The sequence below is a fragment of the Ambystoma mexicanum genome, chromosome 1p (genome assembly GCF_040938575.1).
Source record: "Ambystoma mexicanum isolate Mex_15411 chromosome 1p, UKY_AmexF1_1, whole genome shotgun sequence".
NCBI classification, from domain to species: Eukaryota; Metazoa; Chordata; class Amphibia; order Caudata; family Ambystomatidae; genus Ambystoma; species Ambystoma mexicanum.
The window spans coordinates 677,342,615-677,414,703 of NC_090921.1; positions in this window are offsets into that span (position 1 = coordinate 677,342,615).

Below are 72,089 nucleotides of genomic sequence, written 5' to 3' on the forward strand. Positions count from 1 at the left end.
AGAAAATATTTTGGAAGTGAAAGCTACTTACAAAATGCATTAGCTTTACAACAAACTAGCAACTACTGTACAAATAGCAACCATTATATTAAACACATACAAAAAAGAAATACTAAAGTTTAAATGTACCTCTGCTGAATTACCAAACCATGTGTGTGTGTTGCCGCAGGACTTTTTTATAAAAGTAGCACAAAAACTGTAGATATAACGTACAAAATAGAAGACAATGAAGATTCCAAATGGTTCCAATTTGCTCTCTACCTTATAGCAGAAAATATGAAATTGACTGACCCCTTAATACTTTGCAATTACTGCACTGCAAAACTTGACAACAACCAAACACCTTCATGTGCTATCACAAATAACTTGGAATTATTCCCACTACCAAAAGCCCTGCAACCACTAAATTTATATGAAAGCATCATAATTCAAACAGTGCACCCATTTCAAGCAATAATACGCCATCAACCAAAAACAGCAAAATTACCTCCTTCTGAATTAGTGAAAGGCATTTGTGGCAAAGTAGTTTATCTACCATTAGATCTCAAAGAAAATGTACTACACACTCATACACCACAATCCAAAATATTAGGTATCTTATAACGCAGTCCTATTACAAACTCTACAATCTTAACTGCATAGCCTAGCCAAAACTTCACATACAAACTCTACAAATGAAACAGTACACCAACTTTTGGGTTGTGGATATTTGATGGGTGTTTGATTCTATGGGTGTGTTATGCTGCGGTGGTTGTGGCTAGGGCCTAGACTCTTGGGTGAATGCCCTACGGCCTTCGGCCATGCACCCAAGACTCTAGGCCCTGGCCACAACCACTGCAGCATAACACACCTATGCTACCAAACATTTTGACTGTGGTATGTGGGCTGCTTATATGGGATATTAATTACAATCAATCCTATACTAACAACCCAAAACCAACATCATACTAAAATAAAATAGCTAGTAGTACATCTATTATGTCCGCGGACATGGCAAACACATCAGGGGCACCTGCCACCTAAACAAATACAGTATTTGACCCATTTCTTACTCCCCAACTCTCTCCAAGCACTTCTGCACACCAACACACTACTCAAAATTGCATTTTGCCTCTGTACGCCGCTGCACTATTGGCAGATCCAAGATGGCGGGCACATCGAAACAATGTGACCCACCTCACGCCTCACTCCAGCCAATCGGCGAACACGTTGCATGTCCGCGGACATGACGCAAGCCGATTAGCCAATCGGTGTCCTGTCCGTACAGAGAACAGGGAAGTGTGTCCGTGGACATAGATATCACTAATTTTGTTGCCTTACGTTTTAGTCATTTAAAAAAAAACACTGGACGGATTTACACCAAATTAACAAAAGCACGCTTTCAGGACTAAGCCGCCGCTCATGCCGCAAATTTGGTGGAAATCCATCCAGCGGGTTTGAGCTGTAAACGTGAGCAAATAAATTTTGGGACCCCCCCCTATAACTTTGCCCCCCTGGACCAATCCTCACCACAGTTTGCCAAAAAATTCAGAGTGGGCCATATACTTGTTTTGCAAAGTTTGCTGAGGATTCGTCCAGGGGGAGCGAAGTTATAAGCCGCCCAAAAAGTGCTGTTCCTATGGGATTAGCAACTTAACCATAACTACACAGCCACTACCGTGGGCTGTGTAATATATATATATATATATACATATATATATATATATGTATGCATCGAAAACACAAATACAAAGCAATGGAATGCACTCCAGAGAGTAACAGCGTGCCGAAAGTAGGCAGGCTGCTGAAAAATATACACTGTCAGGATTTGCCAATTATAGCATATTTGTCTTTATTGGTGCAAGGAGACAAAAAAGAGAAAGTGCTCAAAAATGACGCATTTCGCGGCAATCCAGCCACTTGTTTACAATGAGGAGTGCCTGAAACTGGGAAGTATTTAAAACCAACATAGCTGATCTGTGATTATGCAGTGCAATCAACATAAAAAACGTACACAGAAGAAAATGATATTAGCAGCGCAGTAATGAAGGCAGACATCTTTTAATGGACAAAACAACAGGTAGTGAGATACACAGGATACTATAGCAGGATAAATCAAACTAAGTGCAAAATTTGTCAGCATATATAAAATCAAACAAAATTTTTAAAAAGTTAATACAGTGATAACTTGATAATATTTCAAGAAATAATCTGACACATTTCTGAGCGTTGACCATGCAAATATTCTGTATCATCACTACACCCGTTTAGCCATAGAAAATTACCACTGTGTTCGTCAGTTAGCCAAAAGCTTAAGGTCAGAACATTGTCAATGGTGTGTATTACAGCTCTCTATATCTATATATATATATATATAGATATGTATATTTGCTAAATAAAACAGCCTACAGAAAGGGTCTGCTCGAGCTGACGCACTTTGAGCCTTTACCTCTGGCCCACCGCCCACTCCCCTGTCTGTTGTACCTGTGTTTCTTTACAGTGGTTATCAGGTAGATGTGGATAAAATGCGGGACAAGCTGTAGGTTCTCTTGAGTGCAGACTGCATCTGGATATGCATTTATAGCATAAAGTAAAAGATATAGCCTCTGTATCTGGACAGGTATAATCTGCCCTTGTGAAAGAATCTCTATGGTTACTATGGTAACCTAGCAACTTCAGCAGCTGAACTGAATAGGTTAATCAAGCCGGCTTTCAGCGTGCTCTACAGATTTGCATAGAAATTAGGTGTGAAGTTACAAGGCCTGCTTTACGCAATACTGTTACCTTTTCCGTCATACTCAAATCTCTTTGAACACAAACAAATAATCTTGGTTTCAAGCTATGCATGTGTACAAAAGGAAAATATAGTGGACACAATTGTACATGTTTGATACATTTTGATTTCATTGAAAAAGTGTTTAATTACATGGAAATCGTGTGGAATATTCCATGCAAGTCATTATTTGGTTGTTGTTTGGGGTAATATGTCTAGCACATAGGGTAGAGCATTGAACTCCGACCCTCAGGGCTGGGAGTTCAACCCTCAAATGTATTCAGTCCAGCACAGGGCAAAAATCAAATGCAATTTTGAATAGGTGGCAATACTTGAGTGTATTTGAGACTTCATGTTCACTCACTGAATAGTGAAATGGGATGTCATACATTTCTGGTCACAATCATCCAGGGCAGGTTAATGCTTCTTACTGAAATCTGTGCTCAATATGTTTGTTGTCTGTTAAAATCCTGGCAGTGATGGCTTTGCCTTTCAACCCTGGCAGTGATGGCTCTGCTTTTTAACCGTCCTTTTTAACCAGGTCTGACCTGGTGGCCGTACCTGCACCATCGAGCAGAACATGATGATAGCACCGGTACTGATGCTACCACCCTCGGTCCTGGCACCCACGAAAGGGCAATTACCGGGTCCGGCTGGGCCGGAATAGCCCAGTAATTGCCCATTCGCTGGTGCCAGGCCCGGATGCGAGTTTGGAGGTATTATTGCCGGTAAAACCGGCAAGGCTACCTCCAACCTCGTAATGAGGCCCATTGTGTGTGTATTGTCTTCCAGATGTCCTGATTGGAGTTGTAACTGGGGAATGTGTGGGAAAAGTTTTGTAATACACTCTCTTCTTCTTCGCACTGTGTTGTGCTGTGGAGCTGAGTGCATAGTAAGGGCTGGGATGTTGTCTCTTATATGCCTCTCAGTGATGATAGAGGCTGCCAGAGGCTGCTGCCCCCCTGGTAGTTCCAGGGATTAGACTGTAGTGCCTCTGAGACGGCTGGTTTTTTCCCACCACTGCATGGGCCAAATTAGCATTTTTAGAGGTAATTGGCTCAGTGTCTCTGGGATGTTATTTTATCTTTTGATAATTTATATTGCTATTTCAGCACGAATGCCAAGGCAAAGGCTGTATGTGCTTGCTTTGGTTATATCTCTGAAGGGTTTAGGCACTGGGTCAGTACATCCTCATAGAGTAAGGGCTGTGACAAGGAAGATTAACAAGGAGGTTGGTATTGACCGAATTAAATCCCAGTAACGGGATCATCATGAGGGAATACTAAGGGGGACATTGTTCCCTGGGCCTCACAGCCTAAAGGGGCCTTGATCCAGTCCTGGTGGGCCAGGCCTCCTCAACGCTCCCACCCCCACTAAAAATAAAGGGAAAGGAGGATATTGGCCAGTGTCACTGACTTCGTGGTGGGAGTCAGGGTATTTGCTCAATTTCAGGTGACAGCAAATACAGAGTCATGAATAAAAGGACTTGGGTTGCAGTCAAAGAGGCCCGAATCATTTCTTCTGGACAGTGACTTATGCCCCAAAGCAGACACACCACGCAAGTAGCATTGAGATGGAGAGCCATTTACAGCTCTAAGTGAGGTTCAAGCAGCCTGCTTACAAATATCTGGGCAACATCCGTTGTTTTTTTGCCTTTTTTAAAAAAAATCAAGAAGCTGCACTGTTCGTCTTGCTTAAAGTTCCATCCTCTCCAAGGATAAATGAATTCAGTCATAAAGTAAAACTATTTTACCAAACTGAAAACCACCAGTTTATTTCTACAATTTAAGGTATTTAAAGAGATCTTAAATTGGCGCATGTCAGTGATATGCCCAGCAGTCAGGACTGTATTTTAGGATCCCATCAAATTAACTTCTGGTACTTGTATTCCTGTGTCTATAGTAGACACATGAAACTACAAATACTGTACAGGAATATAGAATGACGTGAGGTAAAAAGTTAGTAGTTGCAAAATATCTCAACCCTTTTCGATGGACAAATTCAGAGCTTTGTTTTAGCATATGTTTGATAACATAATTGTGAAATATTCTGCGATGGGTTACTCCTGTTTTTCCGTTTGTACTCAGTATTGGATCGCTTTGGGCTAAGAGAATGGGGGGACATAACACTTTTCTATATCAGTCTAAGACAGCCAGTTTAAAACCTAGGCACACATCCTCTGCACTTCCCCATCCTTTATGCCACTCCTTTCATGTTGGAGGCAGATCGCCGTATCTATGATGTCACTTCTAGCTCAGTCAAAGTTTCTGCTTTGATCCGCCTCCAAGCAACACATAAAATCTATAAGTTGGCACCCATGCACTAGTTTAACGCTTTCCAGTCTACTATGAAGACAAAGTTGCATGTTGGTACAAACAAAAACTTCAATGGGAAAATATGTAATCTGAAGCATACAGAATTGCAAACTGCAAATAGATAATCTGGGCTCAGAGCCAGGCTTCCCCACTTGCCACTCTATTTGATCCTGAGCAAACCACGCTGCCGCAATGGGTCTTATTTTCTTTGGCTGCCAAAATTGGGATAACCGAGAAGTGATTCTATTAAGGGTACAGTGCACAAAACACCTGATTCATACACGGTTCAACAGAATAGAGCGATGGCCCCATATATATCTAAAATATATTTTTGAAAGTGTGTCTGGCTCTCTGTTTGTCCACTATGTAAATTAAGGGGAAACTATCTAGATAGCTTCAAAGGGGTCTAACAGGGAAACCTTTTTTACTAGGAATATTATGATGTGGTTGAAAGTTGCAAAAGTGGCACCCCTTGTGGACGAAATTAGAACTAATGCTCCTGTTGCTTAATTTAAAGTAGCTGAAGTGGCACCCCTGGTGGACAAAATTAGAACTAATGCTCCTGTTACTTAAGTTAAAGTTACTGAAGTGGCAGGCTGGTGGATGACCTTAGAACTAATGCTTATTTTGCTTAACGAACAACCATACCTATTTTGCTTGACATATGTCCACAACAAAAGCAAATAATTTGCTCAACAAACAACCATAATAAAAGCTGAATATGTGCCAAAGATTAGCACAAGAAATCTGGGTAAATTAAGATAAGAGAATCTGGGCATTTGCTCTTCATGACAATCAAGAAGTACAAATGCCCACTGACAAAAAACCTGTAATTTAATCATCGGGCCACCCAAGATACCATCTACCTTTGGAGACACCAGAACAGAGACAAGGCAGACAACAGGCTGATGTAGACAGACAGGCTGGACAAAGACATGAGGAGCCCCCAGAACAAAGGAAAACCAGACAACAGCTTGTTGCCGTTAGGTATGCTTCAAAACGACAGTAAGACACACCAGATCAACGTCAAACAAGACTCCAGGGTTAAAGGGCGAGGCAAGCCAAGGTCATCTTTATGTTTATACCCCTACTGGAAAGACACAGAACATTGTGTATATTGAGGTTTTCAGTGACAATGCATTGATAAAAAATACAGTACTTCTTAGACAATTCCATTACTACAACCACACTTTTTGTTTTTTTACAAAAACATCTTTAGAGCTGTGATTATGTATATTCAAGTGCCAACAATAATATATAGTATACACAATAATTATCACTTACACACAGTTAAAATTATTCACACATATACAAATAGACACTTTATAACAATGATAATTCATAAATTTGATGAACAATAGAATACAATGTTTTTTTAACAATTATATATTATTTTAACAAACCCTCTTTGGATATTCTCCCACATTCTTTTGGATGATACCTCTTTTATATTCTTTTTGATTTTCTCATCTACTAGGGAAGACTAGTTTCGACAAATAACCTACCAACACACTTCACTAGAGGCCTTGTCTTCATCAGATCAAAACATCTCTGTAGATACCTATACCAACATTACTTTCTCCAAACTCCATATAGCAAATCCCTTTAAACATTGCAAATTAGCTCAATTTTTTTTTTACACTAGACTATCAATTCAAACAAAAAAGTACCTTTTAGGTCACCACGAAAGGGCTTATTCAAATTAATTTAAGATGGTGAACGACTTTGAGCAAAGACAGGCAAATCTATTAAAAATAGAAAAATAAATGTAGACTAATCCCCCAGAGCTTCAATTCTCAATAGTTATTGCAAAACACTCTGGAATGAATCAAAACTCCTGCTTAATAAAACAGACAGCTGCATTGTTCACACCATGCTTTGAGTCTGTTTATGCACAGGCAAATACTTTTTCACTGTACCTTGTTGGATACAAAAGCTTAGAGGAATTCTACTCAACTTGTTCTAACAATTGTACATATTACATAACAAGTAAGGAAGAATGAAAGGAATCTTCTACCTATAATGCCATAGTGTCGGTTAATTTTGAATCCTTTTCAAGTTATCCTGCATTGTTTTCAGTAAATGGGTACAAAGACCAAACCAAAAGCATGTATAAAGCAATGCTTATAACAACGGTTGATTTTAACCTGCCTTCTTAACACTAGATCATAACCATGTATGGTCACAAATGGCTGCCATTTTATATGTGTGGGTATACTTATATCTCAATAAAACATAAACCCCTACACCAAAAATGACCACTATTTCTCTTCTTAATTCTGGTCATTCGATACAGTTTTTAAATTGTAAATCCAAAATTGCTCTCTTTGGGCAAGTTTAACTAATCACTGCCTCTTAAATCTTTCTGACCTTTTTCTATTATGAACTATTGTAAGTCATCATGATTATGTCCTACATCTACATAATGGAGTACCAATCGACCGAGGTTTACTTATATGGACATTCACATTCCTTTTGGTTTTACCTAGTGTGAGGCTGCAGAAGTAAGGCTTGGACACAGTGGTGGTATGGTTTTGGGCAGAAACAATAATTATGTGAAAAAGGGTTGGAAAAATGCCTCTGTGTCCCTAAAACTAAGAGGGGTTTCCCTGCCTTTAAGAAAACCAAGGAAATTGTCAGAATGTCCAAATTATAAAGTCTGTCACAGTGCTGTCTCAAGAAGGCTACTTCTGTCCCTAACACTGTTAACTTACACCAAATGTACCGGGATAATCTAAAGTAAAGTGTTCTTTGTAGTTCCAACCAACAGAAAAGTTCCCAGTCTTTTGGGTAATTAGAACTGGTGACAATAAAGAAATATTCACAAATATAGGAACCCAAGGTTAGGGTCGTAAGTCTTTCTACTAGATTCCTTGTAGTGGTCATAGTCGATCTAGCTAACAGAAAAGTTCCCAGTGTCTTGGGTGTTCACAGGTGGCAAAAATAAAGAAATGTTAAAAACTGTAGGACTCCAAGGTTAGGGTCATAGTCCTTTCCCCTAGAATCTTTCTCATGGGGTTTCTCTCCCTTTTGGGGCCTCTCAGGCCTGTTATTGCTTAACCAAATGTCAATAAGCAGTTCAACAAGGATATACTCCTTATGCTTTTCTTATTTATCCCACCAAGTTGGCATACTCCTTTTGGCCAAGTGTAGGATCTGTTTGCACAATGTGTTCTTCACTTAATTTGGGTGTGGGTCCTAGATTTTCAGTATTCTCAAATGGCTTTATTTCATCCTTGCCCAACAAATGTCATCTAATGGACTGTGCCTCTTTTGGGTACGAGTCCCTGACTTGCAATATAACTGCTTGGTTCACTCTCCTGCCAAGCAGTTATCTTTTTGTGAACTTCTTATTTGGGTGCGGTTCCCAGACTCGAAATATTCAAACTGGCTTGGTATTCTTTCTTACCAAGCCCAGTTGCTTGGTTGCTTGGTTTACTCTCCTGCCAAGCAACAGTTCCAACGTGGACTATCTCAATATTCTGTTTGGCTTTGTTTCAGTTTCTCATATATGTGTGGGTCCCAGACTTGCAATATTCAGATTGGCTTCTGTTTGTCATATGGGTGCGTTTCCTGGACTCACACTTCGATCCCAGGTTCCTAGACCCTCTTAGTCAGGCTTCTACCTTCACCTCACTGATCCCCCGGACCTCCAGCACCACTCGAGTACCCAGCATATCTGTTTTATACCTTCTGGTAGTTACTCGCGTTTCCGGAGCAGCTGCTGCATCTCTGGAGGCTCCAGTCATGTTTGGGGCTTCATTGGGGTTGACAGCAGCTTTCCTGATGTCTGCTTCTCCCCGACGGTGCGTCCTCTCTGCAGGATGTTTCGCTGGTGCTCTGGATGGCCGTAGGTTCCACATGGCAGCAACGCGAGCAGTACTTGCTTCTGGGACCTCGCTCACGTTCTCATCCTCTGCTCCCGGCTTCCCTCCTGCTGACTCTCGTCCCTTTCACCACCACACAGCTCGCGGGTTTCCTCCTTGGAGGGATCATTCTCTCAAGGCATCTCAACTGTGGGATGTTTAAACTCCTGTGTTGGAAAAGGGAGTTGCTTTGGGCCAATCACGTTAGTTGAGGAGCTAGAACACTTACTCTGTTTCTCCGTAGTGATCCTTGGACCCCTGGTCATCTTCTTCTTCTCATTAGATGCCTTTGAGTCAGATGTAATATACTTATCATTTTCTAAGATTTGAATCTTGTCAAGAGAGCCAGAGCCCTGGTTCTCTCTAGGCTGGATTACTGCAACAGCCTCTTTCTCTATCTGCCATCCTCTATTCTCTGCCCTCTGCAACTAATCTAGAACAGGACTGTGAGACTTGTCCTTGGCCTCAAGCCCAGGGACCGTATCTCTCCAGCTCTGAAATATCTCCACTGGCTCCTGATGGCTGCAAGGATCAAGTTCAAGTCCCTCTGCATCAAGAGACGATGTTGCGCAGCATGCTGGGAAGGACGTGAGCTCCTCTGCTCTTACGCAGCTGCCATAATCCTGAACAAATATCCTGCTCCTTGTATCCAAATTGCTCTTTCTTCACACACTCTGGTGTCGGAAGATCGGGGCTATAAACTGGCCCAACCTGGGCTAAAATTGGGAAAGCTGAAACCCACAAAAAACGTCCAACCGGAACATGTTCCAGTGTCGCCGCCATCTTGGGCTGTGGGCCCTGACTTGGCAACGTAGCTGGCACTGATCCTCACAACGGGATGTATCCGGTGGTGCATCCCGTGGTGCAAGAACGTGCATTGCTCCCCCACGCAGGCTGGGCACCGGGGCTGAAACCTGCCAACACACCGCCTGCATACCTGTACCCGCTCCGCTCCACGGACAGAGACGCTACCTGCAAAAGAACTGGGGAGAGTTAACCTGCTCCTCCCCCTCTGAGCAACGCCAGTGACTCAGCACAGAGCGCAGCCCGAATCCTGTGCTGGAGCCGTTGGGAAAAGGACAACGGAACAAGGTATGCACCCAGCCATCTCCAAAGCATAAGGTGAGCAAACCCCTTCTCCCGTGTGATACCACAAGGCACTGAATGCGTGGGACAGATAATCTGTAGTCTCCCGACCCTGTGTGATGAATTGCCTATTACCCCGCTCTTCCCCAGCCTAACAAGTAGCCCATTAACATGGGGCCTAGGAGAGCAACTGGTGGCACTGCTGAAAAGGGACACCACCACAACTTTAGCCCTCACCCCAGTGCAAGCCTGGACAGGCACACACACACCTCAGGAAACAGAGGAGCAGAAGAGCAGACAACAGACTGGAGGGGTGGCGGGGCCTCTACTAAAGATAGGTGCAGTGCCCAAAATGGTCACGGATAAGGCCAAGAAGCAAGGATTACAGAGCAGAATAGACCAATTCACTATGGGAGGTACCCAACTCGCCACAACCCACAACCAGGAAACGGAGACCAAGCGAGAAGATGCACAGCATGCCCTGACATTATGACCACCATTGGGGAATCCAGGTCGTCGATGGAAGAAAAGATAGAAGACCTCAAGAACCTGGCGAGTGGGCAAATCGGAGCAGCGGATTTCAGACTCAGAAGATGCAATCAAACAACTGCAGAAGCAATTATCAGTAGTCACTCAAAAACTCGCATTTTGAAAACAGGGCAGAGGAAAGTCAAGGGAGGGTGCGCTGAAACAACGTGTGCATCTTTACAATGCCTGAGAAAGACGAAAGACCATGCATGGAGGTCTTCCTTGAACAACTGCTCACCGATCTATTTGCTCCAAAGAAGCTGTCAAAATTCTTCACAGTTGAACAACACACATAGGATCCCGGTGGCCTGCCCATGTCCCGGGTGCATCATCACAGACGATCATCGCAAGACTCCTAAACTACAGAGACCGCGATATAGTGCTACAGATGGCCGGGCCACTGGCCCATTACATATAATGGCTACAAGATCGGCTTCTTCCCGGACTACACCAGGGAGGACCAAAAGACACACCAGTCATTCGACTCTGTGAAGAGAAATCTACACTCACTCAACATGAAGTATGCATTTTTCTTCCCAGCACAGATCAAGGTGCACCACAAGGGAGTCATACACCTCTTCCACAACCCTCGAGAAGCATGGACATGGCAGGAAACTCAAAACCTATCTGGGCTGGGACCTCACCCGCCCGAGGGGCACCCCAGATGGAAGCACAGCCTGTCTCCAGTCTGAAACACAGCCTCTGGAATGACTCACGTCAGCTGAGAAGGAAAACAATCAAATGGACAATGGGGACTGATTGAATGCGGTTGCTATCCTTGGATGCAGCCTCACCACTGTGGCAGCAGTGGTTACCCTGCAGAAGTTTGACTATGTTAGTTATGCACTAGTGGTGTGCATGGTTCCGGCGACAGGTGCTTAAATTGGGGGGGGGAGTACAGGGTGGGAATAGGAGTTTTTCTTGGTCCTATCATATTTCCCCTAGACACAGTTGTTTACATTTTGGGGGAATCCAGCTCGACTGTTGCAGGAAGCCTCACTGGGTACATACATTTAGACAACAGATGCTCTGGGTTGGAGCAAAATATGGGAAGGTGGGGGTCCTCAAGGTTTTTTCTTTTTCTTCGTACTAATTTCCATCTGGTCATCGCATACATAATTATTTACACTGATTGATTGATTGATTGATTGATTGATATTTTATTTCTATCGCGCTCGTACACAAGTGTTGCAGAGCGCGACAAGGCAAGGGAGGGGAACAGGGGAGAACAAAACAGCGATCTTACTAGGCCCAGTGACATTGAGAACGTGCAAGTGCATGGGAGAGTGCAGAGAGGGAAAGTGCATGGAAGGGGGAAGAGGTGGAAAGTGCGAAGCAGAGGAGAAACAGATAAATAACAATAAATAAATAATAAAGGCAACAAACAGTGGTAATACAGCCAGCAATTTGCAAGTGCTAGGTTTAAGGCAGCAGACAGGGTAGGTCTGATAAGTGCAGGAAGAAAAAGGGGGGGCTGTATGGGTACAGATACAGACCCCAGTGCAAGGGGTTGCCCGGAGGCAGTGCGGGAGGGTGGCAGGATGAGCAGGATCCTGGGCCCAAAGGACAGAGGGTGGGCAGGTGCACGGTGCCAGGAGAGAACAGATCAGCAGGGGAGAGGGGGAGCGAAGGCAGAAGAAAAGAGGAAGGTCTTGAGGTGCTTCCGGAACCAGAAATGGTTCTCCTCAAGTTTTAGAGTGGCAGGGAGGCTGTTCCAGAGGGAGGCCCCAGCCGAAGACAGAGATCTACCCCCAGCTCGTTTCTTAGAAAAACGACTGACCCTGAGTGAGTTGGAGGTAGAGGAGCGAAGAGCTTGAGAGGGGAGGTATTTGCGGAGGGATAGCTGAAGGTATTTTGGACCCAGGCTCCAGAAAGCCTTGTGGACAATGCAGAGGGTTCTGAATTTAATCCTTGCATCCACTGGGAGCCAGTGGAGAGATTTCAGAGCTGGAGAGATACGATCCCAGGGCTTGAGACCAAGGACAAGTCTCGCAGTCCTGTTCTGGATTAGTTGCAAAGGGCAGAGAGTAGAGGCAGGTAGATTTCGAAAGAGGCTATTACAATAGTCCAACCTAGAGAGAACCAGAGCTTGAGATACCATGAGCTTCTGGGGGAAGGAGAGGAAAGGCAGATTACCTCTGAGGAGGTGCAGTCGGAAATTTGACTTTTTTAGAGACCTCAGAGATGTGGGCGGAGAGCGAAAGGGTGGAGACAAAGATGACCCTGAGGTTCTTAGCCTCGCAGGTGGGGGTAGGAGGAGGGCCAAGGGAGGCCGGCCAGAGAGTGAGGGGAAAGGATGGTGAAGGTGTGCCGATGAGGAGGATCTCCGTCTTGATGGCATTCAGACAAAGATCATTGGTGGCACACCAATCTTGAATGGCAGTTAGGCAATCAGAGATGAGAGGGGGAGAGGAGGTGGCAGAGGGCTGCCTGAAAATGAGTTGAGTGTCGTTAGCGCAGCACTGGAAATTTGAGCACAAAATGGCAATGCAGTGGGCGAGAGTTGCCAGTTATTGGTTGAAAAGCCAGGGCGAGAGGTTAGACCCCTAGGGAACACCACTGGTAGAGAGGAAGATAGATGAAAGGAAGGACCCAAGTTGGACCTGGGAAGGTCGATCTGAGAGGAAAGAGGTCAGTCAGGCCAGAGCCTGATCAGTGATACCCAGGTTTTCACGGAGACGGTTGAGCAGGATGGTATGGTTGACCGCGTCGAAGGCAGAAGAGAGATCGAGGAGGATGAGGACATTGGGAATGTTAGAGTCAAGGTTGGAGAGCAGATCTTCACGGATGTTCAGGAGAGCAGTTTCCGTGCTCTGGCAGCTCTGAAGCCAGACTGGTGGTCATGGAGACAGCCAACAGAATGGAATGAAGGTTAAGCTGTGAGATGGCCAACTTTTCCAGGAGTTTGGCAAGAAAGGGAGCAAGGGAAATTGGGCGATAGTTAGCTGGACAAGAAGGATCAGCTGTGGGTTTCTTGAGAAGAGGATGCACAAAGGAGTGCTTCAGAGGGGAGGGGAAGGATCCAGAGGCAAAGGAGTGGTTGCAAAAATCAGTAAGGGCCGGAGCGAGGGTGTCAATGTGGTCCTTGATGGTTTTAGAGGAACAGGGATGAACCTGTTTTGAAGAGGCTTTCATAGATCAGACTTGTCTAGCAACCTCATCAGGGGTGAAAAGAGGAAAGGACGAGAAGGATGGTGGGAGGGTGGCTAAAGGAGGGTCAGCAAGCACAGATGGAGAGGGACGAGGAGGGGTGTGGGTGGAGAGGGTGGACAGGATGTCCTGGGTTTTTGAAATTAAGTGAGAAGCAAGGGCATTGCAAAGAGCCTGGGAGGCAACAGGAAGGGTAGAGACTGCAGCAGGGTTGGCCAGCTCCTTGCATATTTTAAAGAGTTTGGCCGAGTTGTTAGATGTCGCAGAGACACAAGCTTGAATGTGGACTCTCTTCTTGGTGAGGACAGAGAGTAGGTATTGCCTTTGTAGCAGGCGACAGGCCAGTTTGTCAGAGGATGAACAAGATGTCCTCCATTTCCTCTCAGCTGCCCTACACTTACGTTTAAGTGTAGCTAGGTCAGAGTCATACCAGGAATTGTACTTGGCTTTGGACTTCAAACGGATCCTCATGACAGGGGCAAGCGCATCAAGCGTATCAGACATTGAAGAGTATAGCAGAGACACTGCTGTACACATAGCCCTATCACTGATCAGATATTCCACTGCGGTCAAACTCAAACCCCATGCTGCACCTTGACATGCAAGGGAATCGAATGAAAACCCTTAAACTCCTTACCTGGAATGTCAATGGCCTGGGCAACGGAATCAAGCGACTACTTGTCACACAATTCTTCAAAAGACACAACCCTGATATTGCCGTTCTTACAGAAACACACCTAGGGAGAACATCTTGCACCCTTTTCCGCAGAACAAACTACCGGACAGCAATACACACAGGCTTCTCTAGGGGACTTAGGGGGGTGCTAATATTAGTTAACAATTGCCTTCCCTTTGAATTAGCACTGGTAAACCAAGACCCGCGAGGTAGATTTGTGATGCTGACGGGCAAGATATGGGGCAAGACCATTGTTGAAAAAGTGGTATACGCCCCCCCTCCACTCCCAGCGGACTTACTCAATGATATCCTGGCCATGGTAGCAAACCACCGACCGGGCTTGTGGATCCTTGGTGCAGACTTTAACAACGTCATGTATGTAACTCTAGACTGTACACACTTACGGGGCAGGAACCCGGATACCATAACATAACTAGCAGCCTTTGCCTCAGCACTCGGCCTGAGCGATGTCTGGCGAGAGATTCATCCACAGGAACAGGGATACTCTTATAGAGGTGGAGTCAGATACCCGCACCCAAAGCTCCGCCCCCATGTTGCCTATATGTTGGGAACCAGAAATGATGACATGTGCAGTTCCAGTAAGAATGCCTATACTGCAGAAAACCTTTGAGACAAGGTTCCCATTAAGAAAACCATATGTACATGTGCGAAGACATAGTGTTCTTTTGGATGAAGTGCCAGAAGAAATGCGCATGTGAATGAGAGAAGAGCATGATGCCATCATGTGAAGCAAGAATTGACGCACCCAGGAAAATGAATGAGGTGAAAGAATGTACACATTCTCTAAGAGCTGAAGAAAAGGAGGTAATTCTCTAAGAGCTAAAAAAGAGGTGGTAATGATGAGAAACATTTCGGGCTTGAGATGAAGATGCTCATGCAGAAACGCAAGTAGGGAAAAGTTATCATAAGGCTGGCTACGTAGTGAATTAGATTGCAGCGATGCGCCAATGTATATGTATAGGAATGTACAGAGTCTGGATGTTACACAACGCACTTTAGACGGCTTGAATCCTGAGATTGAAAAGGATTTCAGTGTGTGGCGCAGTTGTTATGTTATGTTAACAAAATATATTGAGCGCACATACGCCCTAAGGCATCTTGGCGCTAGAGGCATGGACAGGATATTTTTTAAAGGAAGATTGTTTCTAGAATGGTGTAGTTTTGAGTAGCCGGTGAAGAACAAGATGATCAGTGGTCCCCCGTAGAGCAAGGGGAAGGTCATTCCAAGCCTTAGCGGCAGCCACCGAAAGAGCTCGCCCTCCTGATCGAGATAGTCTGAACAGAGGGACCACTACGAGAAGAGCCAACTGGGATCAGAGAGAGCGTGATGGCACATAGTGCGGAAACTTTGCTTGCAGATATTCTGCTCCGAAACCGTAGAAAGCCCGATGTACAAGGCACATGGACTTGGATTTAAAAAAGATCTGATCTGCAATGGGAAGCCAATTCAATTGCCTTAGCAATGGAGACATATGGGCTCCAGTTTGAAAGGCCACAGTGAAATGGATTCCTGTCAAAAAGGCTACAACGAACGTGAGAAAAGAACAAACTCCTGTTTGAAGCTTATGAAAAAACACTGAAGGCGTCAAGAGTTCATCATTTAATAGGATTAAATGCTGCAAAAGGCTCAAAAGAGTGGTCTTCGAGTCACATGGCCGAGACCGAAAATGCTTTTGTCAACCTACACCAAAACTAAGAGATCGAACAATGCCACATTCCCTTTATTTCTCAGGTGCAAGCAGCTTCTACAAGGCCAGGTTCAAAGCTTAATTGTCTGACAGACTGTAGGAGTGATGATAGATGTTGGGCTAATTGGTGGGGAGGCAGGATCATGCCGAACCTCCATGCACCTGGAATGGTAGCCGTCGTGCTGGTAGCGTGTGGAATATTCTAGAGGGGTACAAGAGCGTCAAACCAATCATGGAGGGTCATGTAATGAAGAGCCCTATAGTTCATGTAACCAATGAATCATTGTGTATTTAGTGACGATGATGATGACCAGTTATTTGGGATGGGCTTAGTTGCCCACCTGACTTTAGATACCCAATCATAACCTCTGGCTATATAGAACGTATACTTAGATGTTCCCTGAAAACCAACCACTGTTACACATAAGATTTTATAGTTATATATGACGAGTTTTTGTTATAAAAGAACAGTTTTTTCTGAAATGTATTGAGATTGTGCTGAGCGGCGTCGGATGATGCCCATTGTACTCCCTGTTTTAGACAATTGATAATAAAACAGAAATGCACTTTGCCAACTTCCTGAGTCATTTTGATTATTGATGTTTGAGTAACTTCTGCATCCCCATCCACCTCTGAGTATTGCTACCTCGTATTAAAGACCTCTTGGGCATAAGAGTTCACGTGGTAGCACAGGATGGTTAAAGACCCCATAGACAGAGTAGGCTTTTAAAGGTATCGGACTATCGGACGTCCTCTGGCATTAAGCTGGAGGAACATGAAGCTCGCTTTAGATAGCGGCCATTAGTAAATCTTGCAAGTCACAAAGAGATAGGTGGGACGGGTCCCTCTTTCACGGAATCCCCTGCTGGTTTCTACGGGCAGCTGATCTGACGGAAGGCCAAAGCGGCTGGTTGAGGAGGAGACGATCCCGAGGGTCAGAAACTGAAAAACAAATGGTGAGTAGATTGAGAAATGTGGCAAAACGTACAGCGCATGGGGAAAATAATAATGGGAAGAAGTAATGGAGGGTTGGTGGGGTATTACGTTAGCAATTAGAAATATTGAATAGAGATATATGGACGAGGAGCGTTCCATAGAATAAGCCCAGAGGCCTGCATTCAGGAACGGCAGGAGAGGTAGTTTTAAAATCCGAAGCAGATAGTTAGGCGACAAACAAAATAGATTTTGTTAAAGAAAACAACCTAAACTCCCTATCAGGAGTAATTTAGGGGCAACAAGGAGACAGCCACGAGGAGCATTGGCAATATGTGAGCCTGCCAGTTTGTCTATGTGTTTTGTATGTTATATATCTGTATGTAAAGAAAACGTTAAGTGTCGAAGAGCTACAAAGTAATAGAATTGTGTTTAAAAGGCAAGAGAAAAAAATATTTATTTATTTAGTCATTGAGAGTATTGACTGAGTAGGTAGATTGAAGAGAAGTGAGATATCAAGGTTTGGAACTGCGATGATTGGTGCACACTCATATTGTGTTGTTTGTCTGAAGTGTTGTTTGAGAAAAGCACAGTAAGCATTGACAGTCGAGTGAGACTTGTCACGATGGAGGATGTTACTCCGCTTATACACCTGTGCAAGCAGTTGCCAAAACATGCACCTAAACTTAAACAATATAGTGCAGAATGGGTTAAGGGTACAGCAAATAAAATGTTCATGCCGTGGCCACAAGGGGGATCACTGTCAAAAGCGGTTTTGCAACACATGACCACAAATTTGCACGCTGTCATGGCTATACAGGGAAAAAGCTGGAGACAAGGCTAGCTAGCTTAGAGCTTTGGAAGATGTACCAGCAGGAATGTTAAGACCCGCCTCCTGAAGACTGGATGCTTAACAAGTGTAAAGAGGGGGGGGTCGGGTGGCGCTGTGGAGCAGCCCAAGATGGCTGCCTAGCTTTTGGGCTCCGTGTGGGACTGGGTGATATCCTCGGACATCTGCGGCTATACTGTGCGTTTTACACTCATCTCCTCAATACTTTTGCCTCGCATCTTAGCGCCTTTGCCTGGCGAAATTCCGGCTCCTCAGCGACCCCAGGTGATCCGGTGCGAGGCCTCTGATCTGGCGACCAGACTCCGGCCCTCTCCCCCGCGGCGTACGCGGCGTCGGCCGAGGCCCTCCCCCTTCCCGGGGCCTGGGCACTTCTCCCGGGCGCTCGATCGGGCGGACTGCGGCCCGATCGGAGCCCCGGCGGCTTCCGGGCGTCCTGTGCCCGGCCCCCCCGGGGTGCGGCCCGACTGTGATCTCGGAGCCGTGACCGGCGCGGAGCGCGCCCCGGCCCATCCATCCGGCTGCGGGCGATTCTCCGTCGCGGTCCCCTGCTGGGCGGCGGGGCAGCGGGGGCTCGGGGGAATGCGGGGCTACGCCCCCGGGAGGTGAGAGGCGGCTAGCTGAGTGCCCTACATCCCTGCTGCGGCTGTGTTCGCCGCCATAGTTGGAGCTGCGGAGCCGGCCCGGCCCCTCCCCCCGTCCTGGGCGGACTGCGGCCCGTTGGGGGACCCATCGCTACACCGCTGCCTGCTGCGGCTGGGGGCTGAGGCTGGGGCCCTTAGTTGTGGGGGACCTGGCCCCGGCTCTCTCCTGTTGGTGGGCTGCCACTCCTTCTGTCGGCTTCCTGCTGAGTGCAGCTCCTTTCCTGGCGGGTTGGTCTGGACACCCGCGTCCTTCCCGCTGACTCTGCTGCTAGTCTCTCCACTTTTTGGGCCGCTTGGAGGGGCTGGACTGGGTGCCCCTCCTTGGATATTCGCTGCAGCCTCAAAGTGGACATTGCTCACTACGTCCCCGCTTGTGACTTGCCTGTGGTGCTGGGGGTGTGGCGGAGGGGCTTTGTGGCGCCCCACCCTTGGATCCGTGTCCCGGGTCGGCTGTCTCTGTGGCCCGGGCTTCTCCACTCTGTGGGCTTTGGGAGCTGCCCAACACCATCACGCCCCAATCAGCTACCGCTGAGCCCTGATCTCTTTCACCCCGGGAAGCCTCGGCGACCACAGTTCTCCCCCCTGGCATAGGCTCCGCACTCTTGTATCTGTTCTTGGGACCACTACCTGTTCCACCCCCGAGCACCAACCCACGATGCCTAGCAAGATCAAGGGGTCCTCCAAAGGGGGTGCCATGGATAGATTTACTAAAGCTGTCCCGAGGGGGGAGGCTGACCAGGACTTGCCTATTTCTGAGGAGCTGGAGGTCAACATTCGCCCTTCTCCTGCGGCCCCGGACCTGACCATGGTCATGGAAGCCATGGCAAAAAACTTTGCTTCCTTTCACGAGAAACTCAACGACATCAATGCCAATGTTGCCTCTTTAAAAACACGGGTGGATCAGGCGGGGACTAGAATCACAGACGCTGAAAACCGTATATCAACTAACGAGGATGCTATACACGTGCTACAGGACACTGTGGAGTCACTGTCTCGAGACATGCGAAATGTGAAAGCGAAGTGTGATGACCTTGAGTCGCACTCCCGCAGGAATAATCTGCGTATTATCGGAGTCCCTGAATGTGCCCTGAAGGGTCGCATGGAAGACGCGGTCGAGTCTTTGTTGAAGGCCCTCCTAGGCGACCCTGCCATGTCCCCATATTTCACAGTTGAGCGCGCCCATCGGGCTCTGTCTCCCAGGCCCAGACTGGGTGACATCCCTAGACCCATCATAGCCAGGATTCTCAACTATAGAGACAGAGATCTTATCCTCCGCCTGGCGCGGGAGAAGGGTGACCTGCGCTTCGAGTCACACACAGTGAGAATCTTCCCGGACTTCTCTGTGGCGGTCCAGCAAGAGAGGCGCCAATTCATTGGAGTCAAGAGGCTACTCAGAGAGCGGAATGTCCCCTATGCTATCCTGTTTCCAGCTCACCTCAAAATTACACATAATGGGAAATTGTACTTCTTTACTGTACCAGAGGAGGCGGTGAAATTCATCGAGGCGCACCTGCCGCTTCCCAATCCGGCGGGAGCTCCGGCTGCAGGTGACTGAGCTGATGCTACACACTGATCGGACACCTCTTTTTTCGTCCAGGTTATCCATCAATCGGAACGTGATCATTGAAACGACGCACAACAGTCCTATGGTTCAGGCCCCCTAAGCGCCTAACCGGGCGCGGTGCTCGGCTGGCTATGGAGGCCTGTCTGGTGATCCGTTTACCGCAGAACCTGCTACTGACGGCGTTGCTGTCCTACACATCAGTCCATAAAGCCGCCCACACGGCTACAGCACACCTCGCTGCAATTGCAATGTTCTTGGTTTGTTGGTTGTCACTGCTTTGGTGCCCCTGTTGGGCACGGGAAGGACGTGATCCCTGTTGGATTTCGCCCCCTGACCTCCACGTTTTTGGGAGAGTCGGGCTAGCTGGAGACACCTGCAGGGGAGGGTGGGGGATTCACACTGCAAGTTGGGGGTGGGCAGTGAGGGTGGGAGGTGGCATGGGTGGGGATTGGGGACATGTTTTTGAAAATGGTAGTGGCGGGCTGGCAGCCGGCTACACATCGGGTCGCTTTTGTCTAATTATGCATCATCCTGTGTCTGTATTTCAACAACTGTGGTGGGATGTTCACTAAGCCTGTCGAGATGCATGTGTCAGCTTCAGTCATGGTCACTCTGAGATTGGGAGATCTGGTGACCCTGGTACTGGGGTCCGGTACTGGGGGACGGGGGACCCGGCGCCCGCTGACGTCGGATCACTTTCCCTGGGTTCCTTGTCCAGGGATTTTATTGACTAGGGCACTAATATGGCTGTGACTATAATGACATGGAATGTCCGCGGCCTCAGTAATTACACTAAAGGTCGCAGGATCATGGCTTACGCCAATAGGCACCACTGCAAGGTATTACTCCTGCAGGAAACACATTCCACTGGTCCGTTGGCCAGAAGCATAGCACCCACCTGGGGACCCCTCAGGTACTTCACGACATATTCTACAAGGGCCCGTGGAGTGCTGACACTAATCCACAAGTCTCTCAAATTCGTTCTTCACAGGAGCTATATTGACCCGGGGGGAGATACATTATCCTGCACTGCGCCATCGCCAATAGAGATTATCTACTCGTGAACACCTATTGCCCCAATGTAGACTCCCCTGAATTTATTGACCAAGTAGTGTCCATACTCCTGGGATACGTGGGTGTACAGATCATTTGGGGTGGTGATATGAACTTTATTTTGGACCCCGCCGTGGACAGGACCGGCTCTGCCCCCAGACCCTTAGCGAGCGCAGCGCGCAGGCTATTGTCACACTGCAGGTCACTTGACATCCTGGACAGTTGGAGAGCCCTTCATCCGCTAACGCGGGAATACACATATTACTCATCGGTGCACGACAGCTCTTCTAGAATTGACCTGATCCTATTGTCGGGCCAACTGATTGGCAGGGTTTCAGATATTCGTATACTTGCACGTACTCTGTCTGATCATTCACCGGTCCTACTGACTGTCAATATGGGTATTCTGGCTCCCACCATTAATACTTGGCGCTTTAAATCGGCCGCCCTGCAGGACATTGTCTTCAGGGCTGACATTCTGTCAGATATCCAGTCCTACTTTGAATTCAACTCACCACAGGACACCACCCGGGGGATCCGTTGGGACGCCTTCAAGGTTTTCATTAGGGGGGCAGCCATTTCTAGGGAGTCCGGGGTCCTCAAGTCCATAAAGGCCTCCCTGTCGCGCTCCGAAGCCAAACTGCGAGATCTTGAGCGGGCCCACCCTGCCTCGGTTGACCCTGTCATCCTTTCCCAGATAAGCGAGGAACTCAAGTTTTTCAACGAGCAGGCCATCAGGGAGGTGCAGTACTTTAGCCGACCTCAGGCGGCGCGGAAATACGGTGAGGGGGACAGACCTGGCAAAACACTGGCCGCCTTGGCCAGGGGGGAGTGGGGCCTAGCCCAAATCACTTGCGTCAAAGATAACAACGGGTTGACCCAGTGGTCTGACCAGCACATTTTGGAGATCTTTACAGACTTTTACTCTGAACTGTACTCGCAACCCCCCGAACATGGCGAATCCCAGATGCGTGAGCTTCTCGCCCAGATCCCCACCACTATCGTCTCCCAGGCTACGAGGGAACAGTTGGACTCCCCCTTTACCCTGAATGAAATAGTAGAGGCCATCTCCAGCCTCCCGAAGGGGAAAGCACCGGGCCCCGACGGGCTTACGGCTGAATTCTTTCAGGAGCATGTAGCCATACTGGGCCCTGAACTGCTCGAGGTTTGGAACGAATCCCTGCGCCTGGGCTCTCTTCCCCCATCTCTACGCGAGGCTGTCATCACGGTTCTCCTTAAGCCTGGCAAGCCGCCTGATGAATGTGGTTCATATCGCCCCCTCTCACTTATGAACCTGGATACGAAAATCTTCGCCAGGGTGATTGCCAATCGCTTTCTCCCGGTTATGCCTTACATGGTACATGAGGACCAATCTGGTTTTGTCCCTGGCAGATCCACATCACACAATATTCGACGGCTTCTCAACGTGATGGCCCGCATTGACCAGAATGTGAGTGCGGTGGCGGTTACCTTGGATGCCCAGAAGGCTTTTGACATGGTTTCCTGGAAATACATGTGGCTGGTCCTGGAGACCATGGGCATTGGTCCTGGGATGATCTCGTACATCAGATTATTATACACCTCCCCGGTTGCCAGAGTTCGCGTTAATTCTCAAACTTCAGCTCCGTTTCCTCTCTTTCGGGGCACCCGTCAGGGCTGCCCATTCTCCCCAATTCTGTTTGCTCTTGCCATTGAGCCTATGGCAGACTTCATCAGGGAACGGCACATGCGCAGAGGGATACGTCTTCAGGGCACCCCCGAAATTGTCTCCCTGTACGCTGACGACGTCCTGCTGTTCGTCAGGGACCCAGATTCCCACCTTCACCCTCTCCTCCGGGACATCACTCGCATCGGGACATTCTCAGGCTTCACTATAAACTACACCAAGTCCGAACTTTTCCCCCTCACGCACTCCACACATCAGCCGGCCACTGAGTACCCGCTCCGGTGGTCTCCCAACGGGATCAAATATCTGGGGGTTCACGTGTCCTTGACTAGGGAGGCTCTTTTGACTGACAACTATGTGGCAGTGGCGGCACTGGCCGAAGCCAAACTGGAGCGCTGGCGCTCTCTTCCCTTATCACTAGCCGGGCGGCTGTCACTGGTCAAGATGATACTTCTCCCTAAGTTTTTGTATACGTTTACTAACGTTCCCATCTGGCCTGGAAAGAGGTACTTCACTGATCTACACAAGCTGTGTGCTCAGTTCTTGTGGCACTCTGGCGCTGTGCGGAAAAAGTGGGGCGCTATGACTCTTCCCTACGACAGGGGCGGGTTCATGGCCCCTGACTTGATGAGCTATTGGACCGCAGCGCAGGCACAATTTGCCACGTACTGGTACCCTGGTCCTCCTTCTCGCCCGCATGTCAAGCTTGAAACCCTTGCTGCCTCCGGTGTTAATATTATGTCCCTACTCTTACATCGGAGATATGAGCCTGACTCTCCCATAGACCCTGTCCAGGCCACCTTACTGGCCTGGAGGCGGATATTCGCTGCAGACTCCGAAGCTCACCCTTACTACAAATGGCTCCCCGCATGGCAGGTCCCCGGATTGGAACCCACGAATGACACAGCCCTGGCACGGCACTGGCAGGACCTGGGTTATCTGGCCCTTACTGACTTCTATCCGGATGGGGTATTCATAACGCCACAGACGTGGAAGCCAGCCCACTCGGGCTCACCACTTGAGCTACTACAGTATTATCGACTCCGTGCGGCGTTCCGGGCGGCTTGGCCCGTGTTCCCCAGCGAACCCCCAGACCACCCTGCCATCTCCTATATTGCCAACTCCGGGGGGGCGCGTGGAGTGGTCTCATCATTGTACAAACTCCTGCTCACCGCTTCAGCACCACCGCCCTCCAAGGCGAGAGAGGACTGGGCCTCTGAACTGGGGGTTGTCATTTCAGAACAATTGTGGGGTAAAATGTGCTCCCACACCAGTAGGGTCTCCCTTAATTTTCGACATCGCACCATACAGTACAAATTGCTGAATAGGCTATACTATACCCCACGCAGACTTTCCAAATTCGCCCACTCCGACACGCGACTTTGCCCCCGCTGCGGGGCGGAGGATGCAGGTCATCTCCACATGTTCTGGGATTGCCCTAACCTGGCCCCATTCTGGGACGAGATTATTAAGACCATGTCCGGTTTCTGCGATGCAGTGCTCGAGCGTGATCCGTTGGGGGTGTTGTTTGGTCTATGGGTTGATAAGGGCGCCAGAGGGGAGGCCAAACTGCTAAACGTATGTTGCGCAATTGCTAAAAAATGTATCCTTCAAAACTGGAACTGTTCGGCCCCTCCTACCTTCCAGAAATGGCTAAATCTAGTGACCTGGTCCCGTAACTGTGAGGAGGACTACATCACTACCCTTCCAGGCCGGTCCCGGCCCAAAAAAATTTGGACTGCCTTCAACAGCTACCTTAACGGCCTCGACGCTGCCCCTTTGGCGGACAGCTCGCCCTAAGCCCCACTTCTGTATACTGTGCTCCCTAATATCTTACTCAGCCGATCTCTGTCTGACAATGTATATTGTTGTTTGTGAACATTCCTGTGCAACGTACCTTGTTATGCTTGTTGACTATACTCTCGACCTGTTGTGTGTGTATGTCAGCGACCACTGCCAGCAAAAATAAAAGTTTAACATTTTTTTTAAAAAAAGTGTAAAGAGGGGGGTGATGAGCCTTCTACTCCCCCTACCACGCCTGAAGTAAATGGCGATGATGCAAAAGATGACGGAGTGCATCTACTCAGAGAGCTTAAAGCAGCAGCAGGATATATTAATCCAACGTAGGAACCGTTTGCTTATAGCAGTGACGAGAGTTCAGAGAAAGCTTTGGAGAAAGATTTGATATCTGAAGTCCCACAGGACATAGAGAGAAATGAACAACCAAATGTGACCCTTGATATAGAAAGAGAAATTAAGAGATGTAAAGGAGAGAAAGAGAAAACTGACGAGATAGCACTCATACAGAATGAGTGGATGGGGGGTCAGATATTGTTCAAACTTGATGGAAAGAACATTGAGGAGGTAAGGCAAAAGAAAGATCAGGACAAGCAAGATAAAAAAGACAGGGAACAAGAGAAATGATTGAAAGAACAAGAGCTTAAACGAAAGAGCAGACAAAGACAGGAACAAAGGTATCAGGAAGAACATCTAAGAAAGGAAGAAAGGGCAGAAGAACAAAGGAAATATGGCAATAGGCAGAGAGTGATCAAGGAACGGGATAGGTTAGAAAGAAGAGAGAAGAAGAATGCAAAGACGAAAAGACAAAGAAGTGCGTAGGGCAAATGAGAGAAGAGAAACGAAGAGACAGGAGGAAGAGAGAGTTATAGAACCAGCAAAAAACCAAAGGGCATTTGATGAGGAAATGGAACAAAACAAAAAAGGATATAAAGAGCATGCAACATTGATTGCATTGAGAAAGAGTTAATGGATCTGAATCCAGTAGTAGCATGGGAGGACATAGAGGAATTCTTTCCATCACAGGAACCAATGCCAGAGTCCTCTAGGGCAAATCTAGAGGAGGATTTTGAAGTAGAAACTATTGGAGACAGAATTGCTAAAGCATATCATGAGATGAGGACAAAAAGCAAATAAAAGAATATAGAGAAAGATGATCAATTTGAGATTTCCCAATCACGAGGCAAGGAGGGAAGTATGTTTAGTTCTGAGCATCGAGCTTTGTCTTTGGACAGGCTAACTCTGAATAGGGACGAGAAAGACGGTAGTCACACGAGTTGGGGACAGGAAATGTCAGACGAAGAAAGGTAAACCTTCCATGGGAAGGAGGGAGCCGGTGCATACGGTTTTGAGGGGTGTTTACCGACAAAGAGGTTAGATAGTCAGATCTGGACCTACCTAAACCAAGAATGCCAGAACCTGTGGCGCGGCCAGGTCAACCTAAAGGACGATCCCATAGTGTAAGGAGGGATTCGCTGCCATATGTGAATTAAAGTAATTGCCAGGAAGAAGACGATCGGGAAACATTGTCCCTACTATGGATAGGCAAGTGATGGAAGCTGATTGCGATTTTGGGATTTTGCAGTTTCCCTTGTTAGAGAAAGGAGGGGTCAGAGCGCAGTATATTCCATGGCCACAAATGGACAGGGACAACTTGAGATTAAGTTGCCCAGCTTAACTTCGGGTGCCAGAAAATGGATTTTTAAATTAGAAAAGATGACAGGAGGAAACACGTTAGCCATAGGAGATATTATGGGTCTCCTTGCAGCTGTCCTTGGGGGGAGGGCTGATGACATTTGGACAAGAGCAGGAGTCACCACGCAGAACACAGCACACAATGGTGCGCTGTTTAATAATTGTAAAGTGGCAGTCTGGAACACGCTTAGAGAAGATGGGAGCTATAATGGCACGTAACATGCAGGAAGGGGAAGATCCAGTTATTTACATTCAGAGTTTTCAAGAGCAGTGGAGCTTGGAAACGCGGGAGCCGTGGGGGAAACCTATACCGGTATTCTATCATATTTTATCCCAGGGATTGCCAGAACAAGTACAGAGACAGCTCAAGAAGCTGGTGGGTATGGAGGTGAAGTCATGACCAGAAATACAATTGACCATTGCGCATCATTGTCGATTGTTGCAAGAGAAAATAAGAAGAAAGAGGACACTAGGAAGGTCGAAGAAGCTACACTAGTGCAGAAGAAATTGTCCAAATATGCTAAAGAAGGGGCAATGCTGACTAGTGGAGAAGGGCCAGGATCACAGCAAGTAGCAAGTACGCTGCAGGTGAATAACCAACGGCAATCAGATCAAGGAGGAAACAGATTTATGCCAAGAAGCAAAGGAGGCTTCCGCGGAAGAGGAAGCTTTCTGAATAATCAGGGACATTTTCTGAATAATGAAGGTGGCAGTCAAGGCATGCAGCATGGGCAGGTTAGGAGACTCCATCCTGTATGTTGGACATGTGGAATGACAGGACACATAGCGCGAACATGTGGGATCCAAGGGTATGTACAGGATGGGTAATTCTCGAGAGGGGGGAACAGCATATAGCCCACAAAGTAGGGATGGGTTCGCCCAAGATCAGACAGTGTATCAGGCACAAGCACCACGAACAAAGCAGGCTTTGCAATTACAGCAAGCACCATTTAGTCCGCCACAAGGACAATCGTAGCACGCACCCATGCAGATACAACAGAACACAAACACTGGAAAGTTATTGACTCCTAGAATAGGGGGTGTCACTGTAGAGGGTGGGAATTCTTTCACGGGTACAGGGAGCAGTATGTAACCACAATAGGACACCTCACTGGGTGACTTGGTGTGTTAAATACTGTCTGTGATGCCTAATCCTCAAGAGGAACCAAGGGTTGACATCACGATAGGAGGCAAATCCGTTTCTTTTTTAGTAGACATTGGAGCAACTCACTCATGTATACGAGAGGGAACATTTCTATTGTCGGGTAATGCCATGAACGCTCAAGGATTCTCAGGAGCTACAATCAGAGTTCCTTTTACTGGAAAATTGCCAGTTTCAACAGTAAAGTGTGACATGTCTGTTCCATTATTGAATTCAAAACAGACGCCGGTTAATGTACTTGGTCGAGATTTAATGACGAAGTTAAATATGACGATTACCTTCACTGATGAGGGCGTAGGAATACATTATTTGAATGTAAGCTAATTTATTATGGCATTCACAGGGCAAAAAGCTTTGAGAGGAACATGGGCGTAATTGTAGGGGGGGGCAGGGGTGTTTGTCCCCCCCAACTTTCATGGCACACCATTTTGTGCCCATTCATTTGGCTGGGGCACCTTTTCTTCAGATGTCATGTCCCCCCCAACATTTTCAGCAATGGTACTCCACTGGAGAGGAAATCCATTAGAACCAGAGGTTTTTCACTATGGGGTACACATTTTGATAACATGGGTAACTTGATTAGTGGGAAGGTGATGAGAATACCTGATGAATTTTTGTTCAGACCACAGATACTGGATGACGAAGAGGGGGGACAGATATTTCCCCTAGAATTACAAGCATCCATAGTACAAGGAGAGTTGGCCATGCTCGAAGGATTCAATGATGAGGGTAGGCCATGGGGAACAGTGATTGTTATTGGGCAAGGTTTAGATTGACTGAAGTCACTGACAAGGATATGTTTAAGGATGATCCATCAGATGACGAAGTAGTGTTTGAGATGAGCATCACATATTGGATCAGAACAGAAAGGAGAGAGATCCCACAGTGAATGATGATTGTACTGCAGCTTCCCGCATATTTTGATGAGGACATGGAGAAAGTGCCAATCTCCCTATGAACTACAGGTTCTTATGACGTAGGCCTGTTGAAGGAGGTGGGAGAGGTCAAGATTAAGTTGAGGCCAGGAACAATTCTGCCTCGGGTAAGGCATTACCCCATGTCTCGAGAAGCAGATGAGGGAATCTTTAAGACTTAGGGCCTCATCACGAGTTGGGCGGTAACGCTGGCACTATTAGTGTTGGCGCTAATAGCCCTACTGCCAAACCCCCCAGCGCTATTAGCGCTGCATCACGGGTTTGGCGGAAGGGTTATTGCCCATTCCCCATTGGGCCCATTCGGGAATTTCTCATTCCCCATTGGGCCCAATGGGGAAAATTCATGCTATTACCACCGGCGGATTTCCCGCCGGCGGTAATCGCACCAAAAATCGGCAAATTTCCTGCGGATTTCCCCCCAGCTCAGAGCTGGGCGGAAATCTGCCAAAGCCAGGATCTGGCGGACCTTTAAATGCGGCGGTAATAGCAGTACCGCCTCATTTAAGGGTTACCGCCAGACTCGTGATGAGGCCCTATATCAGCTATGATGGATCAAGGCATTTTAGTGACATCAGAGTCACCATGTAATACTGCAGTGTATCCAATAATAAAATGGAAAGGGGGATCAGGCGTTTAATTCAAGATATGCGCCCAATTAACCAGATTGTAGAAGCAGAGTTTCCTTTAGTTCCAAATCCGCTGACAATCTTATATAGTATCCTGGTAGAGGCACAATATTTCACAGTGATTAACTTGAAAAATGTGTTTTTCTCAATCCCGTTGCATAAGGACTGCCAAGATCTTATGTCATTCACTTTCCATCAGACTAAGTTGAAAAGCACATGTTTGCCCCAAGGATATTGTGAGTCTCCAACGATTTTCAGTAGGGTCTTGCAGATGGACCTAAGCAATATTGATTTGCGAAGTGTTGTGTTGCAGTACGTGGATGAACTTTTAGTTTGCAGCACATCAGAAGAAGAGTGCCAACGAGATTCGATTCAGCTAATGATTATTTTCGCAGAGAAAGGATATAAGGTGGACAAAGAAACATTGCAATATTGTCAGAAAGAGGTGTTGTATATAGGACAGCTAATCTCACATGAAGGGAAAAAAGTTACACCTGAAAGAGCTGAGGCAATTTTCAAAACAGCAAACCACACACGATAAAGCAAATGCAACAGCTTTTAGGACTCTGCAATTATGTTACAGCATGGGTATTTCAATATAGTTCATACAGAGGACCACTGTTGCAAGCCCTGAAAAAGGCACAACAGAATCAGGAAAAGATTGAATGGACTGAGGAAATGGAGGAAGGGTTTGATGAGTTGAAAAAAGCAATTTGTACAGCTCCAGTTTTGGGAATTCCCAATTATTCTGAGGAGTCATTTTTATTTTCGCACACAAATGGAACAGTCATGATAGCAGTGCTCATGCAGAGAACTACGTTGGGGTACAAGCCCCTGTCATATTACAGTGGGATTTTAGACCCAGTAATGAGGGGTCACTTCCCTTTGTGAACAGTCATTGGCAGCTGCCGCATTCGCTATTGAGAAGTCTGCTGCCATAGAAATGGGGTGTTCCATGACGCTATTTGTTGAGCATGCTCTGTTTGCTGTTTTATTAAAGCCTATAGGTACATGACATCCCAACGAGCCTCTGCTTATGAAGTGCTAATATCGAATCCAGCGATCAAAATAGTCAGGTGTAAAATGGTGAACCCTGCCATGTTTGTTGCTGAACCATTGGCAGAGGATGAACAAGTGCATGATTGTTCAAATTGTGAGGAATTGTATGACGATTTCCGAGAGTGAAACAAAATGCTCTCACTGCAGGGGAGATTTTTATTGATGTTTCTTCAAGAATCGATCAAACTGATGGACAAAGGCATTCAGGTGCCACTGTAGCAAAGCACAAGGCTAATGGGGAGTTTGAGGTAATGCAAAGTGCAAGACTACCATTTCACTTTTTTTTTCAGCACAAGCTGCAGAATTGGTAGCGCTTATAGTTGCACTCAAGAAACACGCAGACCAGGAAATAACAGTGTACAGTGATTGCGCCCACATGATGTCAACCGTGCATGCAGGATTGGCAAGCTGGAAAAGGAGGGGCTACCTCTGAGCGGACGGCGCTCCGGTGCAAAACACTGCACTATTGGATAGACTCATTAAGGCACTACAACTCCTCGTAGCCGTCACAGTAGTTAAGCACACACTAAGAGAACAGACTTTATCTTGCACGGAAACCAAGCCACGGACGAAGAAGCAAAAAGGGTTGCGTATGCAACTGATATAATAAGTTTTGACACGCCTGATGTGAAAGAGAAAATTGTTGTGATGATGACAGTGAATGACAGTTTTAATCATTTATCCAAGACACAGCTTATAGGAATTCAAGGTGGAGCTCCACAGGAAGAGAAAGACCTGTGGACACAAAGGGGGTGTTCTTTATCCCCCAACTGAAGCACTGTGCAACAAGACAGCACTTGTTAATTGATGATGCCTGTAGCCTTATTAAGGGAGGTGTTAGAACAGTTACACTACCCTGCAAATGTCACTAGAGAAAGCCTTGCAGCAACCATTGTGGAGGACTGGTTCATACTGAACCTGTTAGAACATGTTGCTTTTTATGTAGTAAATTACATCGTATGTAAAAAGTTTACTGCTGGGCACACGTTGCGAACAGTCAGAGGAGTTATCCCTCGACCGAAAGGTCAATTTCAGCATTTACATATTGATTATGTTGGTATGCTGCAAAGCTGTAATGGTTATAGGTATATGATAGTGGTGGTGTGCCCCTTCTCAAGGTGGATCGAGGCAGGTCCATGCACATACCCTGACACCACTTGTGCTGTGAAGTTTTTAGTCCAAGAAGTATTTCCTAGATGGGGAATATGTGAGGTGCTGAGATCAGATAATGGTCCCTATTTTGTGAATGAAGTATTTGAGCAAATTAGTTTGTTGCTCAGTATAAAGCATACGTTTTCTTCAGCTTATCACCTGCAACCAAACGGGATATGTGAGAGACTCAATGGTCTGCTCAAGGAAAGGATAGCCAAATTGAAATTAACCCTGAAGAAGGGGTGGCTGCATGGCTTGCCCCTTGCATTATATGTACTGAGGAACCAGCCTGGCTCAGACCACCACCTCACACCCCACGGGTTATTCACACGGAGGTAAATGAGAACGGTTATAACTCCTCCATCGAGGATTAGGAGTGATGCCCAGACAACTGCAGAATTGTGAGGAGCTGAGTTATGTGATTACTTAACATGTATGATGGCTAGTATCTCTGTCAGTTCAGATCAAGTCAAGCAGACGGGGTGACGGTCTCAGAACACAGATGAAGACCATTCAGGAACCAGAGTGCAAAACCTTCTGTACCAAAGGTCTTTCCAGGAAAACAAGTATTGATTCAAAGCTTTACAAGGAAGTGGCACGAGCCTAGATTTGGCAGCTCTTTTATTGTGGAGAACATTTAAACCATCAGCTGTCAAAGTCCTGGGAAGGCGAGCTTGGATTCATCAAGGTGACCTGAAAGTCTATGCTGCAGAGACCCCCGTACCTTTACCCCATTCTGAAACAAGTCAAGAAGAAGCAGTTCAACACATGCAGACTAGATTGATAACGAGGAAGAAGGACGCAGAGATTATCCAGTAGATAGACAAAGAGTACTTTGGACTGTGGCTTTCCTGGAAAACACTCTTTTTATTTGCTACAGCAACGAGTGAAAAAGTTCTTGTTCTTGAGGTGTGTTGACATTTGACTTTGGACTAAAAAAGAGAAAACAGAGACATGCCAGGTCTGGATTTCATGTTTTATGATTGGAAAAGAGAGCAATTTTCCGACTCTTTCCAGAGTTTCTTTTCAGATGGCCATATGGTGCTCACTGCTGTCAACGTACGCAGACTACTTCTTGCTGTCTTCATCTTTATACTCATAGCTTACCCTGCTTTGGTTGGCCGTTGCATTGATGTGCACTCTTTCATCCAAGATCCTAAGAATTGCCCAGCGATTAGATGTCTTCTGGCATCAATTTTAGATCAGATCAGACAATTACCTGAGCCTCTCTTTGAACGCACGGATGGTTCTGTCGAGTAATGACATTCACAATTTTCTGGCCTTGATCTTTTACTACTTGCTTGAAGCACATCCTTAACTTGTTTGGCATAAGGACGACACTTTTGTGTTCATTTGGAATCCTATCAATCGTCCTGCAATCAGCCAGCTACTTGTGGAACTAGTAGAGCAAATTCAGTAGCTGCCAGAGTATTTTTTTTTTTTAATAAATTTATTAAAACCTTTTGGTTTATATTTTAAACCTTTCATCTTTGTTTGAATAATATTTCATATCTAATGAAAGAGTTAATGGTTGTACTTAAATGGATAGTTTCTTAGTAGCTTTTGTCTTCTAGAATTGTTTTTAAGAAATATATAATAGTGAAAATCTCTTTTTTTGTTTCGCCCCGGAGAAACTTTACCCATCGATCTTCAGGATTCAATTGAATTGTTGCTGATAGATACATGTCTCTAATGCGGGTTTTAGTGTCAGTCAAGGCCAAACAAGAAATGATGATGTGTTTCAAAGTTTCTGTTTTGTTTTCCTTTTTGCAGAATCTGCAGAAGGCCATGTCCTTTGGTAAGAGTTTCCTCCATGACAGAGATTCCCTTGTTGGTAAAATGTTTAGTCGAAACCGAAGAAAAAAGTATTTGACTTCGGTAGAAATCGTTGGAGGTAGGGCGGCAGACAGTTGACTAGATGTTCGTCAAATTTGCAATCTTAGTTAAGTTTGTATTTTCTTTTGGCTTCCATGGTCGCTATCCAGTCGTTTTGAGTGATTTTTTTTTTTGCTTTCCCTGGTCGTTGTGCTAGTAGTTCGATTGAGATATTTGCCGACTTTCTTAGATCTTCCATGTGTTTTTTCCAGGCCCGAAGAGTAGTTGCTTGTGTTGCATTTTTTTTTGTTTTAAATATTTCTAGCGCTAGGATATGTTGATCGGACAAGATCTTCCTATATAGATCTAATTTTCTCCATGTATGTAGCGATGATAACGATTGGAGTGCCAGTTCATATCTAATTCGAACTACTGGAAGGGATTGGGGTAATGATAATACTTTCCTCCAAAAAAGACCTTCCAAATGTGCCCATATCGTGCCGTCTAGGTTGATAAGAGATTCACTGTCATACAGAAGGATAGCCACCACCTTTTGTCTATAAAATGTTGTGATCGGTTGTAATGAAAATTTACTGTATTTGCGGTGGAGAAAACGAATTTGGTCTGCTAGTGACAAAGTTTTAGTTTTCAGAAAGTTGGTCCAGTTTTTGTTGCTGATTGATTCACCCATATCCCCAAATATTTTGCAGTTGTTACTTGAGTTAAGGGTTGTTGGTTTAGGTACATTGTTTTCATTTTCTGGTTTTTCTTTCTGGTCGGTGCTAGCAGCATAACATGCGATTTTGTGTGTTTATTTCAAGGTGATTTGCCATCATGTACGCTTCTAGTTTTGACAGAGCTATTTGAAGCCCTCTTGGTGTTTGAGAGCATATAACACTATCATCAGCATACATCATGCAGGGGATGGATGTTATATTTAACTTTGAGGGATTAGCCATCTTGGTATTTGTCTCGGATTCATAATCAGCCGTGAATAAGTTGAATAGTGTTGCTGATAATGGACAACCTTGTTTGAGGCCGTTAAATGTTTAGATGTCGTCCGAGACTGTGCCGTTCTTTGAAAGTCTCATTCTGATTGAAGTGTTTTCATATAATAATTTCAAAGGTTCCAGTATATAATCTGGGCATCCCCATAGATGTTATTTAGACCATAGTTGAGTTCTATTCACTAGGCTAAAGGCCAATTTGAGGTCAATGAATGCTGTGTATATTTGTCGTTTAGTGTGGATTGCCTCTTGTTTTAGCAGATTTAAGAGAAATAGGTTGATATTTGTACCGACATGCTTTACAAAACCTGTTTGTCTTTTTGCAAATATTTGATTTGCTTTTGCCCAGGTGTTTAACTGTTCTAGAAGTACATTGGCCAAGATTGTTCCCAATGGGTCTAAAAGGGCGTTAGGTCTGTAATTGCCTGGATCTTTTGAATCACCTTTTTTATAAATTGGTAACAATACCGCTTTTTGCCAAGATGGTGGGATGGCTTTAGTTTTGTCGATTGCTGTGAAGATGAGGGAGCAGATCTGTGTCCCGGTAGATTCATTGGCTTTAATGATTTCATTAGAGAGACCATCGGGACCTGGTGCCCATGACGGATTTAATTTGGAGATGGCCCTCTCAATATCTTCAATCTCCCAAATGAAAGTCCAAATTTGCTTTCCTTCATTCGTGGTTTCCTTATAAAGGCTTGAAAAATACAATTTCCATCGCTGTTCGTCCACATTAGATGACAATGGAATTGATACTGTCGTTTGTGGGTTTAATAGTCTCCATAGGTCTCTGGTGTTGTGCTTTTTTAAGGCAATCAGCATTATTTCAGCATCATTTTGATTTTGCAATACACGATTGCTCTTTATCCAGTTTTTGTAATGTTGCTTTAAATGTCTTATTTTTTCATGATTTATTTCTGGAAGCCGTTGTCTCTTCTTAATTTCACATCTCAGCTCCTTTTTCTTGTTCGCGATTATGTTTGAATATGCATGTGCATGAAGTTTGATTGGTTGTTTTGATAATGTTCGGGAACGTTCCAGATTGTTCAACAGTTGAGGGTAGTTCACTTGTTGTTTATCAGACAGTGCATTACTGTTTAGGCAATCAGAGAATTTTCCCAAATTGGAGCTTGTGATTCTTAGTCTAAGTAGACTTGGGGTTATAGTCAATTCTGGAAGTTTCAATTTTTCTTTTAATGGATTATACATTTGCCATGAGACTGTCATGAGTGAGTGATCACTATTAACAGATTTCACAATGCCCACTTTGGTTAGTTTGGAGCGGATCTGTCAGGCAGAAATATATAATCAATCATGGCACTGGAGTAACCTCGGGACCAGGTGTGCAGCGGTTTAGACGTCATTTTGTCCAAAAATAGTACTCTGGAGAGGCCCCTGGTTGACATTTCTTTTAGCCATTGTTGGGCACGTGGAGCAATGTTGTTAGGATTTAATGGTAGGCCGGCTTTGTCAAACAGGTGAAAGTTAAGGTCTCCACATAGTATTATGTTGATCTTTGGGAATCTTAAGGAAATATCGTCTAGACCAGAGCACACTTTGTCAATGAAAATTTCATCTGCAATAGCCACTGGTTTCCAATAATTGTTAACTATGTCGAATGTGACAAGATTATGTGTTGGATCTGTCTTGCTTACTCTTAGTATAGTTATTTGTATCCATTCATTGATACTAGTTGATTCAACAATTTGAAAATTATTGCTAATTTTGATTAGGGTGAGCAGTCCGGCAGACGGCCTTGCTTTTTTATTATTTATGGCCGGCGTCATCAGCACGGTGTAGTTGTCACAAATTGATTGAGATTCTTGAATGTATATAATATCATATATTGTCAGATCATGATCTTGATCTCTAAAGAGGTGACTGTTTCCTTGTGTATTCCAGGAGCACAAAGAGACTTAAGACTGAGGTTGTTGCAATAATGGTTATTGATTCGTGTCACTTTGCTCTGAATATGTTGTTTGGGATCAATCCATTACTCTCCTTATATGATGGTCATTTTGATCTATATACTTTTGATGGTACTTATGTGATTCCTGGTACTTATTTTCCTCTGTCCAAGTGTTTCTTTTGATTTTTTCAGTTCTTGTCGATCTTCGTTGACTATCAAAATAGTTTGATTGAATGAAAAGAGAGCTCTTTTTATATAGGGTTTTTTCCATTTCAGCTTCATCTTGTGGCTTCGCGTTATCCACTTCAAATCCAAGTGAGGATAATGTCTCCTTGTGATTGATAATTAGCTGGTTTGTGCTCATGGAATTAAGGAGTAGTTGGATCCTATCCAGATGTCTCTTGTCCATGAAGTTTATTGTCAAAATGTCTTGTGTTGTGATATTTTTTAAGCCCGGAATTGCTCTAACGAACTGCAAAACGTTTGTTCGATTAAGAATCAATTCATCAGTGTGGTTTTGGGTTCTTTTTAGTGAAATTGCACATGATTTGGTGGTTTTTCGTGGGTTGACAAATATAGGTTGCAGTGTTCCAGATTTTGATGCTTGGTTTGAGCCTGGTGAAGAATATATATGCGAGACATCAATTCTGGTGTGATTTGAATGTAATCCATCTGAATCAAATGTGAAGTTAGATATATCTTCACATGATAATGTCAATTGTCATTTCTGTGATGAACATGTATTCTCATATTTATCTACAATCACAAGAGAAGCATCACTTGGTTGGATCTGGGCTTCTTCTGAGATGTATGGTTCTTCATCGGGATGCTTAGACAAGCCAAGCAGTAGATTTAATTGCGCTTCCTCAGATAATTCTTCCGTTTGACTGTTTTCTCGTGGCGTTAACGAGCCATTTCCTATCGCACTTGGTGGTTGCGTTGGAAGAGCACTTAAACCAGGGGCAGCCGTTGTTGGTGCGGTTTCAGTTGTTTGATTAGGCACAGTGAGGTTTCTTAGAAAAGCTCTGGAACCAACTTGTTTTTTTTATTTTAAGTTCTTTTGTATCTTTACATTTGGGGCCATAGAACTAAAGATGGCATAGTTGCTTGGTAGAGTGTTAGAGTTATTTACTTTGTTTTTGTTTAACGTATTTAAATTTGGTATGCAAGCACTTGATGCAGGATCTTGAGTCAATCGAGTGGAATTGTTAGCCTGAATCGACGATGGCATCACTGACCTGGAAGAACTGTTTATTGAGTTTTGGTTTTGTGTGCATGTTTTGGTTTGGCAGTGGCAAAGCTCCGGGTCAGTTAAATGAGAAACAGTTAGTCAGTTACCAGAGGTCATCATGGTTATTAATGCTGAGGTCAACTGTGAGTTGTCTGCTCTGTCGTTTCTCGCAATGTCTGAGATGCGTGATTGCCATATCTTACTTGTTTCAGCCTCATAGTCTATGCGATCTTCGATTTTGTGGATAAAAGACCCAATGAAAATCTGTTTCGTGTGAATGAGGGCCAGTAGTGTGGCTTGGTCTTTACTCGCCTCTAGACATGCTTCTTGCATTTTTAAGAAAGGTATCATTGATTGTGATGTCACTGCGATGAGCATGTTTTGAAGGTCCTGCATAGTGGTTGGTACTGAAGGGAACTGTTCGGTGTTAGATGTTGTATTCACATTCCCATCATTGGATGTATTCACTCCGTGTGTTTCATGTGCAGAGATCCTTTTAGTCTGAGGCGATGTTTGTGTTGTATGTTTCAATTTTGTGCCATCTCCATTTGGGTCAGCGTGAATGAAGCGGTCGTCTAACGAAATTGGCTGCAGCATGGACGTGGACATTTCATGATGTGAGTATCCGAAAACTTCCTTTCGTTTTTCTTGGTTTGCTAGAAGTGTTTCAATCTCAATCATATCCAATGATAATCGTGCTATTTTCGGATTGTGTTGTGCTGACTTTGAATTTGCTATATCCTGTGAAAGCCGTTTACTTTCGTACATTGATTGCCAACGTCTCTTCGCTAGCGCTCCCTTGTCTCTTTGTGAGATCATCGATGTAGATTGATCTTCCAAAACATGGTTCCCAGTTGATGGCGCATTTCGATTGGTTGTTAATGGCGAATCAGCGAGCTCTGTTTCGCCATCATACGGAAAGGTTTTTTGCAGATGACATTCAAGTTGCTGTTTTTTGAACCTCTTATCATACCGTTCTTCAATGTCATCGCATTGTTTTCCTTGGGTTGCTGAATCCTCATTAGGGAGGTTTTCTTCATGTATAGCGATTGAAATCTTCTTTTGGCTTGTTCTATCTTGTTTCTGGGAGATAGAAGGGGTTTTAGTAGTATCTATAGGCATCAGCCTATTCCTTTCTTCTAGCGAGACGGGATCGATGGGAGCTACGTTTCTTTTGAGTTTGCTGAAAGTCTTTTCCGACTGGCTTGATTTTCCTATTGTAGGGAGTTGGGGGTCTTCAGCATTGTCTGGATCGGAAAATGTCAGGTCATAGGGCCTCATTACGACCCTGGAGGAACGGGTTAAATGGCGCCGTAAAAGGCTGCGGCGCCGTTCAACCCGTTCCGCCACATTATGAGGTCCCCTCGCGGGACACGTTAAGCACGTTTTTCATTGACTTCAGAGTTTTCGTTGTTGGTTTAATTTGCAGGTTAGATGAAGAACTCGCTTTTGAGCGTTGTCTTGTATGAGGACCACTTTGAGTATCATTTAATGGGTCCGGCACAGCATCTTCTGCCATCTTGTACAGTAATCAAGTTCCGAGCTTTGTAGTTTGAAGTTGGAATCTGTCAACAGTGGCGTGGCTTGGTCAAAACTGGTCTGCAATTGGGCAGGATACTTGTTATAAATCACTGTTTCTTATTTCGAGTAGAACTTCGCTAAAATTAAGAGTGAGGTTAGAGGCCTCTCTTACGTCTCTACTGCTCCTGAGTCAAAGGCTAATGGCCCGCAGTCCTCAGGGCTAGTTTCGGTGTCTCTGTATTGAGATTGCAGGCTCCAGATTGAAATATGAATTTACTGGTTTCAAACCAGCAGGGTCCGTGGAGCTCCTGAGTCAAAGGATCGTTACCCGCAGTCCTCACGGCTAGTTTCTGTGACCCTGTTTTGAGATTGTGGGCTCCAGATTGAAATATGAACTTACTGGTTTCAAACAGCAGGGTCCACGGAGCTCCTGAGTCAAAGGCGTGTTGCCTGCAGCCCTCAGGACTGGATTGATGTCCCTGCAATTGAGTTTATTTATTTATTTATTTTGGGGGGGCCTCGGCGCAAGCAGATTCTATATGATGTTTATAGGGACTCAGAAATTACCAAACAAGCTGGTGACTCGTCTACTCAACGGTATGCATTCAAAAAGTCAAAGCGAGCGCCTCGGTTTTTTGTAGCGGGCTTTAGTAAGATGTGATAGATACAGTTACGTCGACCTGATTACGCTGTAGTTGGTATTTGAGGTCCGAAGTTCAAAAGCATACACTGAAGAGTAAGTCCTTACCTTTCATAGCATATATCCCTTGCTCTTGCTGTTGGGGGCTGCACCGCGGCAACGCAGCAAACAGCCAAACAGCAGGATAGAACGCAGCCCTTCACGCGACAGGGATTAACGTTGCAAGGGTCGCTGGGGCGTTCTTTTGTGTTTATCAGCTTCCTGGATGGGCGGGGCAATGGGAAGAGCAGTACAGCTGATGGTCAACGCTGTTTGTAATTCACAGTATGTGCATCAATATTGTTCAGAACATTTTCAGAGGGGCCCAGAAAGATGACTTCCCCTCTGTGCAAACAGAAAAATCCACAAAGGTCTGTGTATTGTTTCTTGCACGCAGCACAGCCAAACAGCAGGATAGAACGCAGCCCTTCACATGACAGGGCTTAACGCTGCAAGGGTGGCTGGGGCATTCTTTTGTATGTGTCGGCTTCCTGGATGGGCGGAGCAATGGGGCGGAGCAGTACAACTGATGGGCAACGCTGTTTGTAATTCACAGTATGTGCATCAATATTGTTCAGAAAATGTTCAGAGGGGCCCAGCAAGACGACTTCCCCTCCGTGCAAACAGAAAAATCCACAAAGGTCTGTGTATTGTTTCTTGCACGCAGCACAACCAAACAGAGCCCTTCATGCGACAGGGCTTAACAACGCAAGGGTCGCTGGGGCATTCTTTTGGGTGTGTCGGCTTCCTGGATGGGCGGGGCAATGGGAAGAGCAGTACAGCTGATGGGCAACGCTGTTTGTAATTCACAGTATGTGCATCAATATTGTTCAGAAAATTTTCAGAGGGGCCCAGAAAGATGACTTCCCCTTCGTGCAAACAGAAAAATCCACAAAGGTCTGTGTATTGTTTCTTACACGCAGCACAGCCAAACAGCAGGATAGAACGCAGCCCTACACGTGACAGGGCTTAACGCTGCAAGGGTTGCTGGGGCGTTCTTTTGTGTGTGTCGGCTTCCTGGATGGGTGGAGCAATGGGCGGAGCAGTACAACTGATGGGCAACGCTGTTTATAATTCACAGTATGTGCATCAATATTGTTCAGAAAATGTTCAGAGGGGCCCAGCAAGACGACTTCCCCTCCGTGCAAACAGAAAAATCCACAAAGGTCTGTGTATTGTTTCTTAGACGCAGCACACCCAAACAGAGCCCTTCACGCGACAGGCTTAACGTTGCAAAGGTCGCTGGGGCGTTCTTTTGTGTGTGTCGGCTTCCTGGATGGGCGGGGCAATGGGCAGAGCAGTACAGCTGATGGGCAACGCTGTTTGTAATTCACAGTACATGCATCAATATTGTTCAGAAAATGTTCAGAGGTTAGCAAGACGACTTCCCCTCCGTGCAAACAAAAAAATCCACAAAGGTTTGTGTATTGTTTCTTACACGCAGCACAGCCAAACAGCAGGATAGAACGCAGCACTACACGTGACAGGGCTTAAAGAGTATTCTATGAGATTGCCTGAATAAAGAGTTTTCACTCTTTAAAGATAATTGCAGGCAAATCATGTGGTCCATAAACCACCTAGCTATTCCAAAAAGGGATCATGATGATGACGAGCGGAGCCATCTCGGTGGTGGAGCATAATGTACAGGTGTATGAGATATGCTTACTCAATGTTTATTGTTGTTTCTCTGATCTTGGTAATTCATGTTGCATATGTTATAAATCCAAGGAAGGGGAGAGTTACTTTGATTATTCCCGCTCCAGTAGCTAAAGGAGAATTAGACATTGCAAGAGAGCCTAGGCCGTATGTGATTGTCCCCACACCAGTTGTGCATGTAAAAGCACCTATTTATGTGACAAATGGGTCTGAGCGTCCCTTTGGGGGGGAGCTCGGCTTTGCAAGTTTTTCATGATTTATGGATGCCTCCTTATTATGCAAAAAAGAGACCAAGGAGACATGCAATGGAGGATGATTATGAACTAAATAATTATTTAGACAGTACAGCACATTTTGGAAATCATGTGTGGTATCAGTATATGAAAGAGGTGGGCTAACGAACTTCCGAGGAAGAATGCTATGTATGCGCAGTCCTGCCTTATAGTATGGGAAAATCTAAGGTTTTCATAGACATTGAAATAGATGTCCAAACAGCACATTGCCTATCTCACATAGCACTCTGTTGGGCAAGAGGCCAGTTCATGTGTCGAACAGCATCTTTACTATGGGCGACAGAATGGACATCTCCTGATGAAGATGATTATATTCAAGATCTGAAGACAAGAGCAAGAGCACACACCAGAAATCATGTAATAAGATATGAACAGCCTGGAAAGAAGGCAGGAGGAATCAGATGGGAATTAAACAGAAGACTTGAGAGCCCAGGAAAGTCTTAAGAAGAAGATAGAAGATGGAAGGAAAGAGGCCCAATGCAGACCTGAGGTTCAGTACTGTCTCCAGGCGGCTGGAAAGAAGGTGTGGTAATCTGCAGAGCTTGGGTAGTGATTGGTCGCCGCAAGCCAACCATTGACATTGTGGAAAATGGATGCAAACCGTTATGGCGAAGTCTTGCAAAACTACTGACATGGATCGAAGATAAAGGAGGTCCGTTGCAGTAAGTACCTCTGGACAGTGCAAAGTTGTGTTTAAGAAATAATGGCACAAGAAAACTTGGAGAGAATAGAAGTGTGGCTGAATCTTTGACGTACCAGGAATGAGCATTGGGACCAGGAATGAGCATTGGGACAGCAGTGATAGTGGATCACTACTGGGTCTGTGGATCCAGAGCAGAGATTGGGGAGGACTATGTTCACTAGTGATTATTCATGTTCCAGCATTGGTGATTCCAAGAAGTGGCCTGAACATTGATGAGTTCCCGAAAGCAGATTCTCACCTGAGAAAGAAGAGATCTGCAGAGCTTTTGAATTGGTTGAACACAGATTGTTCAGCAAGACTTCATTGATATTCATGATAATCTTTATGCCCAAGATCCATATTGATGCAAATACTAATGGTTGCAGATAACCAGATGGGAGCTGTTGCAGATGATCAACACAACCATAAAAGGATTTAATGCTATAAAGGAAGAGCTGAGAGCCATATGACTAATGACACTCCAGAACAGATATGTCTTGGATATGATCACAGCTATGGATGGAGGTGTTTGTGCCAAAATCGGAGAATCATGTCGCACATTTATACCTTCTCACGATGACCAGAATGGCACTTTGACAGAAGCCATATCGATGCTGACACACTTACATGTCCAAATGATAGATGAAGTGGAAGACATTGCTGATGACAGTTGGTTTGGATTAGTCTTCTTGTGAATCCCACAGTGGATGGCAGACATGTTCAAGTTCCTTGGAGCCCTGTTGGTGATGATCATGCTTGGATTTTGTGTGATCAGAATCATAATCGCACAGTGCAGAAGATTGCAAAGAAAGCAGTAGGAATGAAGATTGGGATTGATGTCGAGTCTGGAGGTAAACTCAAAGAGCTGACAGATGAGGAAATCAGAGACTTTGCAAAGGCCAGTATTCACACACCTGAAGGAACAAGGTTTCGGTATTCAAGACACTGCAAGACGTATGTGGGAAGATGGATCTACTGCAGCCCCAATGGACAATGCACACTTATGACCTGGAGTGTTGATGAACATGTCCCAAAGAAGCATTTCTTCAGACGAGGATGTTTTGACATGAAGATTGATGATGGTGTGGTCGATTAATTGCCCAGAGGGGGGAGTGTAAAGGTGGAGTCAGATACCCCCACCCAAATCTCTGCCCCCATGTTGCCTATATGTTGGGAACCGGAAATGATGACATGTGCAGTTCCAGTAAGAATGCCTATACCGCAGAAAACCTTCAAAACTAGGTTCCCATTGAGAAAACCATACGTAAATGTGCGAAGACATAGGACCTCATTACGACCCCGGCAGTAAACGGGCCTGTAAAAACAGAGTCATGTTTTTTTCCGGCGCCTGGCTTTGGGGAATTACCGAGGCATTACAGGCCCGGCAGTCCCGGAAGCCAGGTGCCGGGAATGGGGAGGACGGAAGCACCGGCACCATGTACAACAGTGTCTGTGCTTCCTTCAAAGTCTGCGGGCGGGTGCCATTCTTCCCACCAGGTCGGCACCCACCTGCAGAACTCGGAGTGTGCTGGTCCGGTAACAACGGTGCCAGTAGCTTACCAGCACCGTTGCTACCAGACCGGCACACTCGTAATGAGTCTCATAGTGTTCTTTTGGATGAAGTGACAGAAGAAATGTGCTTTTGAACAAGAGAAGAGCATGATGACGTCATGCAAAGCAAGAAATTACGCACAAAGGAAGATGAATGAGGTGAAAAAACATACACATTCTCTAAGAGCTGAAGCAGAGGTGGTAAAGATGAGCAACATTTCTGGCTCGAGATGAAGATGCTCATGCTACAGAAACGCTGAAGAATATGTAAATCAGTTTACACGTGTACAGATGCAGAAAAGCAAGTAGGGAAAAGTAATCATAAGGTTGGCTACGTAGTGAATTAGATTGCGGCGATGCACCAATGTATATGTATAGGAATGTACAGAGTCTGGATGTTCCACGACACACTTTAGAAGGCTTGAATCCTGTGATTGAAAAGGATTTCAGTGTGTGGCGCAGTTGGAAATCACTGATGGCAAGGCAAATTTCGAGAAAGGCTTAGCTGGCCCAGCACCAAGTAGACAAGGCCACAGTAAAATGGATGCCTGTCAAAAAGGCTACAAAAAAGGAAGAAAATGCAGTGAAACAAGTTGGTTAAAGAACGCAAATGACTGCAATAAGATTAGCTGGAACATCTTAGAAAACTCCTACAAGAATAATATCAATGAGGCAAAGAAGAACTATTTTAATAGTGAAATTGAAGCTTCCTCTAATTCAGCAGGTAAACTTTTCGAAATCCTTAAACCAATAGACAAGCCCCAGGCATTAGCTCCTGCATTTACACCATCCCAAACCGAATGTCAGAACACGCAGGCAGCCTTCAGTAACAAAATAACAAAAGCTAGAGAACGTATAGCACTCACTCAAGCTAACAAACCTAAACCCAGTCAACAAGTAGCAATGACGACCACCGAAGGCAAGGAGAAATTTAATTTCCAGCAAATATCCACAGAAGATATGCTGAAAACATTGGTGTCTATGAAACCATCCTCCTGCGCAGAAAAAAAACTTCCTTCTAAGTTAACTCTTGAATATCCAGACATATTTGCTCCATAATTCACCAAAATAGTAAACACTTCCTTTCGCGACCAAACAGTACCAATAAATATAAAAAAGGTCACTGTTACACCTCTGGTAAAAAAGCCCAATTTAGACCAACGTGACCCAAACAACTTGAGACCTATCACAAACTGTAACTTCACCCTTAAAGTTATGGACAAGATAGCAACCGCACAGCTTCAGGAATACGTTGAAAGTCACGAGATCCTCCACCTACAACAATCAGGTTTTTGAGCCGTCCATAGCACCGAGACAGCAATGTTGGATTTACAGACCAAAATGCTGGGGATTATGGACAAGGGTAAGGCTGGCCAACTGGTTTTGCTGGATCTTAGTGGTGTGTTTGATCTGCTGGATAACCAGTTACTCCAAAAAGCACTTGAAAAAGTTGCCAACTGCTCCAAGGAAGCAATAGGTTGGCTGTCCTCTTTCCTTGAGAACAGAATCTCTCGAGTACAATGGGGAGATACATTTTCATCCAAATCCAACATCTTCTGTGGTGTACCACTGGGTGCTATCCTTTCACCATTGCTCTTTAACCTATACATCGGATTCTTGTGTGAAATGCTAGACCATCTCCAGGTGTTTTTCACCAACTATGCTGATGACACTCAGCTGGTGGCGGAACTGAGCGGGGACTACGCTAAGGACAGTACAGCACTGAACGATCTCTATAACAATATAGAAGATTGGATAGATAATAATTGGATGTGCTTAAATAGCAATAGGACCGAGATAATGGTCTTGGGTTCCATCCAGGCGCGAGCTAAACTTTCTTCTGACTACCAAGCATTTAAAATCAAAGAATCCCATATTGAGGTCTCGGGCAAAGTTAAAACACTTGGCATGACATTAGAAGCTTCCCTGAACGCAGATGCCCAAGCAATGTACGTAAGTAAAAACTGCGCCTACTACATCAGATTGCTTGAAGCAATTAGACCCCTGCTCAGTGAGAACAACTGCACTACAATAGCCAGAGCCACCATCTTATCGCACCTAGACTATGGAAATGCACTCCTTGCAGGTGCCAGTAAACAAATTATGCACAAATTTCAACTGATTCAAAATAACACGATCAGAACAATCAAACAAAAAGCAAGAACTGAACATAGCGTGACCTTCACTGGTTGAAAATGGAAGACTGCATACAATTTAAATCATTGACCCTGGCACATAAGTGCTTGTACGGCAAAGCACCAGCCTACTTGAAATCTAAAATCATCCTCCACAACCCTCCCAGGGCGCTAAGACCACGAGCCCAGGGACTAATAACTGGAATGATGCACAAGAAAGAACACAACATGGTTAGAGCCTTCCCAAAGCGCGCAGCAGCAAGCTGGAACAAACTTCCAACCAGCCTCAGGCTAGAGACTAACCACTTTACCTTTCGGAAGAAGCTTAAAACATTTCTTTTCAAGTAAACCATCATGAGGAAATTCCTCTTAGGCCAAGAACTGCTCTAATTACTCTGGTACTTGTAACTGTCTTGTGACCACTGTTCGTCTTTTGTTTGTCTTGGTCTTCTTGTCTGCGCCCCGATGCCTGTGAGCTGTTCGGCGCAATAAAAATAAACAAATAAATAAATAACGAATGTGAGAAAAGAACAAACTCCTGTTTGAAGCTTATGAAAAAACACTGAAGGCGTCAAGAGTTCACAATTTAATAGGATTAAATGCTGCAAAAGGCTCAAAAGAGTGATCTTCGAGTCACATAGTTGAGACCGAAATAGGTTGGGTCAAGCTACACTGTAACTAAGAGACAGAACAATGCCACATTCCCTTTATTTCTCAGTTGCAAGCAGCTTCTACAAGGCCCAAGTTCAAAGCTTTATTGTCTGACAGACTGTAGGAGTGATGATAGATGTTGGGCTTCTTGGTGGGGAGGCATGATCACGCTGAACCTCCATGCACCTGGAATGGTAGCCTTTGTGCTGCTAGTGTGTGGAATATTCCAGAGGGGTACAAGGGTGCCAAACCAATCATAGAGGGTCATGTAATGAAGAGCCCTATAGTTTATGTAACCAATGAATTGTCGTGTATTTAGTGACAATGATGATGACCAGTTATTTGGGATGGGCTTAGATGCCCATGTGACTTTAGAAACCCAATCATAACCTCTGGCTATATAGAACGTATACTTAGATGTTCCCTGAAAGCCAACCACCATTACTAATACGTTTTTGTAGATTTCCACATAGTATAACGTCAGCAATGAAGAGTTTTTGTTATAAAAGAACAGTTTTTTCCGAAATGTGTTGCAATAATTCTGAGCGGCGTCGGATGATGCCCATTGTACTCCCTGATTTAGACAATTGAAAATAAAACAGAAATGCACTTTTGCCAACTTCCTGAGTCATTTTGATTATTGATGTTTGAGTAACTTCTGCATCCCCATCCACCTCTAGGTATTGCTACCTCGTCTTAAAGAGCTCTTAACAGTTCACTCCTTTCACCAGAAGGCCCATGCCTCCCTATCAATACTTGACTATTTCTTCCTCCCCAAATAGGACACATACAGGGTAACTAATATGAGTCTCCTTGTCAGAGGGGTCTCGGATCACTCACCACTAGAAATTGAGATTCATACGAACAGGACCAAGCCAACTCCCTCGTGGTGCCTAAACAACTATTGCCTGGGCTTTCCAGACTTTATAGACCACAACCACAATTGCACCACATATTACTTTGACCTCAATGAGCTGAAGGACTAGGGAACCTTCAGTGGTCTATGAGTGAATTGGGATAATTCCATACTCTTCCCAATCCAGGAGATGACACAAGCAGTCCCCCTAGACTGCCCATACCGAGTCGAACTGGAGCACTTTCGCTACTTGGGCGTCAGAGTCGATGTGGACCTCTCTAGATGTCTCACTCACAACTTACACCGGATTATAGAACACTTTGCTTTAGATGTCCGACACTGGAAGGCACTCCCGCTCTCCCTGCTGGACAGGGGGCGGTCTTTAATATTTTCGCCCTACCACGCTTCCTCTACATTATACAAAACGCCCCCTTACGGATTCCAGACCCAGAATTCCATAGGATCGACAATATCCTTAGGGACCTTTTCTGGAAAGGTGGACATCCAAGAATCGCTCTGGCCACATTGCAGCAATCAATCTCGGAGGGTGGAATCGGGCTGGCCCACATCAAATCTGACTACTCGGCATCCCAGATGGCAGTTATTAATTATGTATTACATGGGGACCGGGACTTACCCCACATACTGGCAGAAATCATGGGGCTACAAGGCAGGACTCCAATTGCAAATCTGTATCAAAGAGGAGGAAGGGCCCCCCATATTGGCACTCCACATGACACATATATGGAAAGACACCCATAGACATGTCAGTTGGGCAAATTGACTCTGGCACAGCCCATATGGAAGAATGGGAACATGCCAGAAGTGAACACATTGCTGATATGGCCAGAATGGGTGGAAGCAGGCATCAGTAAAATAGAGGACATGCTCACAGAGGGGTCCCTTACCCCCTTTCCGGAACTGAGATGCAAATTTGTCTTACCAAACATGGAACACTACCACTTCCTGCAGATCACTCATTCCCTAGCCAAACATCTACCATGCCCGTCAGACATGCCACACTGCTCACCACTAGAATGTAACATCCTCCTAGAACTTATTACTACCAAGGTTACATCTACATTATATCAAGCAATCACAGCCTTCGCATCTTCAGAATTATCAAGCCTCAAGACGAAATGGGAAAGGGATGTGCAGCCCATTGATCCAGAAGACTGGGTAGTGGCCATGATGCACCCACGTGAAATCGCAATCTCCTCCAGACTTCGCCTGATACAACTTAAGATTTTTCACAGAATATACTACCCCAGAATCACGCTGTTTCGCTGGAATAGAGCGACCAGCCCTAACCACCTATGCTGTGCACAGGGAGAAGGCACATTCATCTATATCCTATGGCAATGCCCCCATACCTTCTGGCAATCATGCTGCAATAAAGTATCAGGAGCACTAGGAGTGGAAGTACCACTGAACCCTAAATTAATGCTCTTGGGTATCTGGGAGACGAGAACTATGGGCGATATGAGAAACTTTTCCTATCCGCTACGATAGGCCTGATCAAACGTAACATTGCAAGGAAGTGCTATGCACAATGGGTCTCCGATATAGATAGGTGTGCGTTCATGGAACTCTGTGTTTATACTGCTCAGGGATGTCCGGAGAATGCCAGTAAGATCTGGTACAAATGGGAAGAGAAGGACAGGTGAACCACAACAGTTTAACTGAATATGTAAATTGAGGGATGTAAATGATTGGGCATAAACTTTCAAACTTTCAGTGCTACTCTCTAAAACCAGTGGGACTGCGCTATCACAGAAAATCTAATTAAGCAAAGTAATGATGACAAACTGATGGAATGTTATTGATTGATTGTATGCCATATGTTTCAAAACTTAATAAAAATGTTATATAAAAAAAAAGACCTTCTGCATCATTCACAAGGATTTCTGGGGCCAGGGCCGGCACTACATACAACATTCTCTTTCAAAATACATTCCTCCTCGAGCCCTTTGCTCAGCTACCTCAAACTCTCTGAGGGTCAGAGGGGGGGTAGATCCTTCTCCTCTGCAGGTGCCTCCCTCTGGAATGGCCTCCTTGCACCTCTCAAACTTGAGCCGGACCACTTGAGCTTCCGGAAGCAGCTCAAGATCTTCCCTTTCTCTTCTGCTTTATCTCTCTCTCTCTCCCCTGCTGACCTACCTTTCTCCTGCGCCGACTGGTTGCTTGGCTACCCTCAGGGTCTACTGGGTACCAGGCACCTCCATGATCAGTCTCCCTGCACTGCCTCCAGGCCTACTGCGCACTTAGGGGCTGTAACTGTTACAAACAGTCCCCTTCCTCCTTGCACTTACCCAGAGCCGCGCTGCCCTGGCTGCACTTACTCAGAGCAATGCTGCCCTGACTGCAATTCCCCCTTCTCTCTCCCTTGCACTCCCCCTCCTTCCTTCCCCCAGCACTTGCACAATCTGAATGACACAAGGCCCAATAAGATTGTTTGTTTTGTCTTCCCTTTGTCTTACCTCCCTTTTGTTATTGCGCCTAGAAGCACTTGTGTACATGCGGGTTATAAATTACATATCATAACATATATTAAGTTGACTAACGTGACAATAACAGATATTGGCCTTATCAAAAGAAGGGAGGGGAGGACTGAGTATTGGAGAAGGGTTTAGGTGTATTAGTGCAGGGGCATAATGCGTTCTCTGAACATGGTTGTCCAGAATCTCATAAGAGGGTTCCTCCCCCATGCGATCCTTCCCCAGAGCACCACCCCCAGGGGGACTTTTGTACTGTGAACGCACTGCCCTGCCCCCATGAGTAAGATCTCCTCTTAGGGGAGAAGGGACGACATCCTCAGGTTTGTCACACTACATATAATTTGTTGCATGGACAGCGAATAACAGATACAAATCCTATTGCATTTAGTGTGGTTTTGGAGAATCCAACTGTTATCTCCATATGTGAATTAGGTCAGATTAATGCTAAATGATCAAACCGAGCAATTTCCACATGCCCTGTGTCCTCTCCCGGCCATGCTCAAATTGCTCAAATAGATCAGAATACAGCAAACTCATTGCACCCATTTTGATGGTTTTTTGGTTCAGGATTACGGTATATATATTTTTAATGTTTGGGTTTGAGGAAGGGATAGGGGTGTAGAAGGTCCATATGGTTGGCTTGCCCCCCATAAATAGTTCTGCAAAAAAATGGCAAAAAACGGCCGTTATGAGTTGGCCTCCTCTGAGCTGTACCAGATCCAAAAGATCCCTCTTGTTTTGACCATCGGCTTCGCGTAAAGCTCTCACTGGAGTTTGTCTTAAACTGACTCCTTTCTTGAAAGCAAAAATTAGTTTATAACAGATTAGGTTCCAACAACCTTAGAATATACCAGTTTTGCAAAATAAGATTACGTATTTGATTACATTACTATATGGCAAAAAGAAGTTGCACACACAATTCTATTCATACTTTGTATCTGTTTCCTAGAGTTTAACAAATCCCTATCTGTAAATCTTGCACGATTGATCTGCGTAAAAGAGTCCCGGGATCGCCTCTTTTCTTCATGTGTCATGTCAACATATCTGCCTGTATGTCAAAATCAATAAGGCTAGAACAATTCCTTTTTGCTCCAAGATGCTGTCAACACAGACATTCTCTCTCAACAAGGTAGGATGTTGACTATGAAAGTGTAATATTGTGTTAATTTATGTTGTCTTTCTATACAATGACACATTTAAACAATCATCCTTGTTGAAAACCAACAAATCCAAAAAGAAAACTTGTTGGGTATTTACCGAAGATGCAAACTGCAAATTAGCATCTAAAATAAAATATTGATTCAAAATAGCAAATCATCAGCAGGTTCATTCATAATTCCCCACATGATCAAAATGTCATCTAGGTTTCGCCCATAGAATAAAATCAAGGGCAAGTAAATGTTGGCTTCACTATAAATTCATTTGTCCTCAAATTGCACAACATGTGTGTTTAGTCAAGCCCGGGGCCAAGGCTTGGCCCATTGAGGTACCTTTAATTCGCAGAAAAATCCTGGCCTTTAAAGATGACACAATTATTGTAAAATGCAGCTGATGCTAAATGAACCATACTTCGGGGCACTGGACGCTGATTGACACCATATTCCAAAATCTCTAAACCTGATTTCTGAGGAATATTTGTGCAAAGGGATTTAATCTCCAGTGTGATTTATACATCCATGTTTGCATCAAAATGGAATCCTTCAGGTTTATTTATGTCATCTCTGTTGTGTATGAGCTACAATCTCAACTCTATTCCCAAAGGTTTAATTAAAAAAAGTCTATGAACTTACAGACCAGTTCCAAGACAACCCACACCTTGATACAATTGGCCTACCTAGTGGATTAGCAACATCTTTATGTACGTTAGCTAGAGTTTAAAAGATTGGCCAAATTGGAATTTTACAATTTAGAAATGTGAATTTGTCTCAATTAATCGGTCCTTTAACATAGGCATCATTACAAAGTAGATACACTTCACTATGAATCTATTGTATTGGATCCTTATTGAGAGGTAAATATTGTTCTTCATTATTCAACTGCCTAAAACATTACTCATCATAAGATGTCATTTTTGGGTCAGAGGGCCAGCATGATTTCTTTTACTAGCCACCATCCATGGGTTAGGGCGTGCCCATGGGGTCTTCACCTGCTACCCAACCTGTGAGTGCGGTGGTGGGTAGCGCACACATTTGTCTTGGTAATGGGGGATGTATGTCACCTGCTACAGATTTTTATGGTCTTACTTCCATCACCCAGGACATGTGGGTGACCCTTGTTTCTCCCACTTTTATCCTACCAGTGACTGGGAAAAGTTCTGATAGGATTTAAGAACATTGTTAGCTCTGTTTGCCAGTCACCGCCACCCTGCCCTAGACAGGAGGGAATGAGTCAACTTACTGTTAATTATTTCATCAGCTTCAGAAGGAAGAAATATTTTGCTCGCTGATCGAAGATACTGGGTCTCATCACGAGTTGTATCTTGACTGTAATACTGCTCCCAACTGTAATAGCATTAGAGCCCACTGGTCCAGCGGTATTACCGCCGGATAATGGGTTGGGCGTTAACAGTAAATCCCCATCCCCATTGTTCCAATGGGACATTTTTGCCACTAATACTGTGCATTAATACAGTCGGTTTTAATAATGTGGAAAACAGGGTGCTAAATGGGATTTTACCTCCAGGAAAAAAGCTTTGTTGGTTGTGCCCTAGTTGTTGAGGTTTAGTGTTGCTAGTTTCATTGATCCCAGTTAGCGAGTTAATATTGTGATGTGAGGCCTATTGAATTTTGACTTATGTGGTGTGCTTGGGTTTTGGACGTCGTGGCCTCTGTTTAGAGAGGTTTATTGTGATTCTAGTTGGGGTTTAGTGTGCACTAATTTTAAAGGTGATTTAACCCCTTCTTTTAAAGGTTGGACTTTTTATTTTAAAGTTAGTTAGGACATGGACTTCCTAAGTTAGTAGTGTAATACTAATGGGTAATGTGCAAGTTGTGATGCATGTTCTGTTAATGCTTTTAGTTTACAGGTGGGATTTCTACTGGAAAACATTGAGTTAGAGTTTGTATTTCATATGTATAGTTTCAATACTTTAAGGAAAACAGTAGGGGAGTGTTATCTTCATGTGTTTAGAGAACTGTGAAAAGTGTTTGAACAGTTTGTTTTGCATTGTCTTGTGTGTGTGTCATGGATGAGATATGGTCATGTTTTAATTTGCTGCAGTGGAGTTGTGGTTGTGATGTGTGGTTCACTTGCACAGGTGTGTTGTGGAGTTCTGACACCCGGAGTGCTTGGAGTGCTCTGTTTGTGGGGTGTCAGATACCTGGTACTTGGAGTGTCCTGCTGTGTGGGTTTTGAAACACATGTTATGTATGGCAGCCATGCGTTGCAGCTGTGGTATTGGTCAGCCGTTGGTTTTCCATGTTGAGGGTGATGCATGGTCAGTTTGCACAGGTGTCTTGTGGGGTGCTGACATCTGGAGTGCTTGGAGTGCTCTGTTGTGGGATGTCGAATAACCGGGGTACTTGGAGTTCCCTGCCGTGTGGGCTTGGGGCACATGTTATGGTGTGGGGGACAGTGAGTTGCAGTTGAATGCTGGTACAGAATGGTTTTTGCCTCAGTTGCGTGGTCTGTGGCTGGAGGCCTGAAGTTGTTGAATGGTTTGGATGTTGTATCCGTTGTCCAGTGGCTGGTGCATATCCCTTAGTGTTAGAGGAAAGGGGTGTGGCACATTATGGTGCAGTTTGTCCCACTTGGTGAGTATGGTTACAAGGGTTTGCGTGGGTGCGTCGTTGGAAAGCTGAGGGATGTACTTGTGTTGTTGCGTGCGTATGCATGTCTCTTGCTTCTTGGGTGTGGCTTGTGTTGTTTAAGGTGGAAGATATGTTGTGTCTTGTCTTTACCTGTACCCTGTCCTGTATGCATGGAATACTAGGAGTGACTGACATGGAATGCTGTGTGTGAGAATGTTATGTTCTGAATGGTTCTGTGAATGTCAGTTGAGATGATGGGTTGACTGGGAGAGGATGACAGTGGATGTTCTGTCCACGTAATTTATCTGATGTGGCCTAAATGTATTCCTATATCCTGTGCCCAGAGATGGAACTCAGTAAAGATGTTTCCTGTTCCTACACTTGGGTCAGTGTCGTGCTTGGCCAGAATCCTGCCTTAACAATTAGGTGAACTGTTGGTTTTTAGATGCATTCTTTTGGTTTGAGCTTCTTACATACAATTGACTAGTGTATTTCTGTGTCATTCTCGCTCACCGGAAGCTGCCTCCTGTCGAGCTTGGCTCTGCTACTAAAGGCAAACAAAGGAACCCCGGCAGTGGTGTTCAAACTGTGGGGCTGGCTCCCCAGGAGGCATGAAGGATGACCAGTGGTGCGCGACGTTCTTTGAAAATGGCTTACGGTGCCTGCTTTTAATATAAAATATAAGAAGTTGTAGCTTGTGGCGCATGCACAATATTTTTACTCTAGGTGGGGATGGGGAGCTCAGTTTCAAAATGTTTGAATACCACTGCCTTAGGAAGTCCTTGTAAAGCATTGCCGTAGCCTTAAGCTAACGGACCACCACATTAGGGACTACCCACCCCCCACTGACGGCTGCATATCCGCAAAGCCCTGGCACAGGGCCCACAGCAGAAATACCCAGAAACAATCATCACAAACGACATTAAATACTAGGGAACGAACAGAACCAAAGAAAGAACACAAAGCCATTAAATATCAAAGAACACCCAGGGCTAATTACAAAAATAGCAGCGAATGCCCAGAGCAATACATTCCGGTAAACTGCGTGCAAGGTTTCATCAAAATAAGTTACTACGCGGCAATTGACTCTGTGGTAATTTACCTAAGGTTATAAAATAGATAGATGTAAAGGGGAAGGCGATAAAGAGGGGTAGAAAAAAGTAGGGGGTTGGAACAAATAGAGCTGTGGTAGAGGGGCATAGGTAGAACACTGCTTTAAACAAAAACGAAGAAACCTATCTCGAAGCAAATGACCAGGTAGTCCTTTATATTGATGCAACCACGTAGAACCCAGAAAACAAACAACCATGGCATGGCCAACTAATATCAGGAAACTAGGAGGGCAACAGGCCCTAGAAAGTGCCCAGTAATAAGGAATAACCAGGGCACGAGACGGACTCATTGGTAGCAGGGGTGGAATGGGAACCAAAAGGCACCCTAGAAATCGTTTCCTATTGGGCCCCATAATACACTGTGTGAGCAAATGTAGCAAGCATGCTCAACCCCTCCATGTATGGTTTGGTGGGTTTGCCGGAAAGAATGCTGAAGCACATTTATACCTATAAAGGGATAACAATTTAGTTAAGCATGACAAAAAAAGGACATATAACATTTGTTAAAAGTGAAGAATACCATATTTAGTTGTTTATTTTTGCATTTATATGTAGCGCTCCGAGCCAATAGGCATCTAGGTGCTGGGTACATTGTGAAAGGACACGGCAGGTCAGGAGAATAGGATAGGGTCAATAAAAGCTGAGGGCAGCAAGATGTGGCAGCATTAGGTGAAGAGCCTGCTAGAAGCTTTTTTAACAAATGCCTTACTCCAAAGTGATGTGGAGGATGAGGTCAGATGGAAGGAAGCGGGTGGGATGACTGGGAGAGAGAAGCAGAAACCCGCGGGGGCCCACAGAAAGGAGAGCCGTGGTGCAGTGGCCTGGCGGCAAATCTCTAGAGTTCCTGCCCTGTAGGCCAGTCCATCCCTGATCAGTAGATGATAAAGAAGCATTGGTTTAGTCATATTTCTGTGATAAAACCCTCATCCGGCAGCATGAGGTCTCTGGAGGAAAGCTCAGAGACAACGCGTTCACCTTGGAAGCAAGACGACGCGGAGCGACACAGGTTCGATCCCCGGGTCCGCTTAGAAACCTCTAGGGTTTAAGCGCGTTATAAAAAACCAATTACATTATATTACATGTCTAAACCGTTTTATCTGCATTTCGGATTCTGATGAGAGGGTCTAACAATGAAGGTACTGCTCTCCGTTTTTCATATGGTGTTGTGGGTGAGACCTGTTCTGGTTGGCTTGAAGTGGTGGCAGGGTGAACACCGACTGTGTATGAACAGCTGCCTGTCATGCAGTTCTCCATTCTGTTTGCATTCAGACATGGGGATATATTTGCTCCACACTATGATACTTCAAAGGCATCAAAGGCCCAATTCAGATAGCCAATATCATACAGAAGTAAATGAGTGCACCAGAGGAAGTATGACCCAGGGCTCTGCCCCCGAACGATCTTTTCCATAGTCCACAACATTCACCAACCAGAACCCGCAGCCACCCTACCCCCTCCTTCCTACCGCTGACCTAATCCAGCCACACTCACCCGCAACTCTGCCCACCCACACCCCTACAACGTCCAGGATACCCCCCACTCCGAAGTCAGATGCATCCTTTTTAACGCCCGCTCTGTAGCAAAAAACAGACACAGCATCTTTGATCTCCTCTCCTCTGACAACCCTGACCTAGTCTTTATCAAAGAAACCTGGTTCTCCGACGACTTTGCCCATGTTGCTCATGAAGCCTTCCCACCCGAATACTCCCTCATCCCGCTCAACAGACACTCTAGAGGAGGCAGAGTGGCAATCGTTTTCAAATCTCACTTCTCTGTCTCAATCGTCGACTCCCAGACATGCATTCCTTCTTGGGAATCCCTTCTCGTTAAACTCTCATACCCCCAACGTTCTCCCATAGCTCCCTAATCATCTACAGACCCCCAGTTATGACAGACATTTCACAACTAACCTCTGTAACTCTATAGCCACCATCCAAGTACACCACCCCTCTCTGACTATTCTAGGAGATTTCAATATCTGGCTAGACATTCCCACCAATCCCATGACCCACTCACTGGTCGACTGCCTTGATGCACTTAACCTCTCCCTTCACATGAAGAGCCAAACTCATTCTTAAAGACACACCCTTGATGCCATCTTCAGCTCCTACGACCAGATACATCTAGGCCCCCCCACACCTCTCATCTGGTCTGATCACTTCATCGTCCCTTTCTCCATCCGCTCCCCTGCCTCTGTGCCCAACCCTGAACCAACCGCCCTCCTCCATCGCAAATGCTGGAAGAAACTAATGATCCTCCCAGACCTAGCCGAAGCCCTGCTTCACAGCCCCCCCAAACCATGCCCCGGGATGAACCCTTAACCATCGACTCCTTCGACTCATGGCTCAATAACTCTCTAATCCCACTCACCCCCTCATGCCGCCCCTCCTCACACCTTGGTCCTTATCCCAAATGGTTTACTCCTTTGCTGAAGATTGCAAAACAACTAAATAAATCCCTGGAACGCAAATGGCAGAAAAGAGCAAGCAATCTGAGTAGATCCACCTTCGCCTTGCACCATCAGCACTATAATGCTGAAATCCAGAAAGCCAAAAACCCCACTACAACAATGGAATTCTTAACTGTGGAAACCCCAGCAAGGAACTCCACAAAATCATTTCTGAGTTCATCAAACCAACCTGTATCTCACCCCAATCTACCCCATCCCAATCACTCTATGACTCGCTCTCACTCCACTTCTACACCACTGACTTCTCTTAACAACAAACTGGCCCTCCTCTCACCGCCACAAAACCTGCCCGCTCCTCCAACCACCCCCCCACCCGCCACCGCAACAATAATGCCACCCACCTTCAACTCCTTCAAACCAATCTCCAGAGACGAATTTCTCGAGCTCCTCTCTGCCCGAAAACCATCTGGCTCGACCCCTGCCCCGCCTCAGTCCTCAAAGAAATGTTCTCATCCACCTTCACAGGAGAGTAAGCAAGGACCATCCTAAATTACTCCCTCAGCTCTGGAATCTTTCCTGATCCCTTCAAAATTGCACATGTGAAACCCTTTCTAAAAAAAACATCCCTTGACCCCCTCAACCCCAAAAACTACCGCCCCATCTCGAACATCAGATTCCTTGCAAAACTGATTGAACTGCATTCTCCCAACTAAACGCCTTTGTCGAATCCAACAACCTCCTGGACCCCGCCCAATCTGGCTTTAGACCATGACATGGAACTGAAACCACTCGGGCCTCAATCTTGGACGATCTTAAGATCACTGCTGACTCTGCAGGATGCTCTGCACTAATCCTTCTAGACCTCTCTGCCACGTATGACACAATTAACGACTCTATCCTACTTGACCTCCTCCACTCCCTAGGAATCTGTGGAACCGTTCTGAAATGGATCGCCTCCTTCCTCAACAACTGGAAACAAATAAACCTCCTCTCCACTTTTGCCTCAGCCGCTCACCCAGTCAACACTGGGGTACCACAAGGAGCATTCCTATCAGCCCTTCTATTCAACCTCTATATTTCCACCCTCCCTGGAATCATCCGCCCGCACAATATCCTGTGCTACAACTACACAGATGATACCCAAATCATCCTGAAACTCCTCAACTCAGACCCCAACTCCCTGCCCGACCTCGCAGCCTGCCTCCTTGACATAGACCGTTGGATGACTACAAACCACCTCCTCCTAAACCCCACTAAAACCAAAATCATGGTGTGCGGCAACACTGAGCTTCTACCGTGCCCTCTACCTTGTCCCCCATCCATGGGCCAGCCACCCACGCCCGCTCCCACAGTAAAAAACCTTGGATGCACTCTGGACTCTGACCTAACCCTCTCTCGTCAAATCAACAACGTATCTAAGACTTGTCATTACCATCTCAAAATTCTCAGACGTATTTTTCCCTACCTCTCCTTTCCTAATAGAGTTGCCACCGTCAAGCTATTGTAATGTCAAAAATGGACCAGCTCTCAGCACCCTCCACTGGCTCCCAGTTGGACAAAGGGCCACTTTCAAGACCCTATGCATAACTCACTGTGCAGTGCACAAGACCGGCCCTCTATACCTGCAAGACAAGCTAAAACCTTACCTCAAACAGTGGACCCTAAGATCAAGATCCGCCCTCCGCTTAGTGATCCCAGCCACCAACTTGGTCAGGATCGGAGGATCCTCGTTCTCAGCCTTGGCCCCACTCTATGGAACTCGCTTCCACCTCACATCTGACACACCAAAGACTATTTGTCATTCTGCAAATTACTAAGAACATGGCTCTTCCCATAAAAATGTGTCTAAATCCCCCAACAACCCAACAATGAAACACTCAATGAGATTATTCTACCTGGTGTTCAAAACCTGCGATGCTACCCACAGAATAGGATGGAATGGATGGAGTGGATGGAGTGGATGGAGTGGATAGAATGGATGGAATGGAAGGAGTAAATGGATGGGGTGGATGGGATGGATGAAGTATGCAGGATGACACAGTTAATGGAGTGAAGGGAATAAACCTGTAATTGGATTGGATGGAGCATAGAGAACAGGATGAATGAATATAATCGGAAGGTGTGGAAGGAACCTATGGGGCCTCATTACGACCCTGGCGGAAGACCATGGTGCTATTAGCACCATGGTCCATGCCCGTAAATTACTGACTCCGCCATGGAGAAAGGTGGAATTACCACCCCATTACAAAGTTGGCGGGGCGGTAATTCCCCCTTCTTCCATGGCCCTTCCCCATTCCCATTTTTGCCCCATAGGGCTCAATGGGAATGGGGAAGGCGCTAATTATGGTGCCGCAAATTGCGGCACCGTAATTAGCACCAAGGTCCCTTTGCGGGTCCCTACTTTAACGGCTGGTCTACACCAGCCATTAAGGTCGGGTCCCGCAAAGGGACATCGTAATTAGGCGCTAATAGGTTAACGGCGCCGCAGCCTTTTACGGCGCCGTTAACCCATTAGCCCCTGGGTCGTAATGAGGCCCATGGTGTGGACGGAGTTAGATGGAGTGTAAGGAATATATGGGGCCTCATTACGACCCCGGCGCTAAACCATGGTGCTATTAGCACCATGGTCCATGCCGGGGTCCGCCATGGTGAATGGCGGAATTACCGCCCCATTCCAAGGTTGGCGGGGCGGTAATTCCCCATTCACCATGGGCCCTTCCCCATTCCCATTTTTGCCCCATAGGGCTCAATGGGAATGGGGAAGGCGCTAAGTACGGTGCCGCAAATTGCGGCACCGCACTTAGCACCAAGGTCCCTTTGCGGGGACCTCGTAATCAGGCGTTAAGGGGTTAACGGCGCCGCCACCTTTTGCGGCGCCGTTAGCCCCTTAACGCCAGGGTTGTAATGAGGCCCATAGAGTGGATCAAATGAATGGATGGAAGTGCGTAGAGTGAATGGAATTGGATAGAGTGGATGGAGTTGGCCGTAATTCGGATTGAATGCATGGCGTGTGTAGAATGGGTTGAATGGAATGAGTGGAATTACTGGAATGACTGGAATGAGGTGGATGGAGTACAAGGAGTAGGTAAGCAGATGAAGCCGATGGAGAGAATGGAGTGCGTGGAGCGGATTGGATCAGACGTACTGAGTGGAGTCTATGGAGCGGATGGGGTGGATAAAATCAACAGGAATGTAGATGGAGCGATGGGAATTGGATGAAGTGGATAGAGTGGATGGAATTGACGGAACAAATAGGTTAGATGTAATGCTAAGAGTGGTTGGAACGGACAGAGTAGATAGAACAGATAGAACGGATGGAATAAACTGAACGAATCAAAGGAATATTACGGGTGGATCAGATGGAACGAATATAACAGATAAGAGCACAAGGAGCAATCAGAATGGATGGAGCAAATAAAGTTGATAGAACAAATAGAGTTGAAAGAACGGACAGAGTGGAAGGAACCAAAAGACTAGATGAACCGACATAGCGGTTGGAGCGGATAGAGTGGATGAAACAGACCAAGCGGATAGAACGGACAAAATGGAGGTAACAGACAGAGTTGATTGAATCGAACTGAATGGATAGAACGTATAGAATGGATGGAACAATTAAAGTGGATGGAACGGATAGAGTTATAGGAACAGACAGAATGTATGGAATCGATAGAGTGGTTGGAATGGACAGAGTGTCATGAACCGTCGTCTACGTCCTTTCTGGTCCTCCTGGTCCCTGACTCGCAGAGGATTGCATGCAGTATTCCTTCCAACATGGCCGCTCGGAACGGAATGCTCCGAATCAGTCTATGCGTTCCACGCTGCTCATCCTACAAGAGAGACACGCCTCCTGGTGTTACCCTGGACTTTCTGAACGCTCCTGGAAACTGAACCGCTATCCTCACGCTGGACGCCGAAGATCAGCGTTCAGGTCTATACAAATCCCGGACCGTAAAAAAGAAGAAATCCCAGAAGGTCGCAAGTACTCAACAAAAACAGGTGAGACGGGGAGAGTCTTGTGACAGATTGAGACGCCTTAAAAACGATACAGATACAGAGATGGAAGCCGCCATTCAAGACCTCATGCGAGGCATGCAGGAGTTAACAATAGAGGTACAGAACCTCAAGGCAGAGAACGCTGCGTTAAAGCAGTTAGTTCTATCACGTGATTCAGCGACAAAAGAAAGTGTGTTGTTGGGAGGAATAGTGGACAAGTATGACGGTTCTTCCAAGACTCTCCGCGCCTCCCTTGATTCGTGTCTAGTTCACTTCACCTTCAAACCCTACTATTTCTCCACTCCTAGAGCAAAGGTGGGTTTTATGATCTCACACCTCACTGGAAATGCATTGACTTGGGCAACCCCCCTGGTCAATTCAGGCGATGCCCTCTTGGATGACTATGATGGCTTTGTGAGAGCCCTTAAGGAAATGTTTGATCGCCCAGAACAAGTGTACAGTGCTCAAGAGAGACTACTCGAGTTTCAACAAGGGTCCCAGGATATGCTCACCTATGTTACTTGTTTCAAACAACTTGTAAAGGAAGCAGATTGGTCTCCAGAAGCTGGTTTTACTCTCTTCCGAAGGGGGCTGAACGAAGAAATAAAAGATGAGCTAGCAAGGGTGGCCCGCCCAAGTTCCTTCCAGGATCTTATAGACCTATCCTTACAGATAGATTTCCGAATCCAAGAAAGAAGAGCAGAGAAAAAGAAGTCTAAGGCGAGTTTCCAAAAGACCAGCACGGAACATGCTCCTAGAGCAGAGTCTACTGTTCCTTCTACCCAGGACCCCAAACCTATGCAACTAGGAGCCTTCCATGGACCCATTAGCCCTCAAGAAAGGATGCAACGGATCCATACTGGTCTGTGCATGTATTGCGCCTCCGATAAACATCTGGTGAGAGAATGTCCTATTGCTCCTCCATGGCGTTGGGGAAACGCCAGCCCCTGATCCTAGATGGAGCACAGTGTCGGGAGAGACATGTTTGCTCCACTTCAATTCCATCCTTGAACTCTCCTGGACAAAATAACCTTGTGGTTCTTCAGGCCTTTCTATCGCCTTCCAAGACAGAATCCTACCCCATCCTAGTATTAGTTGACTGCGGAGCCATGGGTGTATTTCTAGATCAAGATTGGGTCACTGCTCACAACATTCCACATGAAAGCCGAGTAACAATGCAACCAGTAGAGGCCATTGATGGAAGGCCTCTTTCCTCAGGACCCATTACCCTTCAGACTAAAGAGATTCTACTTTCTATTAATCACCATCAAGAGATGATCAAATTTGACCTCATTAAATCAGCCCATTATCCAATGGTTCTCTTAATGCCCTGGCTACAAAGGCACACTCCTTACATCAATTGGGCAGCCGGCTCACTGTTTCTTGGATCTGAATATTGTATGGCTCACTGTCTATCCCTGGATACCGTACCAAAGCCTTCTGAAGACTTTCAAGAGAACCAACAAAGTCCAGTCACCGTTTCTAACATCATCCAGATTCCCAGAGCCTACCAAACCTTTTCTGATGTCTTTTCAACCGCTATAGTTCAAGCTCTACCTCCTCACAGACCAGAGGATTGTGCCATCGATACCGAGCCCTCTCCAGTGATTCCTTTCAGCAGAATGTTTATATTATCTGAACCTGAAAAGAGGGCTCTCCGAGAATACCTGGATACTAACCTGGAAAATGGTACCATACGCCCCTCCGAATCTCCAGCGGGCGCTTCATTGTTCTTCGTTCCAAAGAAAGATACCAAGGAACTCAGACCATGTTTGGACTACCGTGGTCTAAATCAGTGTACTCTCAAGGACCGTTATCCCTTACCCCTCATCTCGGATATCCTGGAAGCAGTCAGAGGTGCAGAAATCTTTACTAAATTAGACCTAAGGGGTGCTTACCATCTCATTCGTATAAAAGAAGGTGACAAATGGAAAACAGCCTTTAGAACCCCGTTCGGCCATTTTGAATACATAGTCATGCCCTTCGGACTTGCTAATGCCCCAGCAGTTTTTCAACATTTCATGGATAGGGTGTTCTCGGATATGCTATTCCTCTTCGTCATCGTCTATCTGGATGATATCTTGATCTACTCCAAGGACCTTCTAAAGCATGAAGAGCATGTTAAGGCAGTCCTACGTGAAAACAAACTTCTGGCTAAACCCGAGAAATGCCTATTTCATGTCACTTCTGTTCATTACCTAGGATTTGTCCTTACTCCAGAAGGAATTGGAATGGATCCTTCAAAGGTAAAGGCCATACTATCTTGGCCGGCTCCCACTTCCGTGAAACAAATTCAATCCTTCCAGGGACTTGCTAATTTTTACCGAAAGTTCATACCGTCCTTTTCTGAAATTGTTCAACCGATCATTTCCCTCTTGAAGAAAGATACCCCATTTCTCTGGTCCGCAGCCCAAGACAAGGCATTCCAATGATTAAAGAGAGAGTTCACTCAAGCCCCCATCCTAGCTCAACCCGACATTAACCGGCCATTCCTAGTGGAGACGGATGCCTCTAACTACGCCATGGGAGCAGTCCTAAAACAGGAATTTGAGGACAAACTGGAGCACCCCATTGCTTACCTTTCACGAACTCTGACTCCCAGTGAGACTCATTATTCCGTCTTGGAAAAGGAGCTATTAGCCATCCGCCAAGCCTTTACAGAGTGGCGACATCTACTCCTGGGAGCTAGGCATCCAGTCCAGGTCCGTACGGACCATCAAAATCTTCAAGTTCTACAATCCTTGGAGTGTAGGAACAGTCGTCAGGCCCGTTGGGCCTTCTTCTTTACCCAGTATCAGTTCCACATCCATCATGTCCCTGGATCACAGAATATAATTGCTGATGCCCTTTCCAGACGTCCTGACTATGAAAACCCTGAGGATCGGACCTTTCCAAAAATGTTTCCCCACACAATCTTTGTTGCCCAAGCACTCACCCTCCTGGAGAATATCCAAGGCCAAACTTGACTTTCGGACCTCTGGAAGGAGCACAAGAGAAGTAACAGATGGAATCTCACAGCAAAGGACGGATATTTATTCAAGGACAATCGCCTAGTTATTCCCACTCCTGGACTGAGACAAAGAATCACAAGGTTATGTCATGATACCTTACATTCGGGACATCGTGGAATTACCAACACTCTCCATTTAGTACAAAGACAGTTTTGGTGGCCGAAGATGAAGGATGACATTAGGATCCATGTCCAAACATGCGCCGTTTGCAATCAGAACAAACATGATAATAAGAAGCCGGCCGGACTCCTACTCCAACCAGCAATACCAACAAGACCCTGGGAATTCATCGCCACTGACTTTACAGTGGAATTACCACCCTCTGGAGGCTACACAACAATCATGGTCACTATTGACTTGTTTACTCGTATGGCTCCTTTTACACCCTTATCCAAACTACCTTCCTCATCAGATCTTGCCGGAATTTTCCTGGAACTCATATTCTGACTTCATGGGCTGCCTTCCAAAATCATTTCAGACCGAGGACCCCAGTACATATCTCAGTTTTGGAAGCAAGTGTGTCGTATTCTAGGAATCCAACGTGCCTTATCCTCTGGCTACCACCCACAAACCAATGGAGCCACGGAGCGTGTCAACAAGACTCTCGAACAATACCTATGTTGTTTCGCCACCAAAGTTCAGGACGATTGGTCACTCCTAATACCTATGGCCGAGTTTGCTTATAACAATTCAGATCACTCAGCTATCAAGACCAGTCCCTTCTTCGGTAGTCAAGGATTCCATCCATCTGTCCTACCCTCCGTACTCCCACATCCTACCCCAGTACCTGCAGTAGACTCCTGGATCGAAAACCTCATCACAGTCCATAAGGAGGTTAAAGAAAACCTAGAAAGGGTCCGAAAAGATGTCAAACGTTATGCTGACTCTAAGAGAAGACCTGGACCTCCCTATTCAGTAGGAGATAAGGTTTGGTTATCCTCGAAGCTCCTTCCTAGACACCTGCGCCCTAATAAACTGGTTCCCAGATACTACGGTCCCTTTTCCATACAAGAAATCATCAACCCAGTGGCCTTTCGACTTCGTTTACATGAATCTTGGAAAAGGATTCATCCAGTCTTTCACACTTCTCTGCTAAAACCATACATTCAGTCATCCCGAACAGCTCCTAGATCTACCCCTGTTATTGTAAATGATCAACTGGAATACGAGGTTTCCAGGATTTGTGACTCAAGATATCGACGAGATCAGCTACAATATCTGGTTGAGTGGAAAGGTTACCCTTCCAGTGAGCGTACATGGGAACCATTGTCAAACATGAATGCGCCCAGATTGGTTCGACGATTTCATCTGATCCATCCGGGCAAACCCGGAGGAGCTGGTTTTCAGAGGAGGCATACTGTCATGAACTGTCGTCTACGTCCTTTCTGGTCCTCCTGGTCCCTGACTCGCAGAGGATTGCATGCAGTATTCCTTCCAACATGGCCGCTCGGAACGGAACGCTGCGGATCAGTCTATGCGTTCCACGCTGCTCATCCTACAAGAGAGACACGCCCCTGTGGCTCTGCGCATCTCAACGCTACCGCTACCTGTAGTCGGACGTGCTTTGCCGGAGTTCGATCGTGGCTCTCGCTTGATTCCTTGTTCCCAGCTCCTTGATTCCATGTCCTATTCCTACCCTCTCCAATCTCCTGGAAAACCTTCTGCGCTCAAGTCACGGTCCTCCGTGCCTCCGAGCGTAACTTGTTTGCTTCCTGGTGTTACCCTGGACTTTCTGAACGCTCCTGGAAACTGAACCGCTATCCTCACGCTGGACGCCGAAGATCAGCGTTCGGGTCTATACAAATCCCGGACCGTAAAAAAGAAGAAATCCCAGAAGGTCGCAAGTACTCAACAAAAACAAGTGAGACGGGGAGAGACTTGTGACACAGAGTGGATGGAACAGATAGAGAGGATGTAACGGACAGAGTGGATGTAACGGAAAGAGTGGATATAACGGATAGAGTAAAATGGAACAGACATAATGTATAGAACCGACAGAATGTACGGAACAAATATAATGGATGGAACGGACAGAGTGGATGGAACGGACAGAGTGGTTGGAATGGACAGAGTGGATGGAACGGATAGAGTAGTTGGAACGGATAGAGTGGATGGAATGTATAGAGCGGGTGGAACGGACAGAGCGGATGAAATGGACAGAGTGGATGAAACGGATAGAGTGGATGAAACAGATAGAGTGGATGAAACAGATAGAGGGGATGTAACGGATAGAGCGGATAGACTGATAGAGCGGATGAAGCAGATAGAGTGGATGGAGCGGATAGAGTGGCTGGAACGGATAGAGTGGACGGAACACATAGAGTGGATGAAACGCATAGAGTGGATGAAATGCATAGAGTGGATGAAACGGATGGAATGGACGAAACTGATGGAGAGGGCGAAACTGATGGAGTGGACAAAACGGATGGAGTGGACAAAACGGATGGAGTGGACGGAAATGATGAAAAGGGTGAAATGGCTGGAGGGGACGAAATGGCTGGAGTGGACGAAACGGCTGGAGTGGATGAAAAGAATGCAGTTGACGGAACGGATGAAGTGGATGGAATGGTTGGAGCGAATAGGACAGATGGAGCGAATAGAACAGATGGAGTGAATAGAACGGATGGAGTAGATGGAACAGATGGAGTAGATGGAACGGATGGAGTCGATGGAATGGATGGAGTGGATGGAACAGATGGAGTGGATGAAACAGATAGAGTGGATGGAACGGATAAAGTGGATGGAACCGATAAAGTGGATGGAACCGATGAAGTGGATGGAACCGATGAAGTGGATAGAACCGATGAAATGGTTAGAACGGATAAGTGGATGGAACGGATGAAGTGGATGGAACGGATGGAGTGGATGAAACAGACAGAGTAGATGAAACGGACGGAGTGGATAAAACGGATGAAGTGGATGAAATGGATGGAGTGGATTAAAAGGATGGAATGTATGAAACAGATGGAGTGGATGAAATGGATGGAGTGGATGAAACGGTTGGAGTAGAAGAAATGGATGGAGTGGAAAAAAACAGATGGAGTGGATGAAATGGATGGAGTGGACCAAATGGATGAAGTGGATAGAACAGATGGAGCGGAGGGAACGAAGGGAGTGAATGGAACAGATGGAGTGGACGGAATTGATGCAGTGGACGGAACGGATAGGGTCAATGAAACGGACGGAGTGGATAAAACGGATGGAGTGGATGGAACAGATGGAGTGGATGGAACGGATGGAGTGGATGAAACGAATGAGTGGATAGAACCGATGAAATGGTTAGAACGGATGAAGTGGATGGAACGGATGAAGTGGATGGAACGGATGGAGTGCATGAAACAGACGGAGTAGATGAAACGGACGGAGTAGATGAAACGGACGGAGTGGATAAAACGGATGAAGTGGATGAAACGGATGGAGTGGATTAAAAGGATGGAATGTATGAAACAGATGGAGTGGATGAAATGGATGGAGTGGATGAAACGGTTGGAGTAGAAGAAATGGATGGAGTGGAAAAAAACAGATGGAGTGGATGAAATGGATGGAGTGGACCAAATGGATGAAGTGGATAGAACAGATGGAGCGGATGGAACGAAGGGAGTGAATGGAACAGATGGAGTGGACGGAATTGATGCAGTGGACGGAACGGATAGGGTCAATGAAACGGACGGAGTGGATAAAACGGATGGAGTGGATGGAACAGATGGAGTGGATGGAACGGATGGAGTGGATGAAACGAATGAGTGGATAGAACCGATGAAATGGTTAGAACGGATGAAGTGGATGGAATGGATGAAGTGGATGGAACGGATGGAGTGCATGAAACAGACGGAGTAGATGAAGCGGACGGAGTAGATGAAACGGACGGAGTGGATAAAATGGATGAAGTGGATGAAACGGATGGAGTGGATTAAAAGGATGGAATGTATGAAACAGATGGAGTGGATGAAATGGATGGAGTGGATAAACGGTTGGAGTGGATGAAACCGATGGAGTGGACAAAACAGATGGAGTGGATGAAATGGATGGAGTGGACGAAATGGATGAAGTGGATAGAACAGATGGAGCGGATGGAACAAATGGAGTGAATGGAACAGATGGAGTGGACGGAATTGATGCAGTGGACGGAACGCATAGGGTCGATGAAACGGACGGAGTGGATAAAACGGATGGAGTGGATGGAACAGATGGAGTGGAGGCGCTTTTACACTTAACCACCATATCACACCACTATGCTTACTTTCTACTATACACCATCATTCAACTAGAACACAGCTATACCCCTGATAATTCGGCCTAGCTGTTCACATACCAATACGACCCCATAAACACCTCATCACCCTAATAAAATGGAGCTAGCTGAGCACATTCCGGCTAACTGTTCACATAGGTGTTCCTCAGGCCTAACGCAGCCAGAACCCAGTCTCGGTGTCCACCCTCCAGACTGCACACATCCAACTGATATCCTCAGCACCACACCTATCGCTAAGAAGCAGCAATCATCCAACAACTACACCAGCTGCACACATATCCGGTGCACCCACACACCCTACGACACCATCTCTCTCTACTAACTTGAACTACGGTTCCCGAGGGCGTTCAACCTACAAGCGCTTTGAGGTCATACCAATGATATATAAAGCATTATATAAATGCCAAGTAACATAACATAGTATAACATAGGCGGGGGGTACATCAATGTCGCAGAGGACGCCCTCAAGTGAGTGAGGGAGCCGGTTCCCTTTCTCTGTGCCTGCTCTGCCTGCAGCCCTCCTTACCCAGACCGCTTCTTGTGTGGCACCACTGGCAGCGAGAAGACAGGGCCACTCATAAGCCAGTGCAAGGTTTTCCAGGGAATGACCTGCATAGGCCACTCCACCCCAGACTGCCTCACTGGGCTGCCGTTACATCCTCCATGGATGAGCCCCCTAAGTGACTAAGGTCCCCGGTCAGAGTTGGGTGATACCGATAAATCCAGCGGTGTTGACCAATTCATGCCAAATTAATGTGCTGCCCATTTCAGGGTTGTGTCAAACACTACTGGTGATATTGCACAGGAATGCTGCTGGCAATGTACCAGGCAGTTTGCCCATTCTACTTTCACCGCAGACGTGGAGGTCCAAATTCTATAGACGCTCCACAGACGCCCCTTTTGTAACCGTACAGAAGATAAGTGCAGGCGCTTCCCTTCAATACATTAAAGAAACTTTCCAAACGGGGCTATTGTGAAGGGGTATTTCTGAAATACTGCAAGAAATACCACATCCAACACTGATAAACTCTGAATTGGGCAGATTTTCATACTACCGCTGAAGGTGGTAACTTCCTCCGGCGGTATTTCATTACGAAAATCTGCCCAACACTAAATGAGCACCTCAGGGTTGCTACAAGCCCGCTAGTCAGACGAAAATCTGCAGGGTTATAGTGGGTCCAGTCCGCGGTGGGAAGGAAGAACTACTTCTTGAGTGTTAGCACATGAAAACCTTTTTGACCTCCTCTTAGCCAATAAGGATGTTGAGACTGCAATCAATAACTACTGGAATTGACTGCTTTCTAAACATTCTGGGGCTCATTTTCGACGCCCGGTGTTATTCGGCAGCGGGGACCTGTACGCATGCACTCTAGCTTGCACAGGTCCCTGTCGCAGAATGTTTGCCATTTGCATGGTGGAGTGCAAATGTGCAGGGCAAAAGGCAGCATACAAGCGCGTGCGCCGCCTTTTGCCCTGCAATGTTGCACGCCACCGTGAAAAATGAGTAAACGCTGGATGCATGGCGGCAGCTTTTACAATTGATCCCTCTGGAGTCTGCCGTGTTTATGGCCGCCCATAGAGCCCCCAGCATTTGCGCCGGCATAAATATGCATGCTGGCGTGAAGTCAGAAACGGAGCAGTTTCTTACCCGGGTGATATTAATCCCCCAATCAATGGTTCTTATTGTAGTGCTCTTGGGAGGATGACGCTGCGATGGAGCTGCCATGATGTGATCTGCAGTCCCCTTATATTTTGTTAGTGTTATAAAGTGTAAACTAGGCCCCAAGAGCACCAGGGTGATATACAAAGCACGAGCTGTTTAATATACATATTCTCACTGTAAATATCAGAATACTGAGAAGTAGTAGTGGACTCCACATGTACTCTCTCCTCTTTACCCTGTGCTTCCCTTCCCACCCTAGCACTTCCATGTTGGGCAGACCGCCCCCTCGCCCCTCCCTGCACTTCTTGTTACTGCAATTGCAGGATCCGAATGTGACAAGGCCTAGTGTTGAGGGTGACTGGTGCCCCCCGCGCGCCTCGCCGCAAGCCCCGGCACCAAGGACTGAGACGCACACGTCCGTCTTGGTTCGGGCTTCCCAGTCGCTCTAACGCGGCCGGGAAACGCCCTGTTTATTTGTACTGCACGCGACGGCGTGCAACGTCACGCCGCCGCGTGCGCGCCCGTCATCCACTCCTCTTTTTCGGGGAGAACCAACAATTACCATTCAACTATGCACTGCAAACCAAACAACACTGCAACTGGAACAAGTCACAAAAACAACATGGCAACGAGAACAAATCACAAACCCCTGTGCCATGAACACCCCTTTATTGGCATCCACCCGGGTCCCCTTAGCTAGCATTTCGCACCCTCCGGATCCTCAACCAATTGTCCCAGCACGTAATCGGTGAGGCGAGCAGGTTTCCCTCGCCCAGCCCTCTGGGGGTACCTCCGGCTCGCCCCCGGCACGGGTGATCTGTCCATCGACGGCCCCCGACCTGGGGACTCCGGCATGCAGGGTGGGTCTCCCTCGTTCTCCAGGACTCCTCCCAGGTCCGGATCAGGAGGTGGGTCAGTTCTAGGATCTCTGAGCTTTTTGAAGAAGCTTACATTGCGAGTTACTTCCGACCGTCCATCTGACGCAGTCACCATGGAGCCCCGGACCGCCACGACATCCAGTGGCTCAGGCTCATACGGCAGGGAGAGCTTCCCATGCGGATGTCGATTGCGAATGAGAACCTCATCGCCCGGCTCCAGCTGTTGTGGGCGAAGCCCCCTCCGCACGTTCTCTTGCTCAATTCTCACTTGCCGGTCCATTTCGACTCGTTGGTCGTCGATCACCGCAGGCTCTCGTTCTCCGACCTCTGGCAACAGTCCTCGCGGACATCTTCTGAACATCGCTTCCGCCGGGGCCCCCCCCGTGGACGCATGTGGCGTGGTGCGGTATACCCTCAAGAATTGGTACAGGGCTCTCTGTAGGGACTGCCCCAGTCCTTGGGCAATCCTAAATGTCTTATTGAGGGTCCTCATCAGACGTTCCGCCTCCCCATTCGCTCGAGGCCAAAGAGGCATGATCTTCCGGTGCACCACCCCGCAGCTCACCATCAGTTCAGCAAACCATTCACCCTGGAACGGCGCACCGTTGTCCGAGCACAGCGTGTGTGGAAACCCGTGAGCCGCGAACAACTTTTCCACCGCCACCACCACGTGCTCAAACGCCACGGACTCCACGAACTCCACCTCGGGGTACCTGGAGTACTCGTCCACCAGGACCAGGAAGTGGGTGCCCATGGTGGTGGACCCAAAATCGGCATGAGCTACCTCCCACGGATGGGTCCCCCTTGGCATCGCCTCGATGACCGGCTCCCGCTGTAAGGGCGAGGCTGCCTGGCACCAGACACAAGCCGCCACAAAGTCGTCCACCTTGCGTTCCAGCTCGGGGAACCACACCTTCATCCGGAGGCGGGCCTTGGTCTTGGCGGCCCCCTGGTGGCCCCGGTGTGCCAGTGCGATCACCTCCCCCACCTTTGACTGGGGGACTACAATCCGATCACCCCGAAGTAGCAGGCCCGATGCAGAGAAAGACAGTTCTTCGCGAACCTTCCATAGTTGTTCTAAACCAGTCCGGGCCTCCTGAGTGCGCCCCGCCAGGGCCTCGAGCGCTGACTTCCAGGAGCCTTGCTGCATGGACTGCCTCAGCACCTTGAAGCACTCATCCTGTGCCGACGCAGCCTCCAACTCCTGGAGAGGCATGGCATTCGGCGTGGCTGCTTCCACCACGACTTGGACATGCTCCTCAGCTTCTTGCTCACAGGTGTCACGGTCTCCTTCTCCAGGCACTCCGGGGTGTCTGTATAGG